The following is a 60335-nucleotide window of genomic DNA, read 5'->3' as shown; positions in this document are numbered from 1 at the left end:
ATATTTTCTATACTGCCTGGAAATGTTTATAGATTCTGCCATTTCATAATTTAGGGTTGTGATTTTTTTTTCCTTTTTTTGTATTTTTCCCCCAATTTGGCATAGTTTGTGAGGAGCTGTACCAATAGCAGCCTTTTAGTGCTCTGCTTGAATTTATCCTCTAAGGTGAGCAGTCAACTGCTTTGTCATGGTCAGTATGCCACTTTCAGGTAGTGGCAGACTTCAGTTTGGGGATACCTGACATTTTTGTATATTGAGTCCCTTGCTGTCTCCAAGTTAAGCTGTGTGGTCTCTTTCCTTGCTTATTCTAGGATTTACTGATTTCTATTAACACGTTTTTGCTTCCATTGCCATCAAGTTTGTGCAATTATGTTTTTCTTATTGAACCAGTATTATTAGGAAGTTTAATTGTCTATGGTTTTCAAAAGTAAAAGCTGATTTGAAGATCTGTATTACTGTGGTGTAGTATTAGCACCTGTTTTTATACTTAACAGTGGAATGATTTTAAGTTTTTTTGAGTACGTTCCATATTTACCTTGTCACACTGTTTCTGTTACAGTCTTGGAACCTATTACACTTAGAATTGAACCACCAAGGTCAACCATAGGTAACGATATTTTCTTGGCAAGCTGTCGTTGTTTGCTTTTTTCATCACAGAAAACATCACTGAAGTTAATCACCTTATGCCTTAGGATTTTTTCATTGTCATTCATTAAACTTCACTTTTTCTTCTAGGTAATTCTCTTGCTTAGCACTCATGACAGTTGGGCGTATTGCTCTCTTCACGATTGAAATGTCTCCTTTTTTTAAAAGAAAATGATGCTGGCAGCTCTGGATCACCTTTCTCATAATTGTGCTTGTCTGTCCTTGTCCCAGCTTTTTATTTCAAAAAATAAAACCTGAGCTTCAAAAATTACTAAAATTCTACTCCCTTGCTTAGATTGTTGTAAACACATGGAGAGTGATACCTGAGTTTCTTTCCTACTTCCTATAAAGAAACTTTTTTTCTCTGTTGCAGGTGTGAAGTTTCTGTGTTTGTGTGTTCAAGTTGATATCAGATACTAATTGATGTGCAATTTAACCAACTTATTACCCACATTTTCTCTTCCAGCTCCAAAGGAGACTCCACGTATTCCTTCTAAACCTAAAACTTCACCCAAACCTCATATCCCACAAGTGAAAGATGGTAAACTACTTTGTGTGATTATTTCTAATACAGTTTATATTGGAATGAAACTTATTTCTGAGCAGCTTTTTAGTTATCTGAGCTAATTAAAACATAATGGGGTTCTGTTCTGCTGTGTGTTCAGTGATTTATTTGCAGTTTTCAGGAGTAGTAAAATTTGCTAGGTATTTTTCATTGTGCAAAAGAATAAATCTCTGCTACTTCATGGCAGCAGGATGAGAATATTGTTGTTAAACTCAGACTAGAGTGGTAAATGAAGCAAATACCTAGAAATTAAAGTATGTATTATGGCTACTTAGGTGGTACAATTCTTTCCCACATTGCTTTGCTTTGTTAGTATAAATACATTTCCCTTTCAAGTCACAATTACTTAATTTCATGACATTATTATTATTTTCTGCATGAACAAGTAAGTTACCCAGTGCATAGTTGCTATTTGTTTATAAATATTAATATTTATTAGCATTAGTGATCATTTACACTGTATTCCAAAATACTGGATTTTTATACTATGCCATTAAATGTGAGTGCAGTTGAATTCAGTGGTAGGCAGAAAAAATGACTGTCTGTCCTCTGCTATCCAGTTGGTAATATCAACAGAAAATTACAAGGGTATCAAATATTAACATATGTTATCTTTTGATAAATGTGAAAAATTTCATGATAGTCACTTTAGTGAAGATATTTAAATTGTAGACATGGAGCAATATTCTTGAAATCTGATGTTATGTATTAGATATGATTTCCTCATGTAGAAAACAGCCCAAATCCTGTTCTCTCTTAATTTTTTTAACCATGGCAGTTCATCATAAAACATTGTTTCAAAACTACAACTTAAAATGCAGCTTCTCATAATCTCAGTTTTTACCTCCATGACCATTTTTCATTATTATGGTAGTCTGGCCTTCTCAAAAAAATGGTTTTGTCGCACAAATGTTACAGGTTTGTACTGTTCTGTGGGGTTTTTTTAAAAAAAGTTACTGTTTCTTCAACAATCTGTAATGTACAGAACTTTTTTTACAGCATCATCCACATTGTCTTAAAAGATCCAGAGAATTTTTTTGTTGTTGTTGTCACCCATACAGAAGAATTAACACAGGGAGTGATACCATTTCTATTGTGCCTCTGTTTCTAATGTGGGAAATGCAAGGAAAATACCAACAATTTCACATCCTTATGCCCCTTAAATACTCGGTTTTATTTTAGATCCATACCAGTTTAGAGCTGAAGTATATGATCATGCAATGCAATACACCATAATGCTCTTTAATAATACAGCATCCAGAAAACAAGCAAATGGTCTCTGATTCCAATTGTGTATATAAACTGCATTTGAAACACCACAAAGGGAAGAGATTCGTGCCCCTGAAAAGCCATTTTCTGAATAAGGGAGTGATACATATTTGGGTATCTCCTTGAAGCCTATGAGAGAACTAAGCTCACATTATGTTTCAGCTTACACTGCTTTCTCAGAGACTTCATTTAATATAACAGGTTTTTTATGAGACGTTATACATAGTATATAATTCAAAATGCAGTTACTAGACAAGTATTACTAATTGTAAGTGGCGTTATTCTCTTCAATTTTTGTAATAGCTTTTATGTTTTGTTTCTGATACAGTCCTGGAATCTAGAACACTTAGAACTGATCAAGTAAAACCAACAATAGGTAACAGTTTTACCTATAGGGCCTATCACATTTAGCTTTTTTCTCAGTATACACCGAGCATCACAAGTACATCTTCGTTGTACTCCACTGTCATAATTTTTTACTATTAAATTTAGTCCTTCTGTAAATTTTTCTTTTTGTCATTCTACACTAACAATTCATAATCATCTTGTTTGGTTTTTCTCACACAAATATGTTCTGTAAGGTGGATGGAAGTGCCACAATGTACCTATGTGTGTCTAAACTCAGTTTCTGACATGCGCTACTTCATCTTTTACACTGGTCCATCCATACTGGCCTTGCTTTGTGTTATCCTGTTACACAGGTTCTCCATGAGCACTGTTTCTTTGTGTACCAGACATTCATACTTCTCCATTACTCATACAAGCTTTTAGTGTTTCCAGAGGGTCCCAAAGGCATGTGTTCTTTTTTAATCTTATGCCTTCTGTCAGTCTCAGTTCTTGAAAGAATTTAATAGTTGCTTTTTTTTTTATTATTTCAGTTCCAAAAGAAACACAGCGTGTCCCCTCCAAACCTAGAACATCACCAAGCTCAGAGGTGCCACAAACCAAACCTGGTAAGTACGTTGTTTCTGTATTTTATCATACTGATATGTGTGTCTTATGAATTCTGCTGTGATCAGTGGAGCTTCAGATTTATATGTATCCCTTGGGCTTGTATGTTGGAGTATACCTTGAGGGATAAAATCCAGTATCACATGTCATGATGTGGAATTTATAAGCAGCCTGGTAAGCTTAAAATCTCTATCTTCAATTCTTTTTTACATTTTAAGTCACTGAAAGACTGGGCATTTTCTGTGCAGTTGTCAGTGAAAATAGCTCTGTTCTGTATGAATTTGCTTGGGTTTTGGGAAAGTGAAGGTGAAAGGAGTGGTGTCATTGCAAAGAGGAAGGGTTTTTTTCTGTATTTTTCAAATTGTGTGCTTGTTTTTTCTTTCCCAGGCACAATCATTCTTTTATACTTTACAGTTCACTTTTGCACAGCCCTTATGTTGTTCAGAGATTTAAGAATGTGTAATACTTTCTATAATATTGTTTACATAGCTTGGTATAGAGCAATATACAACCCTGGGCTAATTAAGGATGGAGGAAGAAAGTCATACAACTCACAGTAGCAATTGCATTAGGTACTGTGGGGCGTTGACCCTGTCCAGCAACTGAGCACCCACTAGCCACTTGCTCATTCCACCTTACAGTGGGGTGGAGGAGAGAATCAGAAGAGCAAAAGAGAGAAAAAAAAATCATAGCTGAAGATGAAGACAGTTTAACAAGTGAAGGATAAAAAGAGGGGGGAAAAAACAAGTGATACAAAGGCAACCACACACCACATCCCACTAGCAGACCAATGACAGTCTAGGAGCAGTGAGTCCTTTGGAAAGTTTTGTTGCTAGGCATGACATTATATGAGATGTAATATCTCTTTGGTCAGTTTGGTTCAGCTGTCCTGGCTGTGTCCTCTCCTAGCATCTTGGCCACCCCTAGCCTACTCGCTTGGGGGCAGAATGAAAAACAAAGTAGTCGTCGATGCTGAAGAGTGCTTGTTACAGCAATAGCTAAAAAACTGGTGTGTTATCAACACTGTCTTGATCACAAATCTAAAACAGAGTACCACAGGGGCTGCTATGAAGAAAATAACTCTACCCCAGCCAGACCTAGTATGGGTATCCAAGGTATATGCGACATTAGATACTGCTGCTGGAGAAATGGGCAGAAAGATTACAACTAAAATTCCTTTTGCCCCTGCTAAGTCTGTACCTATTGTTTGAATCAAAACCTTGTCAGAAAGGTTTAAATCAAAACCTTCTGTCAGGAAGGTGTACAAAATTGAAGGTGAAAAACCACCCACAATTTCTTTGTGGCTTATTATGAAAGCTTCAGATGTATATTTGGGCTCTGTTCTGTAATAGAGCTATTGCCTTGAACAGGAGGCAATTCTGAGCAGCATAACACTCTGACCTGTTGAGTTTCAAGGAGGAGTGACCATCTGTCATTGGCTGTAGCAGGGGTGGTACGATCATTGTGGAGGTAGTGATTGTAATGTTTTGATTGTTCTTGGTAATACTTGTTTTTTGTCACACTAATGCAGTCCTGGAACCAATTACGTTTAGAACTGAGAAACCAAAGTCAACAGTAGGTAATGATACTTTCTTACTTGAATAGTCATGTTGTCTTTTCTCTTCAACACAAATCATTAAGAGTAGATCTGCAAACATTTGTCACCCTTCTTTGTATGTGCCTTAATAATTTAACAGTCAAGATTCTTCGTCTCTTATTTTCTACAAAACAATTGAGGAGGACCCTTGTGCCTTTCAAGTTGTTATGCACATAACATAGGGCAATTTCCTTCAATATTTAATGATAAGAAGCAGAGGGCAGATCAGAACAGGGATCCTAACTTACATGTTCTCAGTCATACTGTAGAGGTGGCACTGTTCTAGTTAGTCATATTGCTTGGGTGAGCAGAGCTCCATGCTGCAAGTTTTGTTTCTCTGTTTCCCTTCCCCTTCAGTTTTGCTAAATGAAATTCAGTCCTTCATAGAGGTCTGAAAAATAATTCTGTTTCACTCAAACCTTAGTTCCACTATCAGAACGGAATCATTTCAGTGATCTTTAGGTCATATGACTCCTTGAAGCAGATCCATTTGACTAAGGCATTTTTATCATTTGAATCTGGTACGGTGAATCATTCCAGTAGAACCTCCATTACAGAGCAGTGATGTCTTTGTATTTGAAGCTACTTATTTTGTTTTCTTCTTATTTTTTAAGTCCTCCTTTTAAATAGAACCAGTAGTTCTGTCACATACTTAGTTGATGATATGTAATAGAAGACTATTTCTTTTCTCTATAGTCTGATTTTGTTAAAAAAAACCTTCTCTTTTGCATCACTTCCACAGAATATCTTTGGTTCAAATCTTTGCTCTGTTTTTCTTGACTGTTATGGGTGGTAGCAGGCACTGATACCTTGGAAAATTTTAGTACAGTGTAACCCAGTTTCTTTCTTTCAGCTCCTAAAGATACACGTCATGGGCCTTCCAAACCTAAAACATCACCCAGTCCACGTGTTCCTCCAACTAGAGCAAGTAAGCGTATCAATATTTTGCCCTTTAGTGCATGAAAGTTTTATCAGTTTGAAAAATGTCAAAATTGATGAGTTCTCTGAAGGTACACAGGTACTTATTGAATAGGCTGTGTTGTACTGTCATAATGAAATTTTGCTGTATAGCTGTCATGGAACAAGATAATCAGCTAGATACTTATACATGTCAGTAACTTGTATAATGGTAGGGATAATGGGGGCTTAACATTCATCTTGAACCCTTGCATTTAGGAAAATTTGCATCTTAATTGCCACAAAATGTGACAGAGGTATATGTATTTTCTAGTTACCCATTTACAAGTGTAAAATTACAGTACTTTCCTGTTCCCAAAACCTTGGAAATAATTCTGTCCATTTGAAAATTAGTGGTAGATTTCCACATTTCTTGTGCTTTGTCTGCTTTGCTGGATATCTGTTTTTAATGCAAAGTTGATTTAAATGAGCAGCAGAGTTTTAGAATATGAAACACTTGAGAAGGACAACTAGGGGCACTCTTAGAACTACAGCAGTTTATTCTGTAGAAAACTCTGCTTGGTAGAACTGAGCGAAGTGGAGAGTTAATCCAACACTGCACTGTACCAGTCACTTTGTCTTTAGTCTCTGCACTAACGTAATATTGATTGCATTGACAAGACATTTCTTTGTGATTATTTTCAAATGGAAGAAATACTTCCTAAAAAATTTCTTTGCAGAAAATGAATCTCCTGTCAGGAAAATCAAAAGACTTATGTTGCATCATCATCCTCAATAACATGTTCAACACTTTGCTCATCTTCACAGGTCCAAAAGAAAGTCGGCGAGTCCCTTCCAAGCCTAGAGCATCACCAATTCCAGATGTACCACACACAAAACCTGGTAAATACGTTGTTTTGTTGTGCTTGGATATTCAGGGTTTCTTTTGAGTTGTCTTACCTCAATGAATCAAGTGTTGATTAAGATCTCTTCATATTACAAACAAATAGATATTCTAATGATCGTTAAATACATGTTTAAAGGAAGATAAAGCTGATTTGTATTTTTAATGGCTGAGTTTTCATGAGTTTTATATGCTTTTTAGCCACATGACAGCTGTCATTGATGAATAATCTGCATAGCAGGGTAGACAACATACAAACATTGTAAGAATGTTCTTGGAAGAAGTTGCATCTCTTCTGTGCCTGTCAAAAGATGCTTAGAAAAACATATTTGAGGGCCTTCGTGTATGACTCTAAATATCTGTAACTCAAACCACTCATATGTTTGTATGCCCTTGTAATGGAACTCGCCCTTAAAAATATATTTAATAGGGATTTAAATACTAGTGAACTGCCAAACCTCAAACTCCTGATGGTTCTGAAAGCAACAGTTGAACCTTCCTTTTGAGTGAGTATATATTCACTAATTCCACCAATAAATAATTTTTAAAAACCAAAAAAAACCCCAAAAATGAACAAATTTAAGTATGTGTTCCAATTTGAAAGGAAATCAGTCATGTAAAAGGGGGTAATTTTACCCTTTTGCTTGCACTTATCACTAATTCTGTGTACGTTCTTGTTTTTATGAAGTTTTGGCACCTACTACATTTACAGTTGAACAACCAAAGACAGCAACAGGTAAAGATGTTACCTTGGACTGGTCGGTGTTATTATTTTTTCCCTGCTGCTCCTTGGACCAAAGATTAGTCTGTTTCTCACATTATCTGTTTGTGCTTTTGATTTATTTTCTTTTCTACTTATCAAACTTAATTCTACTCTCTTCCAGGTATTGAAAGATTCCTAGCTGTTTTGTTGTCTTCACAGAAAATTTCTTTCACTCTCACACACTTTGTATTTCTTTGACACTTGTAGGAGACAAGTATGCCATGGGTATTGCAGTTATGAGCTCTGAAATACAGATGGAAACATGTCCGCTATAGTTGTCCGTGTTCCTTCAGTTTTTGTTGGTTGACTCTAGATTTTGCTTACTTGATCAATATTCCACCCATGTTTTCATTCATGATTTTCTTTTCTCTTTAAATTCCTGTGTGTATCTGGCACACCATTTTTCAGTCTCTCATGTAAGGATCTTGTTTTTCTTTGCATGCCCAAGGTATGCAGTGCCTGTGCAATAAACCTATCTAATTTCTGAAGAGCATAAACCCTTAGAACAGATCTTTTCTTTCAGCTCCTAAAGAACCACAACATACTCCTTTTAAACCTAAAGCAGATCCCATCCCAGATGCTCCACACAGCAAGCCTGGTAAATTATCTGGTCTTTTGTCAAGCTGTGGTTGATAATTGAGCAACTGCTTTTTCAGGGTGGGCAGTGGGGGGAGTTGTCAACAGTACATTTTCTGTTATCTGGGTATCATTCTAGCTTAAGAAACCTCTGCAATGCTGCAATTAAGTCATAACACTGATGGAAACTACAACAGTTCGAGATTTTTTTTCTTTATATTATGTGCATATTACCAGAAGAAGTAGTGGTGACCTGTATGTTTAAATCAATGATAAAAAGTTATTTACGGCTTGTGTCTGAGCAATGCACTTCAGTTGTTTGCACTACGTTTTTGAAGCTCTTATGAGAGAAGCCTCTTAAAGCTGTTGCAGTGCTTTTCCTTTGTTTACACATTTTCATCCAGATTGAGATGGAGGATTCCCTTCAGTTGTATTTCGATTAGGAGGCTCCCGATCATAAATGTGACTGACCTGTATAAGATAGTCTGTGATTTCACTGAAGGGTTGTTATTATTGTTTTTTAAGCATCTAGATGTTAAAATCAAACAAACAATTGAACTCTTTGTAACTGTAAATCTCTGAGGGTGTAAGTGCCCATTGCTGGTTTTAAACATCCCTTTCCTGGTGTATATAGTATAGTGCTGAAGGGCTTTTTTTAAGGGGGCAGGAGGGAGAGGGAGAGTTTCTTCATTATTCTGAGCATTTATCGACATTTTTTCCAACAGAAATCATTCCAGCCTTCCATGAACCAGATACCACTATGATTCCTCATATTGCTGAAAGAACAAAGGCAACATTGGGTAATCACGTGTATTTCATAAATAATTACTCTATTTTCCTTTCTTGTTAGAGAAGATCTTAGAGCTCATTACATGATATCAAAACTAATAATGAAGTTTTGCTCTGCTTCTAGATACTTGCTTGCCCTTTGTTCTTGATAAGGGTAATAATGCATGAGCTCATTTACTTTTTGAAGGTTCTTTTCCTCATCTTCTAGCCTTTCCAGTCAGGATGATGTAATTCCTTCAGATGTTATATATTTTCCAGTAAAAGGTGACTTTATTTAAAGAGCAGGTGGTGATGCCTGTAACTTTTGCATCTCAGGTATGGATACTGTCATCCTAAAATACTCTTCTGCTTGACTTCTCATGGTATAATTTTAGATAAGAAATTGTGAGAAAATGATGAGGTATTAACTATAGCATAACATATACCAAAACAGACCAGCTATGTGACCCTCCAAATCAAATACTAGTTCTTCAAGCCATCTTCTCTGCTAACTTCTAGTCATCCATGTTGGGAAAACTTAGTTAAATATATGAAACATTAGCTGAGAATTCTTTCTTCTTAACTTAAAGGTCAGGATGTGGACCAAATAAGAGTCAATGAATCCAAGCAGTATTGGGCAGCAGGAGTCCTGCTTGAGCAATCTTTGTTAATAATCAGTTCTCTGTCCCCAGTTTCAGAGACAGACATTGACTGTGATTTTCTGAGAACGAAATGGCATCATTAATGAAGTATTAATAGCCATTTAATAATCCTTGAATTATGTTTTTCCTTTTTGAGGAATAGAAAATGAAAAATGCTTTTCATCATGTTTCTATTTCAATATATATTCCCTGTATGCATTGGTACTTGTTTGTATTGATACTTGGTTAGTATTCATTTGGTACCACGTTATATAGCTTTATGAAGTTTATGTGCACTGTCGTTCACATCTGGGGCTACGTGATGCAATATTCATATGCAGAAAATGGTTCTTCAGAGCAAGGAAGATGAAGAGTGCACAGGCTAAGGCAAATATTTTGAGGACCTCTCACTTTGGTGTGGATCGCAGACTAGCAAGTGCTAAGATAACCTTTTCCAGTAGATGATTCCTACATGGCAAGAATTTTTAATGGAACAGTATGAAGATAACAAGATTGAATAGTTCCCACGTAAGAACAAAGATGTTAATTTATAAATCAAGTCTGATATGAAGGATCCACTGAAAAATAGCTCCTGTCCTCAGATACTCATGTATCGCAGATGTGGAATATGTAGGCTACTACTGTCTATTTTTGTCCCATTACTTTACTGTATGCTGTTCATGACTATATTCTTCACTGCTTCATCCAAAGCTACAAATTTGTATATAGTTTTGGGGAAGTCGGTTTGTGTCAGTGGCCATTTAACTTGTTTTCCATTCTTTGCAGGAATTCCAACTGATTGATTTTCAGCTTTACCCTTTGATAATTTGCCTTATTACAGATCAGATCATACTTACGTGCCTTGTGTGCTATGAAAGCAGTGTGTTTTTTTTAATTATTGTTCTGGGTGCTGTTTGTTTTTATTTCAGCTCCAATTGAAAAACAGTTCATTCATACCAAACCAAAAACATCTGAAAAACCAAGAGTGCCACACACCAAACCTGGTAATGGAGTCATTCTTTTCATTTTGTGTGTTTGTGTTTAATCATTCTTTCCCTTAGCCTCAGGTTTTGTGCTTTTTAACAGAATTATTCATAGCTGGTTCTGTGCTGAAACAAATGCATTACACTTAAGTCAGTCAATCCAAAACATGCCAAAACTACACTGAAAATAATAATAGGATTTGTAGTATAGAGCCAAAAATGTTTTTCCTCCTTTCTATTACATGTGGCAAATGATGACTGAAATGTAGTAATGTGGGTGTTGACAAATTTCGATGGCTAGATAGACTGAGTTCTCTGTGAAAGCACTTTCTTTTTTTTTAAATCCATAAAATGCAACAGAACTCCTTTGCAATGTGCTTGTACAGTTAGCAACTGACGTTGTGTGCTATGCTGAAACAAAAGTATTCTTAAATAGGTACAGAGGTCTGTGTCTCTTCCCATTTTTGTTATAGAAGGAATGTACAGGAGAAGTTAATAGAAAGATAACAATACCAGTCAGCAGTTGATTTTTAAGATATTCTGGTACTCTTTAGTTTGGGGCATTTTGAAAGTTTCAGAAATTGTGCAAATGCTACTATGTTTCCATTACAGTTTAATATTCTAATTTTCTCCTTAACAGCAATACATCAGACAACTCCACAACCAATTATTACAAAATCTTCTACTACCACTGAGCATTCAAGGGCAACAATGGGTAAATAAGTTTCTTTAAAGTTAAGATGCAGGTATTTTAAATTTTTCAATGGATAAATTCCTAGAGAACATGCTCCAGTGTGGTACTTTGTGTAACATCATTCACTGTCCTTCACTCTGCTTAAACACATGCATGTTTCTTAATGCAAATGAGTCTCTATTCTACCCTAGAAGTAAAGCAGAAATAACCTACAGCTCATGTCTGGTCAGAAGCCCGTATTTGTCAGATCTCCAACCAAATTCAGTGGTCAATTTTTCTTTTAGAGTGAGAATTTTAGGGACTAACTCAACTTATCCTACAGCACAGTGTTAGGACTTTTCTGTGTTTTGGATAGTCATTTCGTTTCAGGTTCCAGAAAGCCATGGAATTGTTATTGTCTTTTTTTCAGGCATTTGAAGCATGCATTTTCTGTGGGCTAAATATGGCATTGGATCATAACTCCTGAAGAATACAATAAAAATCTTTTTCCTTTTCTTTCAGCTCCAAAAGAAACACTGTTTATTCCTTCCAAACCCAAAACATCTGTGGGGCCAGAAGTATCACAGACTAAACCTGGTAATTTAAAGTTTGTAACTTTAAAAGTGTTATTGTGGCACTACCTTAGTTACACTTTCTGCTGTCATTCAGTACTGCAGTCATATGACATGCATGATATGTAGACAGAAATTAGTATCAAGGTTCAGCTCAGAATATGTTAATAAATTATATCAAAGAGAGTGCCCAAGAATTGCATCCATTTCCATGGAGAGCAGAATTTAAGATGGTTGGGGTTTTTAACATTTGTTTGTTGAATTGGTGGGTAGTAGCCATTAAAAATATGAGGAATTCAGTTAATTTTAATAAAAATATACTGCTGTGGCCAGCCTCACTAAGTACTTTTCTTTCAGGGGATTTTATTACCCTAAATACATTTGCTTCAATTTCTTGAGTACTTTTGAAACTTGGATTACAGGATCTCAGTCCAAGATAATTAGATGCTAAAAGTATAGGTACCTTCTTTCTATCAGTGATTTTTGCAGTAACTACAGTAGATTTAGGGATGCATAGTTATAATGAAGGATGATATCTCAGCTTTACCCTGGGTGTGAACTATTTCCATAAAATTTACTAGGTAGGAAGGTTACAGGAGAAAAAAAATGTTAGTGGAGGAGCAACAACATAGTTATAAGAAAGAGCAGCTCCTAATCTTTCTTAGTCTCTGATCAAACCTCCAAACTGATAATATTTTAGTTTTAGGCAAATAAGTTAATGAATAGTTTTATCATTTCCCCCTTTTTTTTAACCTTAGACTTCTAGCCCTTTTTATATAGCCAAAAGGAATTTAAGCAGAGAATTCATTCAAGAACTGTACGTATATATTGCTATGAAAATCAAACTGAACGGTCCAGGAAAAATATTTCTTTTCTAAAGGCCTTAGTGCCGTGGTTTTGTACCACTACAAAGCTAGTTTTAGGCAAAGAATTTTAGAAAACAGAATTTATATGTTTATTCTCTTCCTTTTAAATTTTAAATCATTATAATGATACGTATGCAAAATAAACTACTGTTAGGAAAGTTGTTAAATGGCTCTGTTTAGCCACTGCACTTTATGCTAGTAAGTAGGTTACTTTCCAGCTTCCATGTTTTAACCTTATTTCTGAAGGACAGAGAGGCATGTAGTGTGTGCCTCTGCCTGCCAGTCTCTCCTTTTCATCCAGTCACTTAGATATCTTTCACTAAACTGGATCAAACTGGAGTGAGGGAAGAATGTCTGAAAGATAAATACGTTCCCACAAGCTTTTAGGAATTTTTTTAGGGAAGTGCAAATTAATATACCCAATGTGAGAAAGACCAAAGACTGTCAGAAGTCCACCTTTAGGGCATTTGTTCTGAAGTTGATGGAGGCCCAGCAGAATAGTTGCACTGTCTGGCTGTCAGCATGAAAATACATCCAGGCTAATCAGAACACATGTCTGTCTCATGTCTGTTAAAATTGTCTTAGCAGATGCGTAGATAGGTTTTTTTAGGAACCAAAGGACACAGATCCCTAATGAAATCCAACTTCTTTAGTTTCACTTCTCACAGAACAATGTTTTATTTCTTGTAGCTCCAAGGGCAACACACCTGGGATCAATTAACCTGATAACAGTTCATGTTGTTGATGGGTCCAAAATGACTTTGGGTAATGAGAATATTATGTCAGTTTATTTTCCACAAAACTTTACTTTCTCTGCTTTTGCTATATGGCTAAACTTGCACTTTAATCCACAGAAATACCTTAATGTATCTTCATGTCATGTTCATTTGTTAGTCACATTCCAGTGCATGTACAAAATGTTGCTGGTTTTAATTTTCCAGCTGTTTTCTCTTTCATGCAATTCTTTCTAGAAATAAGTATTTCATGTACAAGGCTGAGGAGTCATATAAAAATGCATTACCTGACCATCTTTTCTTCTTTTGTCTGACTTACTAACTATATATATTTTCCCAGTCTTGAAAAGTCTTTTCTCTGTATAAAAGCATGATTTTCAGCCAGGTTTCTAGCACTGACTCTTTTTGTTTATGGTCTGCACAAAGACAGTTTGAAATTCCCTTCCACCTGTGGTATCTTATGTTTAAAAGGAAATCATTTGATAAGCAATAATATCTTCACTTTCAGTTCCCAATGAAACGTACCAAATTTCCCCCAAGCCCAAAACTGCCCTAGCAACTGAAATTCCACGGTTCAATACAGGTAATTTTTATTATTTTCTTAAGATGTTGTATTGAGAGTCTGTAGATCTTCAGTAAAATCAGTACAGTTTAAGGTTTAATGGACTGTTTGTTACTACCTTTAAAACTATTCCAAATATACAACATGAAAATTATTTTTTCCTTTATCAAATGTTTTTTGTTTATTGCTTTGAAAAATCGAGGTTTAATCAGTATTGCCTCAAAGATGATATGAAGCTTTTAAACAGTATTAGTGCTATATATTGGATCCTCAGATGCATAGTACTGCAAACATTGATGTAACTGACTTCCACATTTTTCCTTATAAAATACTAAATCCAAATCTGTAAAACTTTTCCCAAATGTAAATGTCAAAAATGAGTAATATGTTCTTTCCTGCATAAGTATTTTTTCTGACACTTCAGAGAGGCTGGGTTGAGTGTTATGGGTAGAATGGTTATTAGGTTTGAATATCAAATAGCTAGCTCTGTTTATTCAAAAATTTGAGTTATAGAGGTTGATAATTTGGCACAAGATGACAGTGACTACTGCTTATGCTTTCAGCTTTCAGTGTGATTCACACAGATTCTGTAACAACTAGAATACCAAAATTGTTTGGCAAGTGAAAGGCAACAATAAGAAAAGGTTAAAGGCTTCTGATTTTAACCTTGATGATATCACTATGCTTCAGCAGCCCTACACAGTGTCTGCATTGAATGCTTCCCATTGTTTTCTCAGCACTATTTTAATGTTTCATGTTTTTATCTGAATATTTGATTTGGGGGTGTTCAATTTGGTGTTTTATTTTGAGGTTTTTTGTTTGTTTGTTTTTTACAGAACCTAATTAAATGTCTTAAGGCCATGGATACCTTGCAGAGCTAACTCTGTATCCATATACAGTTGGGTAACTGGCTGTAAATATTTTATATCTTTTCCTAAACCTAAACATGAATGTAACTGGTCAGATTGCATGATGGAGTCATCTGACCACTAAGGAAACTAGCATTTTCAGCGTGCATTTTGGATTGGAAAGCATAGAATTCTCATGTGTCCATTTTGCTGTATCATATTGGTGCATGGACCTTTTTTCTGGCAAATTACACTGCATTATCGGTGTTCCTTTTATACATAGCATCTAAACTGAGCCTTATTTCTTTTAGCACCTCATAAAACGCGTCTCACTTCTGCAAGACCAAAGCCATCTGATAAATCACAGACCAGACCTGGTAATAATTGTTTATTCAATTTGGGATGGGGAAGAGAATAATTAATTAATTAATTTCACCTATTCTCAGTGGAATTTTAAGTGTTCCTGGGAAAAAGGGTATTTTTCTTTCAATTAATCAGTCAAGAAGTAAAGCTTTTCTGAATCGGAAAAAAAGAAACCCGAACTATGTGTACTATCACAGCAAATGTTAATTTTTCTTCTGTAGTGTGGAATTGTTGGTATCGCATAAAAGTCTGTTGGGTTTTCTTCTAATGGGACTTTTTCTTTCTTTTTTTTTTTTTTTTTCTTTTTAAACTCTCTCACAGCTCTTAGTAAAACCACACTAGCACCAGCTAGAACAAAAGCACCTGGACTGCCAAAGTGGATTGTGCCAACAACAGGTAGAGCTACAGGTTTTGGGTATTTTTAACGTGTCAGTAAAAGACAGGAATGTGACTTCCTCAAATCATCTTGAGCCCTGCAAAATATTTCATTATGTTTCATTATAGAAGTTAATTCTTCAGAGTACTGTGTGTAATTGCTGCTACTGGTCATGCTGTGTAATTCCTGAGTGATGAAATGATATTGACACTCAGACAGTGTAAACTTACATATAGATTATTATGTGGCTACTATTTACTGATGGTTTCTAGATGATAGGTCCAGAATAATTACTGGAAAACACTTTATTGAAAAGGATTACCCAGTTGTTTAAGTCCAAGTCAGAAGGCTTGGTAAGAAAGCCTTAAAGCCAGGTATCTTGCTAGCTACTAGTATGCACATGGTATGTTCACGTCAGACCTACTCATATGCAGACTATGCAGTGTTCGAACTATGCGGTATTCAAGCTTGAATACTTCAGCACCAAGAAAGTTCCAAGTTGATGGATGATAGAGGAGGGTGAGAACTGTCACTTCAGTTTACACATCCTTACAATACATCCCTAACCACAAAGATTTATTCAAAATACTGGTTTAGTTACAGGAAAATCATTTATTCTTTTTCAATTGTACTTGATTTTTCCATCCAATCAAAATAATGTTGTCAGTGCTAATTCATAATGAATACATGATTTTTTTATTTAATAAAGCATTAATTTATTATGTCAATACAAATACTGTTGGGTTTTTTAGTACAGCCGTTGGTTAATTACCTTTGTACTCTGCGCTGGTGAGGCCGCACCTCGAATACTGTGTTCAGTTTTGGGCCCCTCACTACAAGAAGGGCATTGAGCTGCTGGAGCGTGTCCAGAGAAGAGCGACAAAGCTGGTGAAGGACCTGGAGAAAAAGCCTTACAAGGAGCGGCTGAGGGAGCTGGGGTTGTTTAGTCTGGAGAAGAGGAGGCTGAGGGGAGACCTGATCACCCTCTGCAACTACCTGAAAGGAGGTTGTAGCGAAGCGGGGGTTGGTCTCTTCTCCCTGTTAACTAGCGATAGGACAAGAGGAAACGGTCTCAAGTTGCGCCAGGGGAGGTTCAGGCTGGACATTAGAAAGAACTTCTTCACTGTAAGGGTCATTAAGCATTGGAATGGGCTCCCCAGGGAGGTGGTGGAGTCACCATCCCTGGAGGTGTTCAAAAAACGTTTAGATGTGGCGCTTCAGGACAAGGTTTAGTGGGCATGGTGGCATCAGGTATACAGTTGGACTTGATGATCTTTGAGGTCTCTTCCAACCGTAATGATTCTATGATTCTATGAAATACAGAATTTTGGGATTGTTCATTGATGCAAGTTTAAAATTATAAATAATATAAATAAATAATACACGTATTTAATGCAAACTTTTGGCTGTTCACCCACTAGTAACAGTGCTACTGTCCCATACTATTGCTCTGTGCTAGCTGGATGAGGATAACCTGAGTAATATACCATCTACTCTACACATTGCTTTTTTTTGTCTGTGTAATGTTTCTCTGTACTAGGACTTCCAAAGTATTTTTGGCAATTTAATACCTGTTGTTCACCTTAGTATGATTTGAGCTACTGACTCTTGTACATAATTTTGAGAAGCCCACCATGTTGTTAGAAATGGCAAAACCTCAGAAGAGATGGTTGTATATTTAAATTTAATTAAAAATAGCCTGTTCAGAACATGACATACTCTTCTGTATTACATATAGAGTGGATGCCTTCATTGGAGGTATGTGCTCTTTGACCTTTCATAGTCCTTCTGGTAAATGAGATGAGCCCATCGAATTCCAGGACATCAGAGACAGTTACAGGATTAAATGACCAGTGGCAGTAGTTGTGGGTCAGAAAGTTCTGGTCTTCGCTTGTGTTGACAGTCTGCTTATAAGTGAGCTTTCTAATATCTGATTACCAAAATAAGCAGAATGCACATAAGTCTCCAGGAATAGGTGGCTTTTGAAATAGTGTTATGAAAGTATGCATGAATACACAATTATGTTAGACGGTATATAAAGCTTTTCCCTTCTCCCACATAGTAGTAACCTTGGCAGAGGTATCTGTAGATTAAAAAGAAGAAAAAAAAGAATGCATGCTAAGTAAATCAGCAGTATAAACATAATAGTAGACATGTAAATGGTTAAATGTAATCTATTGTGTTTAATGCTGGTTTAGGTGACTGCTGAAGTATTGTTTTAAGCAGTCTTATTTTAAATGCTCCTATTGGAATGCCCACTAGTTGTCATTATTTCCATGTCTTTATAGTAGTGCCAGTGCCAGGAAGAACTAGAGCTCCGTTGTGGTGGATGGTGTCAAAAATTGTCACAAGACTGTTACCTTCCTGTGCATGCTGTGTGTACTCACAGGCAAATAAGTACCTTCTTTTAGAATTCTTCTGGAAAATGATACTTCTTGTAATATTTTCTACTGCTCAGTTACATAAGTCTTTTTTCTCTAAGTTAAAGAAACATCCTGAAGATGTCTGTTATCTAGATTTTCTGTTCTGCCAAGTGAGCCTTTTAAGTTAAACCTGGTGTCCAAAGTACTAAGGAAGAGCTGGCATTTATTATCTACTGCCTATTTCTTTGTGCCTTCAACCTTGCTGACATAGCAACTCATTGATATCTTTCTGTGAGTCTGCACCTTTCTTCTCAGAAGTGTAGAGAAATCACCAGTGAATTTTGTACGTTCATTACATGTTGAGAGAGGACTGCAGCTTTTCACAACTTTTCAGTCTGTGCTTTCCTTGATGATCAATAAGTGAAATCTGAAGTCTTCTGTAAAGCAGGTATGTCACAGTATTGTGGCAAATGCAGTGTCTGAGCCTACGAGGCTGTTTGTGCTCACAAAAATAATTTCGCACAACAAGAGAGTTCAGGTAATTGGTTGAAGAAATCTTCTAGATCTCTCCCAAGCGATGTGCAATTACATATTGTGAGCAGAATTCCTAAGTCTGCAGAAGAGACTTAGAAAAGAGAAATCCACTAACCTGGAACCCTAAATCTTACCAGCTGAGCAAAGACAAAAAAGTTTGCTTTTCAGTAAGTGCCATCATAGAGAAATCATAACATTTTAAGATATCCAGATGATTTTTGGGAGTGGGGAAATTTATTTCTTCTGTTTTGAAAATGTTATGTTATTTTCTGTGGTTAGCTTATCAGAATCCTTAACTTCTGATCTAAGCCGATCAGAATCCTTAACTGGACTGTAAGGAAGAGTATGTTTTCAGGATTACCTTTAGACATTACATCATTTTTTCTTTCTCTGAAGAAGAGCACGTTTACTGAAGAGACATGGATACTCTGTTGTTCAAAGACCAGTTTGGATCTTTTAATTCCTTGATGGGCTGGCACTGCTATTGAATGTACTCCAGTTCTTCCTGTTTGTGCTCATTAGCATCAGTGCAAAGATGTTTCACCCCATACAGAGTGTGCTTGGCAGCTGCAGGATCCAGATGATAAGCAGTAGAATTTGTTTTTTTCCAGCGGCAGCAGATGGAATTGTGGCTGGTTTCCTGGCAGACTTTCCAGTGTCCTGGCTAGCTGTAATGCCAGGTGGTAAACTTGACTGTGGGAAAGAGGCAGGGATTGCCTCCTCATGACTAACATTCCTTTCAGTTTTCTACCATGTTTTAGCCATTTTCTCTAGAATTTCATTTTATTGACGATGGCTTTTTGTATTTGTCTTAATGTAGGTAACTTATCTTACTCAGGTTTTTTACTTAATCCTAACCATTTAAAAACTGCCCCTGATCTATTAAGCTTCCAGACAACCTTCAGCAAACAAACCTTGAGCAACATTTCCATTTCCCTTGTGAAAGTGAGAGAGAGTTGGTTTTCGTTATAATGGCCATTAACTTTGTGTTCTATTTTATTTTTGAAACTGTGGGTATATAGCCAAGTTCTAGAGGAACTCAAGTATTAAAGTATTTCAGTTTGTTTTATCAAGGTCACTTTTTCCAGTTCTTCCCTTAAAATGATCCACCCTTCTAATGGTATTCCTGCTATTAAAGATGCAGTGGTTAGTTTTAAGGTGTTCCAGACTACATGAATATTTTCAGGAAGAATGATAGAGGTAAAAGAAGACACAAACACACATGCAAGTAATACATCTATTCTTAGTTCTGTTGAACGTTTGGATGAATGTGGTAAGTCAAAATGCTTACAAAAAGCAAGTTACGTTAGCTAGCATAAGGCAAATGCTGTGATAAATACAGCAAGCTGTTTGATAGTGCAGGTACCTTGTGTGAAAGCACAAACAAACTTTTATGTAACTTTTAAGTGCAATGAAACATTCAAAAAGGAGGTTTTGTCAACAGGGAAGTGTTGTGGTTTGATCAGCTTTTTCCCTGAAACTTTGACTTATTTTTCATGCCTGCTTTACTAATGAGAGAACAGCAGTGCAAGTTTCTGAAAAAAATAATTTACTTCTTCCATCTAGAATGTATACAATATTTTGTTCATTCCTAGCTGATATAACTCAGAAAAGATTGTGATTCTAAATTAGATTGTAAGGAGCAGGACAGAGGTAGAGATAGGCTTTTCTGTAGATACTGTAAGATGCAAAACTAAATTAGACTTGTAATGGATACTTGAGTGATTTAGTGTGATTTAGTCAATGTGCTGCTACATTTTGTTGCTGTGTTTATTGTGAGAGGAAGCTAAGAAACTAAATGACTATGATGCGTGATGTACAAGATCGTTTTTCATTTTAAAGCTTTTAAAGCTGGTACTGGTCTTCTCATGCCTCTTCTTCCTTGAACATCATTCACGTGAAACATTGATTAGCACTCTGGCACTTTGTATATCTGAAGATCTAATTAACTACTTTAGTTACCTGAAGACAAACTGCACTTATATAAAACCACATTATGTGTTTAGAAATTTTAGTCACAGGGACCAGGTGTCCTGCATCCTGTTCCCAGCTTACTACAAGTCTCATTGCTTTAATCTTAAGTAAGTCATTTAACATGTCCATACTATGGACTGTGTCCTAAAGTATGCCTAGCAAGAATGGCCAAATAGTAAAATAATTGAGAAATTATCTGCTTCATGCTGTTAAAATACTAGTTTAATCTCAAAACAAGCTAAGCACCAGATTACAAACCTATTAAATCTTTGGTTAAAGTGTTTAGATCATGTTGGAATAGGGTTGGAATTTGATAATGAATTTAATTTTGAAGGTTTTGGGGTTGTGGGTTTTTTAATACATTAACTTTCAGGGTTTTTTTCTTATGTCTGGAGAAAGAGTGATTTTTTTTTTTTTTTTTTTTTTCCACAAACATGATGAAATTGTAGTACATCTTCTCACTCTGCCATATATAGAGTTCTTATAAAGTAAATATTTTGTATAGGGAAAGCATATTAATTTAACAGTCTGGCAGTCCTATAAATATCAGCATGTTAAAAAGTTGTTCTGTACCAAGAGTAGTTGTGTTAATCTTTTTAATGGCATTTACTTCAGTTTTTTTAAACCGTGTTTATATAACTTTTAAGTAGGATTTTCTTTTATATACAAACTGAATTTTATGTACACTTTGCCTCCAGTACTCCAGATACATTGTATGTTTGGTTCAATATTGCTGTAGCCATTCAATATGGAGGGTAACTGAAGATCTTATTTTGGGGAGAAGGAGAACTTTGTCCTTTGCCAGAATCAATGGACATTTTATTCTATATACTTAAATGTATACAGAATGTTCTCTATATTCATCTTTCCATGTATAATCTTGGTTTAACTCATCTGTTATGTTTTAATCTTATTAAGTCTCTCTTTCCAAATAAAATTTTTTCAAGGAATGTTTAAAATTAAATTGCAAACTCTCTAGACCCAGATCAGTTTTTACTTACTTGAATAGGAAGATAAAGGATATCACTAAATTCTTAGTAAAAACATAGGTGGGCCGTATATGCCAGTTCTGCACTTAATGTTAGCTAGAGTTTGAACATATGCAATATACAAGTATTCCATGAGCTGGTACTGCACTGTGGATACTTAATTCATTTCCTTTGTTTCACAGATGATGTATATACGCCTGAGGATATTGCCAGACAAATTGGCATGGATGTGGAAAAACCTTTGGAATATAGTGATACCTGGGAAAAGCCAATTTCTGGTAAGGTTAATAATAGAAGACAATATAGCAAATTTTAGCAGTAATGAAAAATAAAACCACTGCCTTTCCTACACAAAAGGCACCTCCACTAAGAAGAGAAAATAATTCTTAGTCGTTCTCATCAATACACCTTCTCTTTGCTTCAGGATACTACTAAAAGAGATAAAAATAAGAATGTTGCATGGTCACCACTTGGTCAGTACTTAGTCACTTACATATGCCATATATTAAAAATTACCACCACCACTGTTGTATCTTTATGATCAAACATCCACAATACTGTAAGCACTGATTTTTTTAATACTAATAATTTCTACATAGCAAGGGAGAATAAGGTGGATGCATAAACAAATTGTCCTCCCATTTATGAGAAATTGAATATTGTTGAATATTAGGGTTGTTGGGAAAATTAGAACATTAGGCTTGAAGCAGGATAACAATGTGGAGTAAATAAGGTTACAGGTTTTTTTACATGTGCTAAACAGGCTGGTCAGTTTTACTTTTCTTGCAAGTCTTGCAATCATATTTTCACAGCAGTCAAAATATTTTTACTGAAAAACGGCTTCCCCAAATAGGCCTTCAAAAATAGACTTTTTGTATTTCACTTTTTTCTTGTCAGCTTCTTAGACATTTTCTGTTTAGACTGAAAAGTTGTAGTATAGGGTGTGTTTGTGTGCCACATGTACACACGAACATACATGCAAACATGTAAACACCCTTACATGTGGAGAATGTCTTTGTTTCATAAGCATAACCAAGAATAGAACTTGTTTTAGCTATCCTTTTTTACTGGCATAAAAACTGACTGAAAAGAAAATCTTTTGGGGTTTACCCTTAGATTTACTATTCAGCTGCAGCTTCTCTTTTTAGTTAGTTTTTCCTGTGAAAATGTGTTATTAGATTTAAAAACACAGATACAAAGATACGCCTCTAATTAATTTATAAACTGCTGTTTGCTCCTAATCCCTGTTGAATTTCCTTTGCCTCTAATTTTCCTGCACAAAGACAAGACCATATCTTGACAATTGAGTTCTGATGTTTTGTCTTTTTATTCAGTCTGAAGGTTGTACTTTACAAAGATTAAGTCCAGTGTGATACACTATTAGAAGAAGCTGGATGTAAACTGTAAGCTGAAAACAAGGATGACACTCTGCTTTTTTTGTTACTGAATGTCAGGCAGTGGTGTGTACTTGAGTAAATTCAGCTTGTGATTTGCAGAGACTAAGGTTTTTTTAAGCACATGGATTAGAAGGAACATCTGCATCTGCTTTTAAACATCTAATGTCATAAGATGTTTAAAGTTATGCTTTTAGAGCTTTGAAGTAAGCCAATACCTTGAACTGTAGTCATAAAAGACAGTTGGATATGGCTGTGAAATTAGCTACTACTGTTTCATAATTTTCTTGCATACTTCTGTAATCTCAGCTCTCTTCATGAGGCCTTAGTATGTATATCAAAGTTCAGAATTACAGAATCATACAATGGTTTGAGTTGGAAGGAACCTTTAAAGACCATCTAGTTCCAACCCCCTTGCCGTGGGCAGGGACACCTTCCACCAGACCAGGTTATTCAAAGCCCCATCCAACCTGGCCTTGAACACTTCCAGGGATGGGGCATCCACAGCTTCTCTGGGCAGCCTACGCCAGTGCCTCATTACCCTCACGGCAGAGAATTTCTTCCTTATATCTAATGTAAATCTACCCTCTTTTAGTTTAAAATTATTACCCCTTGTCCTATCACTACAGGCCCCAGTAAACAGTCTCTCTCCATTTCTCCTGTAAGCCCCCTTTAAGTACTGAATATTGCAATAAGGTCTCTTCGGAGCCTTCTCTTCTCCAGGCTAAACAACCCCAAGTCTTTCAACCTGTCTTCATAGGAGAGATGTTCCAGCTCTCTGGTCATTTTTGTGGCCCTCCTCTGCACCCGCTCTAACAGATCCACATCTTTCTTGTACTGGAGATCCCAGAACTGGATGGACCACTCCAGGTGAGGTCTCATGAAATCGGAGGAGATGGGGAGAATCACCTCCCTTGACCTGCTGGCTGCACTTTTTTTGATCTAGCCCAGGATACATTTGGCTTTCAAGGCTGCAAGCACACATTGCTGGTTTATATCTAATTTTTCATCTGCCAATATCCCCAAGTCCTTCTCTGCAGGGTTGTTCTGAATCCATCTGTAACCTAGCCTGTACTGAGACTGGTGGTTGCCCTGACCCAGATACAGGACCTTGCATTTGACCTTGTTGAATTTCTTGAGGTTTGTATTGGCCCACTTCTGCAGCCTGTCAGGGTCCCTCTTGATGACATCTCTTCTCTCCAGCGTGTCGTGTCAACTGCACCACTCAGCTTGGTGTCATTCGCAAACTTGCTGAGGGTGCACTCAATCCCACTGTCTGTATCATCAGTAAAGATATTGAACAGTACTGGTCCCAATACGGACCTCAAGGATACCTCTTGTTACTGCTCTACCTTTGGACATAGAGCCATTGACTGCAAGTCTTTATATGGGGCTGTCTAGCCAATTCCTTTTCCGTCCAATAAATAGTCCATCCATCAAACCCGTATCTCTCCAATTTAGCAACAAGGGTGTTGTGTGGGACTGCATCAGAGGCCTTGCAGAAGTCAAGATAGATGACATCAGTTGCTCTTCCCTTATCCACCACCACAGTCACTCCATCATAGAAAGCTACCAGATTAGTAAGGCACGATTTGCCCTTGTGAAGCCATGTGGGCTGTCTCTAATCACTTCCCTGTCATCCATATCCCAGGACATAGCTTCCAGGAGGATCTGTTCCATGATCTTCCCAGGCAAAGAAGTGAAGCTGATTAATCAGATCTTGCTACAAGTTAGCCAGTATATGACTTAGCTTTTAAATACATTTACTTTTTCTGAAAACTTTGTGTGTGTTAACTGAAAAATTTACGCTACTTACGGGAAATGAAAAAGACAAGTTACCGCACACGTGAATTAAGTTTGATGTGTTAAGAATCTGTCCTAAGAGGCTGCACGTCCTCCTTTTTCATATAGAGTGACAGAGTCAAGGAAATACATTCCCAGTCCACAAAGAACCCTTGAGATTAAGTAAATCCTAATAGTTCACCATGCTGCTGTCCTTGCAAGAATCTACACTGTTACAAAATCCCTAAATTCTATTGTATGTCCTAATTTACAAGCTCAGTGTCCACACATTGTTAATGAGATTTGGTAGCGTCATAGACCATCACCCAAATCATTGTGGAAGTAGTAGAAGGGAAGAGTAAGGATTCTTGTTTTTCCAGAGTGCAGTATAGTAGATTCAGCTGTGATACAGTCCACTGAATGTGGTGTTTTGACGTGCATTTAACTGTTGCAGTTGTGTTGTTCAGAACATACAATAGAAACCACTGACAAGTCAATACTTGCACCCCATAAATATCTCAGACAATCCAATTCCCTAAATACGGAGTGGGAAAACTAGTCATGGATAGTACCATGTAGTAGTATCTAGGCTATGGTGACTTATATATACAAAAATTTATTATCCTTTTTCAGATCTTTAGGCATATTTTTTCATCTCCATCTGGGGATTAAGAATGAATATAAAACCTACAAATCTTGTTTTCAAAAACATCGTCTTCCTGAATTAGATTATTTTTTCCTGTCTTGATCTGAGGGATTTAAAAAAAATGTGTTTTATAAGTGACTGTAAAAGTCCAAAAGGAAGAGGGAACATAAAAAAATGAAGATGCTCCTGTTTGTATACTGTAAGTATTTCTAAAAAGGCTCTCCCAAATGAGTCTTTGGATCTGATCCCTTCTCACCCACAGTCACTCTATGGGGTAAGCTGAGGTCTGATACGTAGGGCCTGTGTAGCCAGTAAGTCAGTATCGGGCAACTTGCATATTTGTTGACACTGGCAGTATTATAAGAATTATATTAGTCTTGAGAACTTTCCCCTCTTAGGTACAAAAAGTCTTGTGTTACATAAATCTGTTGCACACATCTACTGGTTTTTTCTTAAGGAAAGAAGCGCAAAGGTGAATAATGGAAGAAAAATCTTTGCCTTTCCTTTGCATAATAAAATCCTTTATAATTGCCTGGAAAATACGGTAAGCATGAATTAAGAGGCTTAGGTTCTCCTTTCAGACCTCACTGTAAAAGGACCTTACCAGATAAATTTAACAGATATTGGCTGGAACTGCACATTGAAACAACCTAGTTGGGTTCTTCAGGAGTTTCTAACACAATAACTATCTCTAGCCTTGTCAGTGCATGAAGTGACTTTTTTCATTTTTCACTTTTGAATGGCATAGGATGAAGTGTCCCTAATGATCATTTCCCTTGTGCTACATCTTTTGCTTCAAGCTGAGGGTGACTAGTTTTAAAGATCAGAAATTTTGTGAGTAGGATACTGAAGATGTTTCCAAGTACACTGAGATGGTGTTTGTTGTGGGAAGAAGTATCCTGCTGACTGCCAAAAAATTACTGTTGACAGCAATGAGTAACTACACAGAAAATGAATCGCTGAAACACTTGTACAAAATACCAAAGGAGCTACATTTTTTCAGTGTAAGCTTGGTTTAAAACTCCATGGCACACGCTTCCCAAAGAATTTAAGGCTGAAAATACAACTCAATTTCAGCTCCTAACTTCACCTCTCTGCTTTTGATACTAAATCAGACGTGAAACATTGTTTGAGAAGTCAGAATATAACTTGTAATGGGTTTCTGATTTTATGGAATTTAAGGTTAAATAATTAATAACAGTGTCTTGTAATGTCATTCAGCAACTACATCACCTGGCCCTCAGCATCCTCCTATACCTCCTGTCAAGCCTACACAAATGCGAAGAAAACCTCTGCCTCCAAACACTGTGACTGGTAAACCAGGGAGTCCAGGTATCTCAGCCTTTTCAGCATAAATATTTTATTATGCATGCGATAATACTGAACTGACTAGCAGGATATAGGAGAATTTTATAGTGTAAATTTGTTTTCTTTAATCTGTGATTTCTACAGAAACTAGTCTTCTGCAACATACAGGCCCTATGTCTTTTGTCTCCATATATAAATTCTGCTTTCCTTTTGTTTTCCTAACCTAGTTATGTCAAAATCATCCCTAGTAAGGGAGCTGAAAGCAAAATAGCATAATGCAAGTCACCCTTTAAGATGATCAGCCTTAAGAACATTTCATGCCTACTAATAGTATTTGCAGTTACCTAATGTGTGTGTCAGACGGGAGATACTGGATATTATGCTTCAATACATACTCCCAACTGGTTATTTGTAAAGAAATTCTGTCCCATACATATGGCACATCCATTAACCACTGCAAATAACGAGCTAATAGGCACACAGAAAACTAACTGCACTGGGAGGTAAGAGCGAGCTGAGTTATTTCATGTGCAAAGAGTTTAGCTTCATTCCTGTGCTACAGTATTCCTGCTTCTCAACTTCAGTATAACAGCACACAGAAACTTTCACATTTCGTATTTTATTTTAATTTAATCCTGAAGCTGATGTTCAGTAGCCGTAAGTGTGTTTTGTCTGTGGATTCTATATAAGAATCCTTGGGCTAATGTTTTTCCAAGTAGTCAGAAACTATCATCTCATTGTGCTTAGCATCATGAGAAATGCTTCCCTCTTCATATTACTCTCTGTTGTTCACTGGAAATATAAAGGTCTTGGCTCTGCTGTATTTGCTGTTGGCTTTTTGTTTGTTTGTTTCATTTGGGGCTTTGTGTGCTATTAAGGCACTAAAGACCTAATAATTCTTCAATATTTTGTGCAGCAGATTAGAAGCAAGGATCTCCAAGCTGAGTGAAACAAGCTGTATATTTACTCAACAGCAGAGCTAAGATCAAAATGTTGTGTCTATACTTGCTGTTGATTGGAGGTGTTTCTTTAGCAATAACTACAACAGAACAAAAGACATTGTCAGTCTTAAGCTGCAGCATAAAGAAATGTTGACCTGATACATTTTCTTTTCTTTGTAATGGGGTCTATGCTAATTTTCTCCATTAAGTGTCTAATTAATTTACCAGTGTTTTGAATTTTCACCCTTTTTCCGTATGCTAGAGGCCAGGTTATGTGGTAGTCAGCAGTCACCATACCTTCTTAGGCATTCAAGATGGAATAAATTGGTTAGATGATCTGTTTCTTCCTTGTGGGGCCAGCAGCAGATTTTCCTTTTTCTGTGTTTTATCCAGCTTAGTTTTAAACATCATAATTGAGTTTCTTCTTGTTCCCTGGAGAGACTGTTCCACAGTACTAACAGGAAAAATTTACCTCAATATTCTTCTTAGATTTTCCCTTTCATAATTCTGTCCTGTTTCTCTTTCTCATTAACACTGTGATTAATTCCTTACTTGCATCTTTCTTACTCATCCAGTGGATAAGTATTATGGAAAGGTTTCTATGCAGACATTAAAAGTCTCCTCAATGGGAAAAAAGGAAACAAGAAAGTTCCAGAACATTTGTGAAACTGGACTCTAGTGAGAATCTTAATAAATTTCCACTTTATTCAGGAAATTAATGGAAGGTAGGGATTTTTGTTGTTTTAAACTTGGTTCACCAGAGTTCTGCCTTCAGTCACCATGTTCTTGTGTGTCATATGCAGGGAAGGTAACTACGTTGTGTAGTTCTTGACTTTTGGGGGGTTGAGATTTCACAGTCATGCAGTGGATATTTGGGAGTCTCTGCGTGTTTTGTGAATGTAGTTCTTGTCTTTTACAGCTATTCTGAAAACAACCAAGACATCTTTTACCATGGATTATTTGCCTCTTAGAAACCTGTTTTCTTTATTAGGTGATAACAGCTGAGGTGTAAAAGCAATGTCACATAATCTAAAATAATTTTTAAAATAGCTAATTATGGGAGATAATATTGCCTCCATCAATCAGTTTCTGTCCAAACTTACGGTGCCTACTACAGAATAGATCAGTTCAGAAAGAAAACGTTTTCCCTTGGGTCATGTAGTGTTATAAATGTTGAAAATGTTGGACTCGGTTGCATTTTTCTTACCTTCATTTGAAAGGCATCTTAATTTCATTTAGTGGAAGCTCCAGTATTGTTCTGTGGTTAAACTCTTAAAGCAGACTATAGTTACAGACTCGGTGTTTATCATTATACATGTTCCAGCTCCAGCCTTGCTACTATATATGCTGTATTGAGAGTAGAAATGAAAGGACCTTACCTATATTTGAGGGAAGAATGCAAGTTTCAGTTGTTGACTTCAACTATTCTGTGTTACAACTCATGAAGAAATATGCTCTTTTATTTGAGAAACAGAAACGTCAATGCTCATCATTTTGCATCCTTTTACCAGTCTGCGTAGGATGGTTATGTGTGTTAAACCAGCTCATATTCTACCTGACTGAAGTCCTCCAAGACAATCTCCAGTTAGCAAAGAATTTTCTTACTTGGGTTCAGAAGTAGGTTATATTGGCAATAAGGACAACTCGGAACTTTCCTAAATCCAACTGGAAGCTGTTGTATAAGTTTTGAAGGAATATCATAGTTTAAATGAAAGTACTTGTTTCATGAAGCAGTTGTCACAAATCTGAGTTTTGTCAGAAAATCAGAAAGCTTTTTCACTCTTTTAAATAGCGAATGCTTTGTTGCCACAAGTTCCTCCTTCTATCACTATAGCTAAATCCGCTGGACCAACAACACCTGTGAGGACAGGAACATCATATAAGACACCAACAGCTTTTGCAACTCCAGAGTATTATGGTAAGCATGTTACAGACAGTTTTGGTTTGTTTGGGTTTTTTTCTTTTATTTTTTTTCCCGTGAACATAAACATTTCCTTTTTTTCTTTTGTTTCCCTTCCCTAAACCATATTGATGCATTGTACATTTAATACAAGAAGTATTCTGTCTGGGGTGATTCTGATTTCCTTTATGCCGCTTGACAACTTTTCTAACTTGACTGAGTTCATCTGTCTGTCTTCTGATACATATCTTGGTAAATGAGAACATGATGGCCCTTCCATCTTCCCAGAAATCAATACATGCATGCTTAGAGACTTTCAATACTATTCAGTGGCTACTTTAAATCTGTGAAGGGAGTAGATCAGGCACTTCTTTTCCTGAACATCTCTTTTTGCACAGGACATAGATTTGAATTATTATTTGACAGTGACTGATAGTGCTCAACATAGTCGTGGTATCCTCCTAGCTATCTGATCAAACTGCCACCATTTAAATAGAAAAAAGTGTAATAGGGTAAACATAGCGGTTAGTTGGTAATTTGCCCTTTATAAAATCGGGAGTTAACTACAAGTTCAGACCTAAATCTCCTCAAAGTGGCAGACAGGAATGGGTTTGGAGGAGGGTGTGCTTAGAATTTTTGAGCCAAAATATGCAGTTCTAGGTATATTGTCATAAATGTCATTCTAATTTTCCTGGATTTATAGCAATACTGAAATTTTTATCTCCTTATAATGATCATGAACGCACTGTGTTCATGTCCTTAGTGCTCCTTAAAGCAAGCTGGATGCTAGATTTATTAAAAAATGCTTGTTGCGAATATATTATGTTTTGTCCATTGAGGCCCATTGTAGTGTTTGCACCTAAGGAGATTCTGTTCAGTATATTGGCTATTTAACACAACCCTGGTGTCACGGGTCCTGACTGCTTTAGCACATTTCTGTTCACCAGTGCATTTGCCTTCAATTTCCTTCAAATTTTGTCAGTTTGTACACTCTGGAGACAGAATTTGTGATTTCTCTGTCGCTATTTTTAGAGAGGTTCATGTGCCAAGGTAATAGTGCTATATGTTCTATGAACATGAAACAAGCTCCAATCTAAACAGCCAGTACAGTGCAAAAAGATCCTTTTTAAAAGGTCTAAAGAGCATTTTGCATATATTGCATGCACTGAATCCAGCAGCAGTGTTGAAGTCTGTCATTTTGATTATAACTATCTTTGTACTGGCAGGTAAGTATGGGGTTTACTTAGCATCACAGCCAAAATGGAGTCCTTAAAAGGAAAAGACAGATCTGGCAGCAAAGGTCTACCATGGAAGAGCTTTACCATGATTTAAAATGCCGAATGAACTGTTAAATGCTGCAGTTCTAACACTGAAACTTCGTATTTATTGCAAATTAAATTATAACTGTATTTCCCACAGTTGATGCAACTGTCTTCAGCTCAAGTCCTACATCAGAAACAGATTCTTCAGGCAAACCAAGGTACCAAGGTAGGATTTTAATAACTATAGTATTTTTACTTGGAGAAATATATGAAGACTGACCTATCTTGCATCAAATTTCTCTTGGTTATTCAAAGGTCAAAACTTTATTTGATTCTGTTTCACTTTGGTGTCAGATGAAAGGGCTGTATTTCAGACCATCAGCATATTCTTGACTAAATTTTACTTCTATTTTCTTCCCTGCTACAACCTCGTAGTTTACAGTCTTGCCCACAGACATGTTATGGGTCTTCTTGTATGCCAGCAGTAGTACAACTGCACACTGTTCACATTCCACCAAATCAAATTAAAATCTTTGTGGGCTTACAAGCATACCTGGAGAGGTATTGCCCCTACAGCAGTGCACGTCACCATAAGAGATATCTATCCATCATATATGCCTCAGCTCTAATTCCAGGCTGTGCATATTCAGATAGTCTAGTAATATGGTAACATGTACTAGACTAGATGATAAAGTAGTCAAGTTATTGCTGTTGCAGTAATCTAGAGAGTTTAGCAAGGTAAGGTGACAATAAGAAGTACTTTTGTACCAAAAGACTTTTCAGGTTTTTTTTCTTGGTCTAGTAAGAGACACTATGTTTCTGAAGACAGTGTCTTTCTTGCAAGAGCTTATTGTTTACATCCAGTAGAAGTTTTAGTTTTAGAACTAATGTGTTTGTCTTCAGTAATCTTCCTAATTCTGATGCAGAGTACCAGACATTTGCCTCAGAAGGTTTGTTTCAAGGTTTGGTCCTGTACCACTGAAAATGGTTACAATTTCGATAGTCACTTTAGAAACTGCAAGTTTAATGATGGTATGACTCTGGACTAAACTCATTACTCTTTCTGGTGAAACAAAGTGGTGGTGGGCATTACATCTTTGTATTAGCATAGCACTCAAAAGCTGCAAATGGAATTGTAGTGTCATTTTACTATAGCAGGACTAAAGTTATTTGTCCTATTCTATGACAGAAGTTAATTCTTTCAAACAGTGCGTATCACCCACTACTACCTTTAGAGTGATATTTCAGCAGGCATGCCAATGGGAAGAGGGTGAAGGCAATGCAGATTCCAGGTCTAACAACAATAAAAAAAAACAACAAGCAGCTTAATATTGAATATATGGGTTTTATTCTTAAACATTTGTGTTTGACTTTGACTTGTGCAGATTTTTTACTTGGTACCCTGAGATGGAAGTTGTGCACTAGGTGAGAAGGTGTTGACATTTTGTAAAAACACTCTGTACTGAGTAACAGCTCTTTCCTATTGCTCTTAGCCCCTCATGTCAAATACATGAAGAAAGATGATGATGTGCCTTGCTCAATCACAAGCTCTCTTGAACATTTTCCTCAAGAAGAAGGTGGCAGCAAGGAAGAACCTACTCGTCCTCCACAAAATCCTCCAACTAACCTCACAGTGGTGACTGTTGAGGGCTGTCCAACTTTCGTCATATTGGACTGGGAAAAACCAGACAATGACACTGTTACTGGTTGGTTGTGATTTCTTTCCTCCATTGTATCAGAATCCAGTATTTCCAGTTTACGTTCACAGTGGGTTTATGGCATTTAAAAAATACTTTAATCCCAAGGGAGCCTTACACCCCAGTGCTTTTATTCTGTGCTAGTGTCAACTCCAGTGTGGATAAGAAAATGCTACTGGATTAGAATGAGATTTTCACAACTATATCATTGGTGTCAGTGATGACCCAAAAAGATATTTAAGAAGTATGACCCTCTATCTTCTCTTAATTTCTGGGTTCTCTGTGTACAGGATCTGGTATGATCTAGCCATGAAGTTCCAGCAATGCAATAGTAGTCTTTATTATATAGATAAGTATGCATAATGTAGACATCTTTCTTGACTTGAGGATGTTGTTGATCAGTGAACCAGACACAATGAAGCCTTACATCCATCCAGTAAGTCAGTAGAACTCTGCCAGCATAATACTTGCTGTAAACACTATGGAGTCACTAAGTTCTGTATGCTAAAAGAATCTATTTGGTTTTTTCATTTCCAGAGGAAGGTTTTTGTATTGAGAATAAATCCTTGTGAGTCATGCAGGAATCAGTACATAGACAGGATTTTTCTGTCATCTTCTGTATTATCAACACAAGCTTACCAAAAACCATTTACATTAATTAACAACTGAAAATTATGGTTCTTCTGCACTGTCAGGAAAATGGCTTTTGTTTTTACCATGAACATAAAACTGATTTGCAAAATCATGGGCTCATCAAAGCCATGGCCAAATGGATTTGGCTGTGTTGCATTACAGGTGAATAGAACTGATAAGACTAGAAACTGTGAGGATCCCAGAGGTCTCTTCCAGCCAAATAGATTCTGTGATTTTGTGACTAAGACTTGATCATTAGCCATTCACTTTACCATGCAAGTGGGATGTTTTCAGATGTTGTGTAGCCATGTCATGAGAGATTTCAGTGGAGGGGTATAATTAAGTGACTGTCACAAGCAAGACCATTCTCTTCCCCAAATTAGTCCTTCCTTGTTTTTCTAGGAGTAATTACTAGATTTAACCTCTATTCTTTCTTGCTCTCCCTGCCATTTTGAAAAATAATAAATGCAAAACCAAAGGGACACTCAAAAATTAGCCTGCACTTTTTTCTTCTGGGAAAGAGGAAGAAAGTTAGCCCTTTTGCTGTATTAAAGGGAGAATAAAAAGAGACTGTAGTCTAATAAAAAGTACCAACAAGAAAGAAGAATGATTACCTGGCTTGCTTTCCAGGATCTGCTTTGTCCTGGAAGAAAAGGAGGTGTGAGCTTATTGCTAACCCTAGAATTGGGCTGAGGATAGGCTCTCTGTGAACACTCCCCATTTCAGGCAGTTCTGCAATGCTTCTTTTTGTTCAGAGAAAAGCCTTTTTGTTGCTGTTGTCATTTGAAGGCCTCGTTCACAAACTAGTCTTTAGCTTAGATCAGATAGCATCATTTGGTCTGCATGTTTTCTTGGAAGCAGACCTACTGTTTTTCTTGAGTATGTTAATGAACCCACTGCAGCACAACCTTTTGTATTGCAAAAATAGAAAAACATTTCCACTATAGCTGGTAAAACTGTCAGTGCACGTCATCTAATGATGAGAGCAAGGCCTAATTGCCTTCTGATGCTATTTCCTTTCTTTTTCAATGCATGTTGTGAAATACGGAGCAAGCAATACTCGCTGTTTCTTCTGAGACTTTAGGTGGAAACCCTTTCTCTGTTCAGTTGTAATCAGCATTTGTAGAAGTTAACTTTCCATGAAGTTTCTTCTCTTCTATAAGACTATTCTGTGATAACTGAGACACCTGGCATACCCTTCCCCATTCTAGAAGAGAAGATTAAAACCTCTGCAGAATATGACTAATACTCATTTTGCTTCACTGAGAGAAACTTTAGTCTTCAATCTAGCTATCTTCCTATCTAGAGGTAATAGCTCTCCGATAAATGCCATCTTCATTCTTTTTAACTTCAGTGTGTAATACAAAATGTTTGAACTCTGTGGCTTACAAATACTCTCATAGAACTTGCCTCCTTCATCTTAACTTCAAAAAATAACTCAGTTAATGACTCATCCAAGGACACTTTCTGAATTCAAGAGAAGGCATTGAATCCTATTTTCTGAAAACAGCAATTACTTCATACTGGCACCAGTATGACATTACTTGTTTAGACAGACTTAAATCAAGTTTTCTGTCATCTCTTTTTATTTTTGTAGTTTATACATGTTTTTTCAATCATCTGATTTAGGCATCACGTATTTTTATTATTTTTTTTAATGCACTGTTTCAGATAGAACTATGGAAACAGAAAATGTAATTTGTTGAGCCATTTTTTTGAAACATATACTTTGCTTGACTTTTAGCTTTGCACAAGGGGTTTCATTGGATTGGGTATTGTATTCCTAGAAACGAAATTGTACTTCAGTAATGGAAAGGTCTGACAAGTAATAACCAAAACAGTGATCAAGCTTACCTCCTTGTTTTCATAAAGTCTGCAAATGTCAGGAACCAAGACTGTTTTGCTGGTGCTCTGCTACTCCTGTTGTGTTGCCACAGAAATATAAGGCAGTTTGTTGTCTTGTGCACTGAGACTCATGCACTGAGTAGCAAGCAGGTACTGGATGCTCTTAGTAGTTCTTTGTGTGTGTGTGCGTGCGTGCACGTTTGCATGCCCATTCATATGTCCTGTGTTTTCTTTTCCAACTTGAATGAATTAAAAAGTTCAAATCACATATTGACTTGAGGCTGGCAGAAGGCAGAAAGATTGAATTCCTGTGAAGTTATCTACTCATTCTCTATCTGGATGTACTTAAGGCAGTGGATATCCACTCTCTCTCCCATGCTTCCTAATAAACATAATTTCTCTAATGAGGCTTAATTGAGGCAAATAAGAGCTTTTGCATGTTTATTTTCTCCATGGTTCACTCAGACCTTGGTGGCTGTATAGGAAAGGGTCTTGTTTCCAGAAAGGAAATGCATAGAGAGAAAACACAGATATGTTTTACACAAATACATACTAACTATCAATGCTAATGTATTTGGTCTTTGCATTGGGTCCCACTTGAACAAGTGATCTCAAGTAAAAGTCCTCTATTTACTTTTTCTTTTTCCTCCCCACTCCCTCCACCCATTCGTGCAGGTCTATGAGTTTGTTTTTAGAAGGCAGTGCTTGGTCTTTTCCTGTTCATGGGTGACTGTTGTGGAGGAGGAATTCTGAACACAGAAATTTTGAAATTTTCAGTATTGACAGTAATTCCTTCTTTCATGCTGACTTTCTGACATACTTTTAAACCTATTTTGAAGTTTTTTCTTGCTCTGTATATGCTCTAAACAACTGAGTCTATTACAAGGTAGTGATAAAAAGATCCTGTGTAGAGGTCCCTTTTGAAACTATTGCAGTAAATCTGAAATTCACATGTGCATACATGTATATAATTGCTCAGATGGAATTGCTGTGGTTTAGAAGCTTGGAATTTTAGAACATAATTTTTGAGGGCTGCTCTACACTTCCACTTAATTGCATTGTCTTACATAATTTACCCCAGTGGTTTTGATGGCTGCTTTTTGCATAAAAGAGTGCAAAGGAAGCCATAGTTGCACAATTGAGGTCAAAATCAAGTTAGTTTGTATATATGGTCATTTACATACACATCTCCTACATTTACTAGGAGTGAGGATCTAAGAATCCAGCAACAATTAAGACTTTTTTTTTCCTTTTTAACACTGAATCCCATTGCAGGTGTTTTATCTTTCTGTGTTGACAACAAATGGGTCTCCTTGTATTGAGAGCTAAAAAATTTAGGGGAAAAAAAACCCCTCTAACCTGATAGCATTTAGTTAAGAACTCAAAAATTAATATTATCATTAGAAAAAAAAACAGGAAAGAAAGTAGTTTCGTAGAGATTTTGTAGCTGTTGATAGGTGGTATCTGTCTTTGTCCTCGCAGTATAATACCTGCTTTATTCATTGTGCTCTAGATCTAAATGCTCACTGTAAACGTTCTTTGAGAATATTCTCCTTTGCTAGCTTACAGTTACAAATTTGCTAGCTTATCAAAGCTGCACTTGGTATTATAAACAGGTTTTAGGAAGGGAAAAGGAAAGGACTAGGGAGGTTGTGAATTTCTTTGCAAAGAGAGGGAAATTAGCAATATAGTCAGTGTGTTTATTAGAAGAGGTTGTTACGAATCAGGACAGAGGTTGCCTGCTAGAGAGAGACTCTATCTTGGACAAGGCTGTGACTGAAGGGGTATCTTCTTCCCAAACATCTGTTGTTAATTCCCTGTTCAGAGCATGGCTTGTGCTTGATGATACATCTCAGAGAAATGAAAAGAAAGTAGTGAGACTCTATAAATCATATAAATACAGAAATAAATTTATGCAAAATTATTTCATTCTAAACTGGCAGATTCCCTAAGTGCACAATCCAAGTTAGTTGGGCAGTTTCCTTTGGATATCTTAAAAATATAGGCCTTATTTTAAGTTAATCAAGGTTTAAGCATTTAGAAACTGTACTTTCATCTATGATACTTTTTCATTCAAACTGCAGAACGTTTATAGTTATTTGTGTTTGGAATTTTGTCACTAGTGTACCTTTGGGCAGAGGTAAGATGTTGAGTATCCTTTATCCCATAATTGAATTATGACGAAGGATGAGGGGCTAGGCACTCAGCAATCTAGAATGGGATCTCTCAATCCTAACCATTTCAGCATACTAATGTCCACACTGGTTCACACAAGATGTCCTTACAACCTATTAGGCAGTAGGAGTGGAAATCAGGTGAAAAAAGAGAGAGCAATGAAGAAGCTCAAGTAAGAGCTATTATTTAAGCAAATTTTTCTTTACTGTAATTTTCCAGAGTATGAGGTTGTGTCAACTGAAAATGGAGCAAGTGATGGTGAAAAAGAGAAATCGATTATCACTACAAATCAAACCCATTCTACTGTGGAAAACCTAAAACCTGACACAAGGTAATTAAATAAATTAATTTTCTAAGTTAATCCAACTAATTTAGGCTGTCAGCTGTCTGCTACTTCAAATGAAAATACATATGTATGTAAGACCAAAATGGTTTACTCCTGTTCTGATAGGAAAAAGGTATGCTTTGATTTGCTTTCTTTTAAGTTAACCGATAAGACACATCTGAGGATTCTTTAGGAAATTTCCAAGAGTATTTGTGGTCTGGACAAACTGCAGAAGTGACCTGTTCTATCAGAGGAATTAACAGTCAAATGTAAGAAAATGTACTGCTTTTTATCAAAAAATATCTCAAATTCAGCAGATAAAGGAAAAAGGTGAATACAAGAAATATTAACCTGATATGTGAGAGATCAAGATTTACATGTATAGTTGTCTCTCTCTGGGGTTTAAGCATGCTCAGCACAACTGACATAGGCTGCCTTCTTATTTAAATGGATGTTTGTTCAAATACTGGAATGCAAGTTGGGCCACTGTACAAAACTTGACTATTGCATTGCACCATGGAGGGGAAAGATACATTTGTCTTGTATATGTAGTTTTCTTTCAGTGTCTCAAAACAGCTGACAAGTTAAAAATGGCTCAGTGAATTCCAGTTAATGGTATACATCTAATGCAAGTAGTCCAAATAAGCATTATCATTCTTTTAGAAAAAAATCTCATCAAAAATGAGATGTTCTTTTTTGTGGTAAAATTCGGGGCAGGGAAGAAAACCACTCGTCTTTTGTTTGTGTTGTTTATTGATTGCATCAGAAAGTTAATGAATGAGACTTTTTTTCCTGCAAGACCATCCATTTGGCTTTGGTAACTAGATTTTTCTAGTTTCAGATAAACTGCCCTTTTCTATTATTATCCTTAAATTGGTAACACAGCACAAAATTCTGCATAGAACCCATCTTGAACCTTTATTTTTAAGCAATGTGTGGTTTAATCTGGGGTGTTGGCTCTTAGCTCACCTACTTGTGACCAGCAGCTCCTAGGAGGGGAAATGAGGAACTATTGCAGAAAGTGGAGGGGAAGGGAAGAGAATTGGAAAAGAAAGGCTTGGGGAAACTGTGGTACCCAAAAAGAACTTCTTTGCGGTCTCCAAGACTCGTAAGATGGGCTAGAATTGCTGTGTATAGCATCAAGAATATCTGTTATTTCTTAAAGGTATGTGGCTTGTGAAATCGTTAACTGCAGCTATGTTCTGTCTTGTTAAGAGGCAATTAGAATACATTAGCAATGCAACTGGAGACCAAGCATCAGTTTCTGCAATCTCTTCCTCAATCAGTTGAGAAGGCTCAGAAGAGACAGCAAAACAACGTATTTCTGGAGTAGCGACTAAGAAAGGCAGTAGGTGCTGCTAAACTTGTCAGGCTATGCTGTTTGTGTTTTCATTTCAGTTCTGCTTTGAAATAATTTAGTTGCATCCTTGAAAAGAACTGTGTGTTATTGATGAGATTCTTTCCCATTACATACTTGAACTCTTTATGTCACCTATGGTGACAGAAATAGGATGGATTTGGTTAAGTGTAGAAAAGACATGGAAGCAAAGAGATGGCCTTGGTGCTGAGAGCAATGCCTAGATGGGCAAAAGTGAAAAGCATTTTTAGACTGCTCTTTGTTCAGAAAGGAAGCAGGATGGAGGTAGGCAGACCCAGCTAGAACCATTGGAAAGGTCATAAGGAAGGCAGGAGCTACACAGAAGCAGGTAAGATGTTTTCTAACTTTAATTAGTAACAATTCTGTCAATCCTATGAGAAAATTTTGGTAAGCAAGAGCAGACCGAAGACCATGGAGAAAAGCTGCCTTTTGGAGCATGGATTTTTTTACAAGAAGCTAGATAGGAGATCAGTACTGACTGGTGGGAGCTGACTTAAGACATAAAGGGATAACTTTCCCTGATGGGATGGTGGCTATTATCCACGTGCCGCCTGCCCCCACCCCCGCCCCGGGCAAAGGGAAAGACAGTGAAAGTCTTTCTGGATTCAGGAGGCCATCACCTGAAATTGAAAACCTTTGATATAAATTGGAGTGATGTGTGTCCCTCGAGTCTCACAGGATTTGGAGGACATAAAGTCCTTCCCAGAGTTGCTCTGTTTCATTAAACTCCCATTTCAAAATAATGTGTTTCATAGTTTTGAGGACACCTTGAGAGCTTTGGCAGAAGCACAAGAAATTGTTACTGTTACCATTTGAATCCAGGCTTGTTGGCACACTAAATTCAGGGAAAATAAGAAAGTGATTAAGACAGCTGGCATCACGTAGACAGGATCAATGTTGCAAGGAATGGCACGTGTCCATCATAAAAGTCTCCTGTCTGTGAGAAGTTGATTGCTCACTAGATGAAGAAAATGGACCTGTGGACAAAAGTGACTGAAAATAGGAGGAAGAGAGACAATGAAACACAGGTCCATAGATTAATTAACAGTGTCCCTGAAATGTCTGCAAGTTCATCAAGTAATACATTAAGACTGGGGAACAGATTTTTCCATAACTAGACTTAAAGGAAAGAGCTGTAGAAGAGGTGGAGCTGGAAAAGAAACTTGGAAGAGAAAAAGAAATCCCTCTTGCAAATGATCAACATTTACAAAACTACCAGCAAGTATATGGAAAGAGAGATGCTCAGTAGCAGAAGGTGGATTAACTGGAGAAGAACCTCTTGGCCTTGAAATGCTTTGGAGAAGGTGACAAGCTGAACTTGAGAGACTTTTTTTATGGCTTTCCTGAAGCCATCGGTGAGGCTGTGTGAATCCCCTATGCTGCCCTGAAGGTTCAGTACATCCAGAGCTGAAGACAGTTCAGGATGGATCTAAACTAGACAGACCTAAACAAAGACATTCCAAAAGGAACAAAAATGTTTGTGAATATGGTATCTCAGTCTCCATGAGTAAATTTAAACCAGAAGGATCCTATAGCAGCAAGACAGTTCAAGCCTGAAGTTCTCCAGGTGTGTGCTCTTGAAGAGCAGTACATGACAAAGATGGTCTGCAGTCATGTTGCCCAAGGTCTGTCATCCTGTTGAGGTAAATCAGGTAGGATATGTTAGTGCCTGGCCCAGAAGCTGAAGAGTTAATTGGCCACATTCAGCAAGAGGGAAGCAAGACAAACAGCTCTTCAGTGTGAAAGGGGCAGAACAAGCAGCAGGGACAAACTGGGTGCATCCGAGCCTGCCAGATCATGCTGTTTGTTTGCTTTTCCTTCTACATTCTTCTTTCAAACAGGTCATACTGCTACACCTCTGGGAAGCTCTGCAGTAAGCCAGACACCCGTCTTCTTTGAGCTGGCCTTTTGACAAGGCAGCTTTTAAAAATTAGGAGCTAATGGCCAGACTTTGAATATTTTAAAAATTTGGACAGTGTTAGGGAGGCAGCAATGAGAGACTCTTACAGCCTCTCAAGAAAAATTGCATGTGTGACTGCACTGTCAGTAAGTACAAATATAGAAGTTAAATGGCATACAAATTTCCCTGAATCAGAGGATTATCACGTAGTGTTCTGTGTGTCCACTTAGCTGTCTGAAAAGCAACTAGATCCAGAAAAAAAAGCACTGACTGAAAAAGAAAAGTAGTTCTGATTTTCAGTACGCTTGTCAAGTATTTGGTTTTAACAGACTCATACCATGCTAATATGGAAATTAAAATGAACTTTCATAGGCATACAACAACTTGTGAGGGTTGCTTTTAAACAATAAAGTTGTATATAATATGGCAGTTTGTCATATCTCTTGTTTGTCTTATAATACATAGGCCAGCTTTGTGTGTTCTTGGTGACTTGATTGCAAGACATCGAGAGTCTGAGATGAAAGTAAAATAGTGGTTTGAAAATCTGTCTTAAGTCTGAGGACATACATCCTTTAAATAAACATGGGGCACAGTCAGCTGCTTTCCAACACAACTGATTTTTTTTTAAAAGAAAAAAATGGTCTCAGGGCTCCTGTACAATGTGATCTGTTGGAGTGCTGAGATCCTTATGTTTTTTGCCCAAGAAAAGGCACATTGTATCCATGCCATTCTCTCACAGTAACACATGCCTAACAGTTGACAACATCACATTCATTTAAAGGATTTTTCCTTATAGGTTGAGTACATTGACCTCTTTTTCCACTGCAGAATCACCAAATACGGTGTTTGCAGTATTTCGCTATCACATCTTAGAAAACTTCTGATAGTTTAAGTAACCTGGAAAGTTCAGATCTTGATATCCATTATTTGGTTGGTCAGAGTTCTTGAAACTGCTACTGTTCCTGGCACTAAGCTGCTGTCTGGGTCCAGTCTAGAATTCTGTTTAATTTCATCAGATATTTTGCTTTTCATTGTAACTTTTACCTGAAATCTCTCAAAGCATGTAGTGTGGTTATGCTGTGTGAGCTAGGCAACTATGTATATCCTTCTTATACAGAGAGTTAATTGGATATAACAGGTGCCTGAAGAGGAAAACTTTCTCTTATTTTATGAATGTCTTCTGCCTAAACGTTTCTGTTATAAATGTGCTTCTGTCATCTAATAATCATATATACACAGCTGTTGATTACAACTTTGTAGTGTAGTTAGCTTTTGTTACCCTTTACATTATTTCCAAGTATTTGAGAGCAGATCCAGGTCACATTTCACTCTGCCCTCTTTTCGGTATCACGCTTAAACACACACTGAATTTTCTGCAGTTTTTGCCATCTTTGTCCTTCAATTAGTCCTTCACTGGTTAAACAAGTGCAATAGCCAAATTCTATTCATCCTTCCTTCTTCTGGTTAGTTTGAACCAAATACTGAGCTACTCAGTTTTTACTCTGTTGTTCAAGCAGTGAGTGTTGGTAACTACTGTGCTTCTTGATGGACCCTGAGCAACCTGATACAGCTTTTAAGTCGGTCCTGTCATGAAAAGGGGCCTGGACCAGATGACCTTCGTAGGTCCCTTCCAACCTAAATTACTGTATGATTGTAGGACTAGTTTCTGATTTTGTCAATCTCAAATTCACTCATATTCTTTAATGAAGGCTGAGATGGCTTTATATGTTCATGCCAACGTCATTAATTTCTTAGCAAAGAAAAATGAAAGGGATGCAGTAGTATGAACTAATCTGCCAATTTTAATTTTTCGTCCTTCACATGGAAATTCTGCAATTTTTATACTGAGAAAATTGTCACTTTTTTTGAGAAGAAAACAAAGCCAAGCTACAAGAATGATTGTTTTGGTCAAAGAAATTACAGTCTAGCTTCCAAGCAGTCCTTTGAGGAGTGAGACCTGTCATATTCCATCTAACTTGTTATACAGGTCCCTTGGTTTTGAGTTTCCTTACAAGGCTGCTTACACTGGAACTCCTGGTTTCATTGGCATACCCAGGGCTCTGTGTTCTTCATCTGTTCTTAGTTTTACATTAAAAACTGCCCTTAAAAAGAAAGTATTGCAGTAACTTTCCTGTGATAATAGTCAAGCAAGATCTCCCATTTGTGAGTCAAGGTAAAGTCATTTTCCACAGTTTTCAGTATTTCCCTCCTTGAGGTGCTTGTTTTTAATAAACCTTGAGAGGCCTGAGGTAGAAATGGGCTTACTGTGGTTTTTGTTTTCCTCATTGTGTCTCCTGTGTAGTAATGATGGTGCTCATCTGCGTTATGTCCTTTGTTAAAATCGATTTTACTGACCTGCAGTTTTTTCATTGACCTTTCCTAGCATAGAATATTAAATGCAGATGATGTTATTTTTTGCTTCCAATTCTATTTTCCCGTTTCCAAAGGAATTTTAGTTTTGGGGTTTTTTATACTAGTCTTGGAGTTTTCTAACTCCTTAAAATTGATTTATTTTTTTCTTCTATTTTGTCTTCTAGTCTTCTGATACAGTATCATTTTGACTTTTCCTGCTATTTCTGCTGGTTTCTCTGCCAAAATATGTAGTTTTTATTTCTGTATCCCTGCCCTGTCTTGAAATATTCTTTTTTTATTAGATGTACATTTCCTCTTTCATTCTGGTGATTTGTTTAAGGGCAATTAAGTTCATAGCACATACCACTTAGTGTCCAGGAAACTTTGCAGCACTAATTTCTATACAAGCCTTCAAAAAAGAGTCTGAATATTGTTGAAAACAGTTCTCATGCATGTTTGTGTTGACAGTAATTGGAAGGTAATAAAGAAAAAATATTCAGACTGCAATCAGAGATGTGTCAAATAGCTCTGGGGAAGTTCAGGTAACCATTAAAGGATGTGTCCCACCAGCCTGCTGGTGTAGATTTTCAATAGAAAAACCAAGTATTAGTAAGAAGCAAAAAGCCTGCGATGCTCGCATTGCACAGCTTTTTAAACTTCCCTTTAGGTACTGATCCTTTACCTGGTTATGTAGTTTGGTGATTCCAAATATACTTTTCTCCTGTTTAAAATCATTTTGAGTGGTCTCTTTTGGACTTCTGGGTTATACTGTGTCCCAAAGCAAAGTATATTTCCAACCGTGTGAGGTCTCTTGAGGAATAAAAGTAACAGGAAATGTTTAATAAATAAATAAATCCAAGTCCCCCAGAAAAACAAAACCAAAAAAACCCCAACCAACCAACCAACACTATGAAGTAAACGTGAAATGTGTAGGATATATGCATGTACCAAACTGTTTTTATCATGTATGTAGATGATTTCCTTCATAAGTTTTTTCACATGTCTTACAAAAGGTATGAAACAAAAAAAAAAGTGATTATAATTTACTCAAAGGCCATACCAAGTAAGTCTTCAACCCTCTACTGAATAAGCTTTTTGTGCACTTAGACACAATAGTTCATACCTACCTGCTCATGCTGTTATTACCATTATCTAGTATTGTTTTGTATTGCAGTTAGCACCCAAAACGTGCTAATCACATACAAGAAAAAAAAATCTACTGATGCAGAGAGCTTAGCTTTTGTTAACAGCAAGAGTGAAGGGATGAGAACTACAGTGAAAGTTGCAATGCAGAAAAATGCAGAAAGTGGCAGAAAAATGCTGGAGTTTTTTGTGTGCTTTATTATAAAAGTAACGGATTTTTGTACTAAATTGTTGTTGATGTCAGTGTTCATGGGTAAGCATTTCCCATTTCTCTCAGCCCTTCTTCCAACTTGATTAGGAGAAAGGCTCCTCAAACAAGCCCAGCACTTTTCTTTCTTTCTTTCTTCTTTCATTCCCTTCTCTTAAACCTAGTTTTATTTGCTATGTCTGATTATACTGCTATCCAAGTATACTCTGTAGAGATAGAGAAGCTCTATACATTGAGACAGTCCTTCATGATTGTCATCTAACCACCAGCATCTCCCCAGCAATTGACCTGAAGTCCCATGACTGTACTCCAGTCCTCCTATTATGGTGAAAATCTCTCTTCACCTATTTTCAGTTCTGCAATCTTCAGGCTTCTCCTTTTGCATGATTTGAAAAATGCAGGAGCAGCTGTGTCTGCCAAAGTTCCATGTGGAATAGCGATTTCCTATGGTGGAAAAATATGCTCTGCACAGTAATTACTGTAAGTCAAGTCCATTTAATCTGCACAAAGACTTTTATTGTGTTACGCAGTTCAGGAGGATTTGGGAGGCCTAGTCTCCAAAGTTTGTAGGAAAGCAATCTTATAGATGTTAGAGGTGTGACACATGTTAGATTGCTGCATATATTGGGTAGCAGAGGTTTTGGCATCATAGGCACACAAATATAAAGATGGAATATAGACTCCAGTTTCTCATGAATAAGTCTAGCTAAAGGTAGATATGGGATAATCATTATATAATTTTCCTACTTCCCTTTATTAACTTTGCCCTACATACTTTCTTGAACGTCTAAGCCCTTTTTTCCCCTCCCTGTGGTTTGTATAGAAGTGCATAAGATTGCAGCAGGTGCCCTTTTTTTTCCACCATTTTGTTTTTATTTTCCAGGTCTTTCACCTGACACACAGAAAGAGAGCCTTTAAATGGCTTTCTATGAAGAGCGCCACACCATGGCTTCAAAATTAGTTAGATCTGTAAACCGTCAAATTGTGAGCTCAGTCAAACTTTTCCTTTCTCTCCCTTTCAGTTTTCAGTCAACTAGTTCCTTCTCTTCATCTCCAAAAGTGGTTGTTTATTATTCTTGTCCAGTTGCAGCCATTGCTGTCGTTCCAGGATTGAATCTGGCAGAAGAAAGGAGCCTGTAATGCTTGGGCACCCGCAAAAACACCTACAACAAAACTGTAGAATTGTATATATTTTAGTTTAAAAAATTTGCTCTTTAACATTATTAATAGGAGGCTCCCCTAATTGACTAAGCTAAACTTTGGAGATTTCTTTATTACCTTCCTTTTCTCCAATTTTGTTCATATGTTTACAGGAGCTGAAATCTCTTATGTGTAGATTTCAGTTCTTTATTTCAGTCTTGCCTTAATTTTCCCAACTGTGGTTTGATCTTTTGCAGACATCCTAGTGGTCCCTAGACCACAATTTGAAAAGCACTGCTTGGAAAATATTTAGTCTTCAGTTTTTGTTTTGAGCTTTTTATGGAGTTAGAGAATTGATGGGTCCAAGTTCAACGACTTAAATTTTTTCAGAACAGGACTATTTCTTACGAAGAGTGTTGCCTGATGCAACTCAAAGTAGGGCATATGAGCTCTTCAGGACAATATATTTGTACAAAAATCAGCAAAATACTTAAATTTGTTTCACAATCCTCCACCATCTTGTCCAGCTTGTGATTTTCTGCCTGACAGAGGCATGTAAATGCAGCTTGCAAAATCTGTGAAACCCTTACATATTCAGGTGAGATATGCCGACTGTACATCTTTATCTCTCGTGCACACTTGCCTGCGTCATTACCTTCCGAGTCCTTGCAGCTGCCCAGTCCAGTTCCATAAAAGCATTTCACCTGCTCAGTTTTTGTCCTTCCCTTGTAGCCAATCCTATGGAATCAAAAAACTCTAGGTCAGGAATCCTAGTCAGTGCTCTTCGTATTTCCCTTTTGATTTCATACAAAGGGACATAAACAGATTATCATCCATAAGGTCAAACCATAAACTCGCAGTAAAGCAACAGAACATGCCATGTTGAGCTATCAATGATCAAAATTATAATAATAGCTCTAGATAAGGTGTTCCTGCTGTGAAGGAAGCAGGAAAACTTCTTTAGAGTCTTTCATCGCTAGGCGTGCATTCATTTGTACATTGTCCAAAATGTATCTTCTAACCATTACTTTAAAATACCCAACATATTAGCAAATCTTCATTTATGCTTCAGTGATTCTTCAGGAGTCTCCAACTGCTCTGCTACAGTTCTCTGGATAAGAACCTTTCCTACCAGATGAGAATACTTCTTGACCAAAAAAGTTACTGTACCGCATGCCTAATATGAATATTAAATGCTTAGATCCAATTTTTGAAAGCGTATATTTGTTTTGCAAATGTTTGCAGCATGTTTGAATAAATGTTAAGATTACCCCAAACAGACTTCTTAAAGCTCAAAACAAGCCTGTGTTTCACTTTGAAATATCCACGAATTATCCACAATGCATCTGTTCAACATACCAATATTTGTAAGTATTTCCCTTTAAAAAGACAAGAAAACCCTAGAAATAAAGGCAATTGCTTATGCAAGTGATTTCAAAGTTAAATATTATCTTAGAAGTACTGTGGATGGAAAACAGTTGCTTGGTACTGCATGATTAGTCCACTGAGGTTAATTAGCAAGCTGTTCAGGTTTTACAGGAGCCAAGAAGCAATGAGAGGTAATCCAAAGTTTGGATTAAATTTTTCTGTCTATTGTAGGGACTTGCAAATGGAGTTTACAAATTTCTAACCATGCCAAGGGTGGTATGTTTGTTTTCTTTAGAAAATTGCTATTTGGAAACAATTTCAGTAATACATCACAATGCTATGTTATAGTCATGAGCTACCAAGTTATCATCAGTAAGTGATCCTTCAGAAGTCAAGAGCTGGATGTTTAATGGCCCACTGCTGGGATTCTCATTTTGCTCTGTTTAGTCTCTAAGTTAGGGCCCATTTTCCAGGCCTGCAGTCCTTTTGACTCATGTCCTATGGATCTCTCTTGCTGATGAAAAAATGCTCTGTGTTGAGAGATTCACCATATATGCACTCAAAGCATATGAAAAGTCTCTCTGTAGAGACGTGCAGGCACGCGTGGGACAGAGTATTGCTTACAGCTCATGGGGAAGGCATGCAGAGGGTGCTATTGACTGGATGTGTACATGCTACTCATCAGGGTGCTTTGGCATGGAGGGCATGTCGGTCCTACAGGCAGGCACTGAGCTGTTGCTGAGCAGTGAGAAATTCCCAGGTGCTGCCAGCCTGGAGCCAGGAGAGCTGAGAAGCAGCTTGCTGGGATAGTGTGTGCTGGGAGGAAGGAAATAGTGTCTTCCTAGTTCTGCCCTTGATGTAAGATCTTAGCCGTGTCCACTGTCCACCCTTGTAACTCTCTCTCCTGCCTCATCTGTCTGGTGTCTTCTGTGTAACATTTTTAGGTTTGTAACTGTCTTTCAACAGCTGTTTACCTTCTAATTGAAAGTGAGCTGCAGAGTTAGAAACCGCCCTGTCTTGCCTGTCCATCACTGTTAATCAAGTATTGAGGGGTGGGAGAGGCTTAAGCAGAGGAGCCTGGCTTGCATTTTTTTCTTCTGTCTTGTTCCATTTTCATAGCACTGTGTTTGTTTCCCAACACAGCTGTGATGTAAAAAGATCATGAGATAACTACATGAGACTGGTGTTGTGCGACATTACTATGAAAAGAAGACACTGCACAATAGCTTTTCATTACTTCATATATTTACTATTAACATATATTCAAGCTATTGGATCTTTGCCTTGGCTGAGCTCCTGTCCTGGAAGACATGCCCTGTGTTTCACCACTGGCCCTGTCTGTCGGTGGTGGTGCACCTGAGAGGCATTAAATTGGAGGTTTGTGTTCTTAGAATGAAAAATGTGCAAATAAATAGCAATATGCTTTACTCAGTCTCTGCTTATCAGATTGCTTCTGACCTCACCTGAACTGCTCCCTTTGCTAGAACTGAAACTGCATGTGTGAGAGGAGGCAGACTTCAACTCGTGGTGCATTAAATCAAGCATTAATAGTATGTGTGCAAAGAATTACCAAAAGGAGTGGTAAATTATGTGTTCGGAAAGGCTTTACACAGTTAGGACAAAGAATGTCTCAGTGTTTTCAGAGCAAGAAATGAGGCCTTTTTGTTCTTCTCCAGGAGGCAAGTAGCACCAAGGTGTGTGTTGGCAGTTTGTTTGCTCCAGACTCTGAAAGGATGCTTGGTTTGCAAAATTTTCATCTCTTCTATTTTATTCTCCAGTTATGAATTCCATGTGAAGCCTAGAAACCCTCTTGGTGAAGGTCCAAGTAGCAATGTTGTGGCATTCAGTACTGAATCAGGTAAGAACTTCTAAACGTCCAACCATCATTTACAGTAGCTCTAGTATCCATCTTTGTGGGATATGTGAAAGGTTCTCTTGCTTCATTTTGCATGTTTAGTCTCGCTCTTTACTATTTCCAGACTGGCATTTTACTCCTGAGCATGTTACAGTAATGCCTGGAAGGTCAGCCTGAGACTGGGGCTATATGGTGTGTGCATGTAAGATGGCCAGGCTGCAGGAGTAAAAATCAGGAGCACAGAGAGTTTGTCTGGTGTTCATTATGAAGAAACTAACTTTATCCTTAGAGAAGGCTCAATCATTTAAGATTAATATTCCCGACCTTTTTGTATCTGTCAAACTCATTAATGACTTCTGGATGGGGAACATAAGGTTTTTCTGTGGGCTGGTGTGTTTATAGGCACTTCTGCTACCTGTTCAATAAGGCTGCTGTGTAATAATGATGTTTTTTGGCTGAAATAAGGATTGAGAAATAGCAGTTGGGAAGAGTCAATGTCGCAGTATGTCCTCTTCCATCCTGTTTACTCTCCTGTGAAACTGTTAGGGAGGTGTATACAAGCCTATTTTGAGCATTGGTTGGTTCCCAAGTTAAGTCCTATCTGACTCAGAGGTGAGAATCAGAGAGTGCCTTTGCTTTCCCTATTCCAGTTCCCCACGAGGCTAACTGCAGTTGACTTGTTGACTTTATACAAGCAAGATACCATCTTTTGTGTAGAAGTGTTTACTCGTTGGTAGTACTTAAGGACCATATAAAACACAAAATGGATTTAGCCTTTTTAAAAGGACTTTCTCAATCTGCGTTTTGAGCCAGGTGTAATAATACAATAGTCCTTGTCTAGTGCTGTCACTGATGCATGAGAGTTTTGGCTGAGCAAGGGATTAGTCAAGGAGCAGTTCAGACTATGCCACACATATTTAAAGACTGTGAATACACTCTTTGTAATCCTAGATTGTTAAAACTGAAAAAATGTGTATGCCAAGAGGAGTTTTCATGAATGACAAGTCTTATGTTCCATCTCCTATTTAGCTTGGACAAATTAAGGGATCAGTTTTATTTTTTCTTAATTGCACACATCCATTGCTCTCTTTTGGGCTTTTGTAGCCAAGTTTTGTGTGGCAAGTATTACAGAGGGGTCCTTTTTAGTATTTAAGTTTTGAAACTGAAATTTAAAAAAAGATGCAGTAGAATTGGGTTTTGCTAGTTACAGGTTTGAACTCTTGTTTTTACTAGAACTGCATTTGACTGGTATTGTCCTGTAATTAAAAATGTTAAGAGCTCATTGATACTGTAGTTTCACATAAGAAATATATTTCTTTTAACTTAATTTAATACAAAAGTGAACTTTGCTTCCAAAACTCTTTCTGTTTCACAAATTACAGCTTATGTCAACTGTAGAAAGTCGCTTACCAATGCTTTTCCGTTGAAACCTTGGGGAAGTTCATTTTACAGTGTCTGATTGAATGTTTGTTTTTTTCCCCCAGCGGACCCAAGAGTGAGCGAGCCAATTTCAAGTAAGCCTTTTATGTATAGTATCGTGTCTTCTGATCACGAATTTTTTCAGAAATTAGATAGCATGATTTTACAAGGGGGGTGGCTGTACTGCATCAGTTAAACGAGTTATGTAATCAAACAGCATTCACACATGATTTCACTCCTTCCGCCCATACCCCTGGTAAGGAATTCATGGCAGGCTGCTTGTTTACCTGAGCGGAACGCAATCAACGTGATGTGGTACTCCCATGGCAGCTGGGATGGCTTCAAACCAATGTACACAAATGAGCCATGGACAGCCTCATACTTTCTCAGCCTTGTCATTAAAGCAAAAGAAAGCTCTGTAAAATTAATAAGCTACTCCACACTTTTCAAGTGAGTTAGAGCACAACTCAGAGGATACTATTTATCTACCATTATGTTTTAGAAAAATTTTCTGCTTCTGAAGGCTTGATCCAGTTCTGCTTTAGGCCACTTACAAGACTCTTGGGACTGAGCTTTTGAAGAAGAGCTGAGATCGCTGAAGCAAATTGGGCTGCTTCTTGCATTTGTAATGGACATCATTTTGACAAGCACTGAGACACTATTTCTTTCCACACAATTCATGGCACTTAATTTTTATGTGTATTTTTGTTAAATATCATAGAGTTTGCTTCAAGTTGACTGTCCTGGCTTGAGCCCACTGAAAAACAGTGACTGTATCACACACTTTGTAAATGAGAGTTTTGTCAACACACGGACATTGTCCCCTTAACAAGGTCCGAGAATGAGGTTATTCCAAACTGGCACTGCACACAGAGACCAGAAGCAGTTCACCGCATCAATCATATCTGCACCCTTTGGTGCTTCCCTGAAATCACTTTCATCTTCAAAATGCAGGTGATTGGTTCCATGGTGCATTCTGCTCCATCAAGGTTTCTAATTCTATTTATGTGAGTCTATTTGTTGTACATAATTTTGTATGCAGCATCATACTTCAGCCTCTTTCTTCCTCTCCTGCAGTGGGAAAGGATGCTATCTGGACTGAAATCCCATTCAACTCGGACACCTATTCAGAATGCAAAGGGAAACAATATGTAAAGAGGACCTGGTATAAGAAGTTTGTAGGTGTGCAGCTGTGTAATTCTTTGAGATACAAGATATACCTCAGTGATTCACTTACAGGTAAGCAACATTGAAATCAGTGTTGTCCACATTACACACTCCTTAAAGATACCATGGCTCCAGAACTTAACAGGTTTAACAAGATGAGCTGGGCTGAAGTGTGATCACGTGTGTTTAATCTAGTCCATAGACAGATTAATCATAAACAGTAATCTGCTTGTGCTCAGTAATCATTGATGTGTTTGATACTGAATTTTCACACTCAAGAGTTACTTCTCTGTGGTGATCATCTGATTTTAAGTACCTGTTTGTATCCTGGGGGTCATACAGAAAATTGATAAAGATTAGGTCTCTGCCAGTGAATAGCATGTATTGTAAAGGTGCCAAATTTGTATTTAAAGGTTAGCTTGGAATAGTTCTTAATTAGAGGATTAGGACCTAATTTTAGACCAGGATTAGACCTAGTCATTCCTATCCCATTTGGTAAATATCTGGTTACTTCATTGCTGTGAGGTTTTTAAATACATGACTTCAACTGTCGTCAACAGGTTTTACTCACCTGCTATGACATTTTTGTTTTGTATTCACATTCCCCATTTTTGCTTATAATCTCTTGTTTCCTCCTTTCTTTTTCTTATATTATGTTTTATTACTAACAACAGCCTCTTCAAAGTTTTGTTCAGTATCTTAAGGTCGCTAGAGTGTGAGGTATTTAAGACCTGAATCAAGTGACACATATTGTGTGTAAGCTGGGGAAAGAGCCTGTAAAAACTGTTTTTCAGTTAGTTGATAGTTAAGCAGAACTTTGTGTCTCATGCAGATTGTACACGCTATATTTAGAAATGTGTTAACTGCTTATAATCCATCCCAAGCTCCTGGCTTTCTTCTGTACGAGGCGTTTTATCAGAGCTGCATGGACATCTCTATCACAATGTTGTTAGTATGGCATCCAGAGCACAAAGAGTGTAATACAACTGTGTGTGGGAAACGTCTTCTGAGTGCAAGTTAGGCAGCATGTTCATCACATTGGATTGAATTAACTAGGAGAAACTGTGGCTGAATGAATCAACTTTCATAACCCAACGTTGTCCCATCTCAGAGCTCAGCACCTCACAGGAGCAGCGCTCTGGTCTCTGTATGTAGGAACAGGGAAAGAAAAGAGCAGGGGAGTGCAGGGCAGCCCATGCCAGTACAGTTATAAGCTGCCTGGCCTTGCACCTGGCACCGTTCTCCCATGAGCAGACGAGGAAAGAAAGCCTTGTCCTTAATCATAAGTACAATAACCATGAATATGTAAATGATATCTTGGCAATTTTGTGAATAAAAGAGACTGTTTTGAACAGAGGTATCATTCATTCAACTGTTGCTGTACTAACCAGCTGTGATCAAATGACAAACTCTGGCAATGAGGCACGACGTATCACAGAACCAGCCAGTAGAGGAAATAGCAGTGCTAATCTAGCAGGACTAGACTTCAGCCCTAAATCAAGTGAATTATCACTGCAGGGAAAGCTACTTCAGTCTTAGAAGAAAAGTTTAATATATCAGGAGCCCATTTTCCTATTTTCATTAGATTGTTTTTGTTCTTGCTGGAAGGGCGGTGATTTAACTTTGCTGGAGAAAGGTGATGGTAGCCACATTGTATTCATTACACTTGCTAAGCCTGGTTCTTGCACTTGAACTGTTACAACCAATGCTGACCAGTTGTCACAATATTTGAAAGAACTGAAATATTTCTGCAAAAGGAAAGCTGCTTTTCCCTCATTTCTGAAGTGAGACTGTCATGGCAGGGTCCTCTATATGCAAGTGAGAAAGTTTCCAGTTGGAAGCCAAACTCTGTTCTTATGTGTTTCACTGTCCCACCTTGTCTCACCGTGCCCTGGGGGGCAGCAGAAGCGTGTCTGTGGGCACCAGCCAGCTGGGCAATCTGGTAGCGAAGGGCTGCGCTGAGGGCTGAGTTTCACCTGATGCTGAAACTACCTTCCAAAGCTTTGCTGACCAAGCAGCATCATGATCTTGAAATTTGGGGGTGTTGTACAAATGCTGTTGTGTAAGGCAGCCAACAACCATATCTTTGATGCTGGGTTTTAGCATGAATTTATACTTCCAGCATTGCAGAATTCATAATGTATAAAACAAAGATGGGATCTAATTTTCTTAAGACCACCCATAAGGGAACACTGGAAAAAAAATAATTTACTCTGTGCTAGAATAGCTATCCTCAAAAGAGAAAGATGAATCTAGTTAGCTAAATGTTTTTAAGTGTGTTCTTTCATTATGGAAAGAATTGGGCAGTAAGAATTTAATAGTCACTGAGAATGCTGGTAATTTATGTATAGCAATTGTTTGAGTTATGCATAGGTTACGCTGTGGGCCAGAGGAGTGTGTGTGTATCTGAAAGTTACTGTTCTTGTGTTAGCCATAAAAATATCTGTTTTATTCTCTCTCTCATGAAGAAAAGCTGATCTACGTTACACATGCCAGGACTTTTCTATAAACCAGCATCTACTGCTGACCTCATTTAACAGTCCTCCAGAGCAGTCACTGTAGGCATTCCAGAAAAGCAGGCCACCTAAAAAAAAAGTATTTATTGACAGGAGGAAAAAAATAAATTCTAAGTGTGACCTTCAACAGCCATGGAAAAAAAAAAAAAAAAGCCGTTTTTGGGCAGCCTGAATGTTCTTCATTTCAGACCAAAAAATTGCTGAGAGGAGCTCCCTCTGACTAGTTCTCCTATGGAAAAAACATGCCTGCAGCCAAAACTAGATAGTAATAAATCATTTTCTAAAGCTAGAGAAAACTGCATGCACAGAGACAGTCAACTGGAGGTGAGAATTTTTGGCAAAGTATTGATCGGATCACAGAAAGATGAGAGAGTTTATTGGTAGGCTGCTCTTTTATTAATTATACTTTAGGAGCAGTATTATAAGCCACCTCACCATCTCTCAAATGGCCAGACTGGCACAGATTCAAAGCTACAGGACGCCCAACATCTAATGAGTAACTGGACTTTCTGCTTAACTTATGCCTGAGTACTGAGCCTACTTTGAAATGTTCTCACCTTTCCTTCTAACCTCACAACCAAAGGCTGAACACCTTAAGAACAAGCACTGTGAGAGGAGTTTAGAAAAAACCAGTAAGTTTATCTGAAAATGTTTCCTGCCAAGGCTTGGGAAGAGAACGTAGCATGCTTTCCTCCATCTTCTGAACTGAATTTTACTAATGTCTTGCAAATCAAATCAGGAAGTAAAAACATCTCTCTGTCAAAACTCCTTCACTGTGAGTCCTCTTGGTAACAGGCTCAGCACAGCCCGTAACGGCAGCACACGCTGCATGGGGCATCTGAGACCTTGTTCTCTACTCAGTTGCAGTCAAGTGTCCTGTGAAGCAATCCTGCAAATAAATACCCAGGCACACTTCATGCTCTGGATAAGCAGTTACTATACCGAGGTCATCTATTTGTTAAAGGATATCACTTGCACATACAGGTTGTAAAAACAGCATGATTTCTAAAACAGACCTTGACTGTGTTATCAGGTGCTCTATAAAAAAAATGTCTTTGAAGGTACTGGGGGCTTCCTGACAGGGAACCAAACTTGCCTTCCATTCAAAGCGCCAGCAAAACTTACCTTATTTTTGATACAATCAGGATGAGGTTCTAGGTAATAACAGAATTTCACTTACTGTATGAAATGTAAGAAGGGGAAAAAATACATTCAGGCATAGCTTTTGGCCAGGAATGGGGCACTCCTGTCTATAGCCGTGAGCACTGTACTTGGAGTATGCACATAATGTTCAAATTACGGCTACAGATCCTGAGAGGAAAAGAATCGTAGCATTCACCTTGGCTTCCCACAGAGCGAAGAGCACAGCCCCTTGTCTCTGGTGGTTTCTGGAAATAGCCCTCACTAAACTGGATATGGATTTTTCAACTTTGCTGCTTCTTTGCTTTCAGGAAAATTTTATAACATAGGAGACCAGAGGGGCCATGGAGAAGATCACTGCCAATTTGTAGACTCCTTCTTAGATGGAAGGACAGGACAGCAGGAAGATCTACCAGTCAAAGATGGTAATTCTTTACTCCTGTCTCTGAGGCAAACCTTGGCAATTCCGTTGTGTGTTTCTTTTTCCTGACAGTGGATTTGGTGCCCACTGCTCAGGTGGGCAATGGAAAAGGGACTACCAGCTTTGCAGGCAGAAGAGAGTCAAGAAGTTTTTGAAGACCAACAATGACTTATTAAAAGGCGGCTATGACTCAGGTTCTGTTAGGTAGTAAACAGCCTCTCTCCTATGTAAAACATTCCAACAGATTATTCACAGTTGGTATTACGTATTTAAACCCAACCACAAATCAGAGTTTGCAGAGAGGCGTGAAGTGTTATGTTCAAACTAGCAAGGTTGATTTAAAGTGCAGTAAATCATCAGTTGGGCATTAAACAGCTTTGTTTAGCGCTAATGAGAAACTGAAAAGTTATTACTGGAAAATATAATTCATGCTCCAGTAATGCTGTGTGTGCGGATTTGAACCGAGTGCCCACAATTCCAGTCTGGTCTGAGTGGGCATGGGACTGGATGTCCTAAATGCAGCTGTGACCAGCCTGGCTATTTTTCACATATTGCTGAGGCCCGAGCATAAGAAAATTGTACTTCTGTCAACTGAACTCTGGCCTCGCTTGTTTGCAGCAGCGCCAGCACGAGGTGTCCCATTCCCTTGTGGGGTAAGAACGCAGGCTGTATTGATTAACACCTGTGCATGCTGAGCATGTCATGGAATATTTTACTTAGGAAAATTTCAAAATCGTTTTCAGTACAAGACCAGTGTGTTGACCAAACCTTCCTGTATGTAGGGCTTCAGTTACAAAACACCTTACAGAAGTACAGAAATGTGTCAAGGTAGGCGTGGGACACTAAAGTGAAGTGCCTAAATCTTTCACAAGATTTTCCAAAAACAAAGTAGGTGAATGATCTGAAAAGAGTTTGGGTTTGCTTTGTTTTGCCTTTTTAAAGGGCTTTGCTTTTCCTTTCCCAGTCAGTGTTGCCCCTTCGTAAAGGTATTTTGTTTGTGTAAGGGATTGTCTGAATCCAGTTTGGCGTTGCCAGGAGCGCAGACCTCTCAGTTGTACCAGATGCGCTTTTTTTTTTTTAAAAACAAAGTAGGTGAATGATCTGAAAAGAGTTTGGGTTTGCTTTGTTTTGCCTTTTTAAAGGGCTTTGCTTTTCCTTTCCCAGTCAGTGTTGCCCCTTCGTAAAGGTATTTTGTTTGTGTAAGGGATTGTCTGAATCCAGTTTGGCGTTGCCAGGAGCGCAGACCTCTCAGTTGTACCAGATGCGCTTTTTTTTTTTTTTAATTTTTATAAATAAAATAACCTTTTACATAAAAAGCTCAGTACCCCAGCTCAAAAGATGTTTAAAACAGATTTGTTTTCAGCAACTGGATTTAATCGAGTGGATTCATGAGCTACATTCCTTTTTTTAGAAACAAACAAAAAACCCAACAAAACAAACAAACAAAAAAGCCCCCACCTTTTCTGTAGCTTGTATTTCTGGTAAATGAACTGAAGAGAGGAAAGAGCAGACAGATTGTCCATTGCTGTTCATCAGTGCCTCCCTGCCTGCAGCAAGCTGAGGTCTGTGCAAACTGGAATTAACCTTACAGATACTGGACCTGAAGTGCAGGTCCGGGAGGGCAGGCTGGCTGCTGCTGCCTAGTAGTTGCAGGACAGTATATTTTTATTTTTGTGTGTGTGCGCATCCGTGTGTGTGCGCGCGCACAGCTGCATGCTTTAGCCATACATGCATTGCTGATGACTTTTTAACTTAACGTTCCTTGAATGGGAAGCACGTGCCTTGTGATACAGAAGAGACTGAAAGCAGGGGGTAGGACCTCTCACTTGGGGCTGGGGCAATGGTGGCAAATATCCCCAGCGGTCAAGGTTCAGAGCAGTTGGGGCCGCCGCAGTGGGGACTGTGTAATCATTGCACTTTTGCAAGGAGGCACAGGTTCCTGTTCAGCGAAGCCCCCAGGAGCAGCCAGGGGTGGGGAAGGAGCGGGCAGGGGCCTGGCCCTGCCGGCACCATCCTCGGATGGGTGCTGAGAACTCAAGGCTCAAGGGCAGGCTGGCGTCACCTCTCTGGCCTCGGGCTGCAGCAAGCCCAAGGGCTTCGGCTTTTGTTCGAGTTGGGTGGGCAAATGCCAGCTGTCTCAGCGTGCCCACCAACTGACGTAGGGGCCTGTTTGTGGTGCATGGGCTACCAGCTTAGTGACTAGTTCAGCCATTAATTGACTTGTATAGGGGCTTCACAGGGAAATCAAAGGAAGGTACTGTCTGAGGGCTTCCTGCAAACACAACTCTGGTCTCTATTCCAGGATTTTTCAGGGCAGTTCGTCAGGAACCTGTCAAATTTGGAAAAATAGGCGGGGAGACTCACATTAACTATGTTCGCTGGTACGAGTGTGGAACATCGATACCTGGGAAGTGGTAGATGCGACGTGAACTTGATGGAAAGGCCCAGCACTTACCACCCCACCCGACTGCCCAACGCAGGCTCAGAGATGGAAATGTTTATGGTATGCCTGGCACTTAAGTAAGTTTGCTGATGTGCAAGGGTTTATACAAGTCTAATGCCAATACTGCATTAATTGTGTAATAGCGTAATAGGCTGCTTACTGTAGTTATCCAGTTTTACAAATTTGTTTTTAGATTTAAAAAAAAAATAAAAAAATCCCAAACAGGCTAAACGATATGTTGTAGGCTAATGTATAGGGAAGCTGGCTCCCTATTCTCGAGGTATGGTTTATATGGTATTTTAAAAGACACGGTGTGTATATTATTTATCTCAATGGTGTAATAAATGTTTAAGGCACAGTTATGGCAGAGTTGGTCATGGAACACAATGTGCATTAGTTTTTTAAATATTCACTGGTCGTCTTATAACGTAAGTGCCATAAGCTACCTGTCCAGATAGAGCTGTAATGTCTCCCCAGTCATAAATTATAGAAAAGACCCTACAATTTTTCAGCTTGTAACCAGTAAACTTGAAGCGCTTTGTCCTTACCTGTACAAACAGTTTATACTCCTGCAAAAAGGCTGAGGTGCGTTGCCGTATGTGCAGCTTTAAATGATCAGGTTAGCGGTTGGTTCCCCCCGAGTTTGTTTTCAAATGCTTCAGCTCCAGGCAAAGCGCCTGCTCAGCCCACTGCCACTGCCCGTGAGCTCGGCCGGGAGCGGGTGGTGGGGTGGGTGCCCTCTGGCTACAGCAGACAGGTGCCGATGGCCATGGGATTAAAAAATGAAACCGGCCTCCACAGCTCTGGCTTTCCATGAAAATGTAGTTCTCAGAGACTGAGACTTACTGGTTCAAAAGCCAAATGTACATAGAGTGCGGGGGGCACTTGGGAACAGAAATGAAACAGGAAAAAAAAAAATAAGCTAGTTGTAACAGCATAATCAGGTTTATTTAATAAAAAGAAAAGGAAAAAAGGTGGTTTAAAACATTGTGCATTGGGTACAAAGGGGAAATAGTGATAACTGAACTTTAAAACTGCTTTACAGTTACTTTGACTAAAACCTCTCCCAAAGCTACTCGTTGTACTGCTTGAACATTTATGAACTAAATAAAGAGATGTAGGTGTTTTTTTTTTTTAAGGTGTTATTCATTACATTACTAATGTATTGAAAAAAATATGAACAGGCACACCCAGATATATATATGGTAGAAATAGTCATTTACAGAAAATGCCTTATAAAGTACATTGCAGGTACACTGTACTCCTAATAAAATATTTTTTAATCAAGTGTTTTTCTTAGTGTTTTACATGGGAACAACTCTGCGTTTCTGTGGCAAATGCTGTTATTCCAGGAAGCGGTTTGTTCAGAACCAGGCCCCCGTCACACGGTGCGATGCGCACCCGAGGCGCCAGGGCTGCCAAGAGCAGGAGTGACAGCTCCGGCGGAGGGGCCAGGGCTCCCGCGGTGGGAGCAGCAGTGGGTGAGGATGCTGAAGGTAGGAATATTTTCACCCGCTTTGTTTCCTCATTTGTCTTTATGAGAGTTCAAGCAGCTTGCTCCAGTTCATATTTTTTTTTGTTCCCTACTTAGTTTTATGTATTCCTAGAATCCATAAGATGGAAAATATTAACTGGGAGAGTGTTTTGCCCTCTGCTGTTATATGGTCTATTGAACTTGTTACAGCTCTTGATCTGCTTTTTCTTGGCTCAAAATCAGGTCACTAGAATTGCACTCCCAAGTTTTTCTGGGTGGCAAAGAACCTGTGGAAAGTTGTTCCTTTTTAAGAGTTCTTTTTTAAAAATATGTAGTTGGCTTAAATTTTCAAGTCATAAACCAATTCTCCCCTGCCCTCATTAAAGGGAAATGGGTAAGGGGCTCTTAAGATTTTATGTATTGGTTCTTACTCATTTGGTAGAAGGGTTCCTTGGCAATTAATAACTAACGGCAGACGGTGCCCGACCATTGCCTGCTCCATAACCTCTGCAAAAGCAATCGGTATTCACACCGCTTCTCCATGTACGCACCTAGAAATCTGTCTCTTCTCTACCAACCTGAGCACCGCTGGTCTCTACCTCGGTATCTGCACGCCCAGCACGCGTGCTTGCCTTAACACAGGTTTCTTCTTCAGTATTACCTAAATTCTCAAATCAAGATGAGGCAAATAATAGATTCACGGTTTTTATTAGTTTTCCAGGTGAGCATCACAATTTATAATACATCAGATCTAGTTTTACCTCCAGAATGAATCTAATTTAGTACATCATGGTATTAGTAAAAACAAGCCTGATAGGTGGGCTAAGCTTCCAACTAGCATCTTCGAATCCTCCAAAGAAGGCAAGCTAGAACGTCAATTACTTTACAGACATTTAGGTAGTGTTTCCCAAAAACAACCCAGCCCCAAATTAAACTAGGAAGCAGATACAATTTAAAGCAGGAAAGATTCGTTTGGTCACTCCCCTCCCCACCCCCCCGGCAGAATTTAATTAACAGCTATGGTTTGTTTTTCTTTTTGCCTCACGACCGTTTTGGAACCTCAGTTAAAAATCCTGGAGTCTGTCGGGAT

At 37.9% G+C, this 60335-nt stretch overlaps 1 protein-coding gene across 1 annotated transcript; it reads left to right on the top strand.

The window, feature by feature from the left end:
- Window positions 1-1111: 1111 nt before the first annotated feature.
- ABI3BP (ABI family, member 3 (NESH) binding protein) lies at window positions 1112-58116 on the top strand (the record flags this gene model as incomplete). The annotated part of the gene is made up of 22 exons (XM_009705115.1): window positions 1112-1186; window positions 2808-2855; window positions 3358-3432; window positions 5881-5955; window positions 6753-6827; window positions 7517-7564; window positions 8893-8967; window positions 10506-10580; window positions 11200-11274; window positions 11755-11829; window positions 13913-13987; window positions 21596-21691; window positions 26457-26567; window positions 29319-29402; window positions 30804-30872; window positions 32140-32352; window positions 37216-37327; window positions 48589-48668; window positions 50150-50179; window positions 51162-51323; window positions 55219-55332; window positions 57631-58116. Coding segments are annotated over 22 exons (1958 nt in total), but the record flags the coding sequence as incomplete, so codon positions are not given.
- Window positions 58117-60335: the final 2219 nt, after the last annotated feature.

This window comes from Cariama cristata, unplaced genomic scaffold (assembly GCF_000690535.1).
Source record: "Cariama cristata isolate BGI_N322 unplaced genomic scaffold, ASM69053v1 scaffold5330, whole genome shotgun sequence".
Classification (NCBI taxonomy): Eukaryota; Metazoa; Chordata; class Aves; order Cariamiformes; family Cariamidae; genus Cariama; species Cariama cristata.
This window is presented reverse-complemented; position numbering and strand designations above follow the sequence as displayed.